Source organism: Pararge aegeria, chromosome 2, assembly GCF_905163445.1.
Source record: "Pararge aegeria chromosome 2, ilParAegt1.1, whole genome shotgun sequence".
Lineage (NCBI taxonomy): Eukaryota > Metazoa > Arthropoda > Insecta > Lepidoptera > Nymphalidae > Pararge > Pararge aegeria.
Window position 1 is genome coordinate 9,846,770 of NC_053181.1, and position 69,780 is coordinate 9,916,549.

The 69,780-nt window shown below is 35.2% G+C and overlaps 11 protein-coding genes across 15 annotated transcripts in view; 3 read left to right on the forward strand and 8 right to left on the reverse strand.

Annotated features, from left to right (window-relative positions):
• Nucleotides 1–3,041: 3,041 nt before the first annotated feature.
• On the reverse strand, nt 3,042–11,092 carry LOC120635140 (G2/mitotic-specific cyclin-B1). Its single transcript, XM_039906076.1, has 7 exons — nt 10,861–11,092; nt 10,579–10,775; nt 9,570–9,699; nt 8,906–9,295; nt 8,084–8,206; nt 6,670–6,890; nt 3,042–5,848 (listed from the first exon to the last, which is right to left on the reverse strand). Exons 1-7 carry the CDS (start codon nt 10,888–10,890, stop codon nt 5,473–5,475), a joined length of 1,467 nt encoding a protein of 488 aa, XP_039762010.1. The 5' UTR covers nt 10,891–11,092; the 3' UTR covers nt 3,042–5,472.
• A 1,117-nt stretch (nt 11,093–12,209) lies between these two features.
• On the forward strand, nt 12,210–20,836 carry LOC120635147 (guanylate kinase). Of its 3 annotated transcripts, none has more exons than XM_039906096.1 (5): nt 12,210–12,422; nt 12,492–12,759; nt 14,012–14,235; nt 14,464–14,571; nt 20,617–20,836. In XM_039906096.1, the coding sequence occupies exons 2-5, from the start codon at nt 12,503–12,505 to the stop codon at nt 20,631–20,633; spliced, it is 606 nt and encodes a 201-aa protein (XP_039762030.1). In that variant the 5' UTR covers nt 12,210–12,422; nt 12,492–12,502; the 3' UTR covers nt 20,634–20,836. The 3 variants fall into 3 exon arrangements, with proteins under 3 accessions (XP_039762030.1, XP_039762022.1, XP_039762015.1); XM_039906081.1 differs by lacking the exon at nt 20,617–20,836 and adding an exon at nt 17,191–18,681 and having other exon boundaries at nt 12,211–12,422; XM_039906088.1 differs by lacking the exon at nt 20,617–20,836 and having other exon boundaries at nt 14,464–14,594.
• A 1,422-nt stretch (nt 20,837–22,258) lies between these two features.
• On the reverse strand, nt 22,259–25,163 carry LOC120633374. Its single transcript, XM_039903579.1, has 2 exons — nt 24,811–25,163; nt 22,259–23,786 (listed from the first exon to the last, which is right to left on the reverse strand). The coding sequence occupies exons 1-2, from the start codon at nt 24,934–24,936 to the stop codon at nt 22,629–22,631; spliced, it is 1,284 nt and encodes a 427-aa protein (XP_039759513.1). The 5' UTR covers nt 24,937–25,163; the 3' UTR covers nt 22,259–22,628.
• Nucleotides 25,164–26,066: 903 nt separating this feature from the next.
• On the reverse strand, nt 26,067–35,138 carry LOC120633028. 3 transcript variants are annotated; one of them, XM_039903083.1, is made up of 6 exons: nt 34,913–35,138; nt 30,040–30,079; nt 29,009–29,283; nt 27,937–28,151; nt 27,643–27,841; nt 26,067–26,963 (listed from the first exon to the last, which is right to left on the reverse strand). In XM_039903083.1, the coding sequence occupies exons 1-6, from the start codon at nt 34,950–34,952 to the stop codon at nt 26,743–26,745; spliced, it is 990 nt and encodes a 329-aa protein (XP_039759017.1). In that variant the 5' UTR covers nt 34,953–35,138; the 3' UTR covers nt 26,067–26,742. The 3 variants fall into 3 exon arrangements, with proteins under 3 accessions (XP_039759017.1, XP_039759008.1, XP_039758999.1); XM_039903074.1 differs by having other exon boundaries at nt 29,015–29,394; XM_039903065.1 differs by having other exon boundaries at nt 29,009–29,394.
• Nucleotides 35,139–36,419: 1,281 nt separating this feature from the next.
• Nucleotides 36,420–38,012, reverse strand: LOC120633568. Its single transcript, XM_039903778.1, has 3 exons — nt 37,983–38,012; nt 37,446–37,639; nt 36,420–36,874 (listed from the first exon to the last, which is right to left on the reverse strand). Exons 2-3 carry the CDS (start codon nt 37,619–37,621, stop codon nt 36,679–36,681), a joined length of 372 nt encoding a protein of 123 aa, XP_039759712.1. The 5' UTR covers nt 37,622–37,639; nt 37,983–38,012; the 3' UTR covers nt 36,420–36,678.
• A 439-nt stretch (nt 38,013–38,451) lies between these two features.
• On the reverse strand, nt 38,452–42,375 carry LOC120633088. The gene is given in 4 exon segments (XM_039903195.1): nt 38,452–38,656; nt 39,072–39,225; nt 41,721–41,882; nt 42,303–42,375. Coding segments are annotated over 4 exon segments (492 nt in total). The 5' UTR covers nt 42,375; the 3' UTR covers nt 38,452–38,552.
• A 2,537-nt stretch (nt 42,376–44,912) lies between these two features.
• On the reverse strand, nt 44,913–46,702 carry LOC120632216 (keratin-associated protein 16-1-like). The gene is made up of 3 exons (XM_039902024.1): nt 46,334–46,702; nt 45,273–45,578; nt 44,913–45,065 (listed from the first exon to the last, which is right to left on the reverse strand). The coding sequence occupies exons 1-3, from the start codon at nt 46,670–46,672 to the stop codon at nt 45,018–45,020; spliced, it is 693 nt and encodes a 230-aa protein (XP_039757958.1). The 5' UTR covers nt 46,673–46,702; the 3' UTR covers nt 44,913–45,017.
• A 348-nt stretch (nt 46,703–47,050) lies between these two features.
• On the forward strand, nt 47,051–49,900 carry LOC120633907 (sperm mitochondrial-associated cysteine-rich protein-like). Its single transcript, XM_039904308.1, has 2 exons — nt 47,051–47,333; nt 49,663–49,900. The coding sequence occupies exons 1-2, from the start codon at nt 47,100–47,102 to the stop codon at nt 49,852–49,854; spliced, it is 426 nt and encodes a 141-aa protein (XP_039760242.1). The 5' UTR covers nt 47,051–47,099; the 3' UTR covers nt 49,855–49,900.
• Nucleotides 49,901–53,070: 3,170 nt separating this feature from the next.
• Nucleotides 53,071–55,253, forward strand: LOC120630403 (trypsin CFT-1-like). The gene is made up of 4 exons (XM_039899631.1): nt 53,071–53,122; nt 53,743–53,908; nt 54,291–54,552; nt 54,966–55,253. Exons 1-4 carry the CDS (start codon nt 53,071–53,073, stop codon nt 55,251–55,253), a joined length of 768 nt encoding a protein of 255 aa, XP_039755565.1.
• Nucleotides 55,254–60,801: 5,548 nt separating this feature from the next.
• Nucleotides 60,802–64,056, reverse strand: LOC120633955 (trypsin, alkaline B-like). Its single transcript, XM_039904392.1, has 5 exons — nt 64,011–64,056; nt 62,507–62,672; nt 62,212–62,214; nt 61,650–61,908; nt 60,802–61,092 (listed from the first exon to the last, which is right to left on the reverse strand). Exons 1-5 carry the CDS (start codon nt 64,054–64,056, stop codon nt 60,802–60,804), a joined length of 765 nt encoding a protein of 254 aa, XP_039760326.1.
• Nucleotides 64,057–68,779: 4,723 nt separating this feature from the next.
• Nucleotides 68,780–69,780, reverse strand: part of LOC120633940 (trypsin CFT-1-like) — a 3,030-nt gene continuing 2,029 nt past the window's right edge. The window contains exon 4 of the mRNA XM_039904374.1: nt 68,780–69,067. Within this exon, the coding sequence (XP_039760308.1) occupies nt 68,780–69,067 (288 nt within the window). The remainder of the gene's footprint in view (nt 69,068–69,780) is intronic.

Sequence of the window (69,780 nt, forward strand, 5' to 3'; positions counted from 1 at the left end):
CATTCAAGAGATATTGTTTTGCTAATTACGCACATTACTCAGAAAAGTTAGAGGTGTGTGCTGGGATTCGAACTCGCCCCCCCAAAAGTAAACTCGATGTCCTAACTATTTGGGCTATCACCGCTTCAATATAGGTATATAGATAAATATAAGACATCAGAAAATAAGGTTATCTCACAAGCAATAATACATAAGTACATACCTTACATCTTTATTATGTTCTAATAAATCGCTGCAAAAACAACCCCAAAGTAATATAATAAACACTGTAACACATGTGCAGCAAAATACGTTGCTCGCCGGCACTTCGCGCCGTACTTAGAGTCGTGTCCGACAAACTCGTTAAAAGTTGGCGAAACAACGGAAGCATCGTTGCTTAGAGACACTTGCGACTTCAGACGTTAAGTACAAAAGTGTAACTCGACAATAATTTGGAGTGATATTTATTATTAGGTAAACACTGTGTTGTTAGATTATAATGTAGTATTCAGTTATTGGACCATGGGCGTACCCGGCTTCTAGATTAAGTGAGATTTTATTAGGTCAGATCGTCCGCGGCTGTTTTGTGAATTATTTTTTTATAGGGCCCTCTTTAATCGATACTGAAGTCAATTTTTTTTTAATTAAAGAAGAAAACGGTTTCACCGACGGATTTCGGCCACGGTGGTCAATCTCCAGTGCACAAGTGTGCGCAAACACCCCCTATGCTTGCGCACACTCTCTGTACACTATACACTCTCATAGTACGATGAAACGGCAGCTCCAATTTCGAAACTCCGGGTCGGGACTAAGAGTTTCTTGATAGAAAAACCCAATACTTCTACATCGGCCCAACCCAAGAATCTAACCCAGGACCTCGTGTAGTCGAACATGCTAACCAACAGATCAACAGAAAGACTTAAAAACTCATTATACGATGCGAGTTAGGTTGCAGGTAAAAATGTATCCTTTTACATTGAAATTCTCGACGTTTTTGACGACCTCCCTGGCGCAGCGGTGAACGCTTTGGTTTTAAGTTGGAGGTCCCGGGTTCGATCCCCGGCAGGCAAAACTTGGATTATATTAGAATTTAAATTTCTGGATTTTCTCTGGTTTGGTTATGGTAAGAGGCTTCGGTCGTGGTAAGTTACCCTACCGACAAAGACGTTCCGGGAAGCGATTCAGCGTTCCAGATATACGTATTCCTAGCGTGCCTGGAACTACGACAAGTCTGATTTCGATATTTTTAAAATTCCCACGGGAACCGTTCATTTAAGCCGTGCATAGGTTTAAAGGTTATCATTTCAATCCCACATAACAAACGTTTAGACATACGCAAGATGACTTACCCTAAGTAGATAGGTACCTTAAAAGCTTCGAAAATATCTAAACTTAATATCTTTAGTTTCATTACATCTTTCACGCAGTCATTAGAAACTTTAAATGAGACCTGTCAATTCAGTATCCTTTCGAAGATGTGATTTACGAGTGAATTTTCCAAACTCCCCTTGCTTAACTTGGCATTGATGGAAGATAATGTTATTTACTAAGTCCTCACTAACGCTTGACTAAGACTTGCCATTTAAAACATTGCTACTTTTGCTCTTTTTGTAGCATAAAATATCTGACATACCTACTAGGTACACAATAAATGAAAGATTAATTGTTGCCCGCTACGTCGCTTGCTAGGACATATGCATAGGACATCTTATTATTTTTTATTATTTGACCGCTAAACTTCCCCTATGCAAACAAATATAATGTCGATCTCTGATTTTGATGTAAATAAAAACAAAATTTACCTCGCGGGAACCGTATCTACATTTTTACTTTATAATGCCTATGTGCTATTAAAGACAGACTTTAAGACCTATATGTTTGCAAAAATTCATCCAAAACCGTTCAGCCGTTTGGATGTGATTGAGTAACAAGCATTCATCCGAACTTCCGCATTGATAATAATATAAATAGATACAGATATTAGGTAGCGATTAAACATCATGAATATAGTTTGTTTACGCGGTAGTTGCAATCAAAATTTATAATAACATAAGCCTAATTGACGGACAGTTGATGACACTCAGACTTGTTGAGACTCGTAGTAAACTGAAAAGTGTCCACAATTAAGATAAGAAGCTTCATACGGTGATCGGGCTAAGCAAATTAATAAATAATTCACAAAAATCCGCGGACGATCTTACCTAAACAAAATCTCACATGACCCCCCACGGGTCCACGTCAATTAATTACCCACTTTATTAAATTATTGTAACAAGTATTTCAGATACCAGATACAAATTACTTTCAAGAAAAGCATCTGAAATACTAGATATAAAATAAAGTATCTTCTTAAGATCAAAATACGGCCAGTTCCCAAGCGTTTTATTAAAGGTTTATCTTTTGATTTAAACAAAACGCCTGGAGGAATTGGTTGGAAGAATAATCTTGTCATAATTATGCTAAGTTTTTTTACCCCTTAATGAATTTGCACCCACGAAAATTTAACAACTATTTCATAGCTCCGTCATAAAGGCAAAACTTATGATACCTACGGATTGTCAATGGGGATTCGTAGAATACTAGTTATTCTATTCGGATTCGTAGAATAGGTACTACATCTATCACCCAAAAAATAAACAAGTGTCTCATTGTGAGTTTTCTTATCTTAGGTAAGTTACAAACATACAACCATGTACCAGTACCATTTTATCCAACGCGTTCTTAGCCGAATAATATATATACAATGTAAATAAAAAAAACTGTCGAGAATCGAGTAATAAGAGTTCTCGGCGCATCACTATTTTATACCATTCTATCATAGATGTAAAACTATTTTACAAGATTACATTTTCACTGATTCTTCTTTGTAAGTAGTTTAATAAACATACTCTCGAAAGGTAAGATTATTTTGACAGAAAGAAAAAGAGTGGTAGAAAAACAATCATTTATTAATTAATACAACAGTTTATTTTTAACAAACTACAATAAATCAAATTACATTTATTCAAAAATATATTTAAATACTATAATAATAATTAAAACCTGGCTTACACAAATAACGCGTCCAGTAATTATAATGTGTCAAGTATTTTGGTTCTTTGTCAGTTGCATTCAAGTTCTCACTCAGCGCTATGTTTAACATTATATCGTACATATTATTCTGCGAGCAAAGATTAACACGTTTTGTGGTGGTAAGATGCCGTGCGGACCTCATCGGATCGCATTGTAAATTTCAAACTACACTATATTGTACAACAGTCCATGCAAAATACAATTAAGTGATTGCAGAACTATGTACACATTAAGCTGCGGCCATCCAAGCGCGAGAAACAAAGTCATTAATTTTGTACGTATATTTCTGTCACATGTAGAAGTAACCTACTATATATCTTTAAAATGATCACCTTATGAAATATACCTTTCATTTTATACCAAATTCGATACATACATTTGTAATTTTTGTACCTGCGGTATTTTCGCAACATACCAGCCATATTGTATTTGTCATGACGTCTATGGCTCTTGTATTAATGTCAAATTCAAAGGCAGCTCAATAAGGAGAAATCTACACATACAGTTAAATACATTATCCTTCATTTGCAGTAGATGGATAAAATTAGGTCTTCTATACAGAGGTCAGAGCAGGAGAGCTAATAAAGAGCTTCAAAAAAATTTTTAACGGATTGTTTTAAAGTCGACCTCAAACAATTGAAATAAGAGTAAGTGAGCATGCAAGCAGAGTTTGTCGCTCTATCTGCACCAACCCTAATATATTAAATTTTTTGTAAAACTTAGAGCAAAATTTTAGTACTACATGTGTGTTCATATGTCAGAAAATTCTACAAATAAATAAGTTAAAAAAACAAGCGTTCGCAAAGATTAATACGCGCGCACTAAGCGTGTTTTTAAGAATGCGTAATTGCATCCCTTGTAAAGTTAGTAAAAATAATCGGTACATTACTAAAAAATGCACCAGTGGACCAGTATAGTCATGTATCAATACCATAAAAACTTTCGTTAACTATGACAACGTAGGTATAGTATCAACACCATTGATACTGAATCTCAATCGTACCTTACGACGCGACATTACCAGTAAGTAGATTACAGTGATAAAGCCTTTCAATCTAATAAGTCATACAAATACATCTAAAACCTTAAATTAAACAGGTACCTAAAAGAAACCTTAAGTCAAAAATGTCAGTCCGTCGTTACAAAATAAAAAAATTAGCATGTTACATTACTGGACACTGACACAATTAAATCTTCTAAGGCACCATTCCACCAGAGCTTAATATTTGTAGGGATGAGTTTGATACAGACCGACAGGATTGCTTCATTTTTATCTCAAAGCGCAAAGCTGTGTTTATACACTATTGCACCTTCTACTCTATACGTTCAAGACGAACGAAGAAGAGACAATAAAATTTAAAACATATGTATACTATCAATGAATTGTTAATTTTGAATGACAGGTACAGTGGCTTATACCAATGCTGCACTGAGACGCTCGCACTCAAGTGTTGGGTATCGTCTTAATCAGTGGCGTGCGCTGGGTTTCTTACCAGGGTATGCATACAGCAGTAAAATTGCATAATTCTGCAAAATTCCTCCTCTTATACAAGTTATGTATAGATTTCAGGGTATGCAGGGCTTTTGTGCATGCATGAAGTGCACGCCACTGGTCTTAATACAAACTAAAAACTATTTTTCAATAATAACATTTGTGGTAATTTACATTAGATAAAGTGTGCAACAGATATAAGACGAAAATAAATAATCTGCAGATTCTCGTTTAAGCCGAGAAATGCGCTCGTAATTGAAGCGAAGGATTTGAGTTATGCTTTAAGTTTAACGGAATTATTATTATTTTATTAATTATTTTTTGATAATGTTGAATTAAACATTGGTATAGAAAAAATATTGTGTATCAACCAAAATCCATTATTCTAAATGCCATAGAGCAAAATGAAGAATTAAATGAATGTCCGATCTCTATTGTCTATAAGTAACGTCTGGCAAATAATATTTGCTCCACAGACAAATTAACTCGCCTCATACATTTCATTTGCTTGCCTAAAGTAGACAGCTTTGGTGGAATAGTTTACACAGCCTATCTTCACATACTTGCACCATCTAGCTATAGTGGAAAGTTGACCTTATTGATGAAAGAGACTCTATAAGGCCTATTTAACAGATTACACATTTTGGTCGCCACACGACTAGAGTCAACCCGCCCTTTTAACGCCCAAAAAGATAAGACATTACGTAAAAGACTTAAGGACTCGCACCTTGTCGCCTTCATATTTCATTAATTTTATTTACACATGCAGATTAGTATTATTAAGTTAGGATCCTTAACATTTAGCAATGTCGAATATTCAAAATCCAAAATCAAATTGCTACGCACTTGTGATAAACTTTCAGCTGTTCAGCTGTTTCAGCTATCACATAAATTAATAATTATTATTTATTAATACTTGTTAAAATAGTCTACGCTTCTTGAGCTAGCTCAAGAATGACATCACTTTTTAACTGAGGTAGACTTGATACCTTGGCCAATGATATGTCCAAATATTTGTTGTACACAGCTTTGTATTTAGATTTTTCTACATTAACAACTATTTTGGCGATCTTCCGCATAATAGGTTCGATGTGTTCCAAAGAGTATTCCGAGTAATAAGAGAGTGTAGGTGTCCATACTTCAGTTAGGTTTTTCTTTGATAAAAGGTACAGTGACAAGCAGATGGCCGCAGCAGCCAACTCTGAAGGTTTGTAGTGCGCCATTGAGTATTCCACTAAACATAAGTCTACTAAATATTTTGCTAAGTGATGATTTTTGGAAGTTCCGTGTGCTGCTTTCACAAATCTGGAAAGATATTATATCTTTTATAAAATAAACTAATACAAAAAAAATGCAGTTTTTTTTTAAATATAGCCATATCAACTCAACATTATTGCAGTTTTTTGTTTCTTTTATTCAACTACAAATTCGCCATTGACAGCAATCTCACCTGCTGGTAAGTGATGATGCAGTCTAAGATGGTAAACTGGCTTACCTGTTAGCTGGTATGGCAGTAATATAAAACGCATGCCGCTGATCGGTTTTAACGCGACTTCGTATCGGAACGCTAAATCGCTTGGCGGCTTACATTTATGTTGTTAGGGTGGTAACCCAATAGAGCCAAAATAGGGGCAATTTGCCGGGGGTCGAACCCAGTATCGCCGCTTATAAGACTAGAGCGCTTACCGCAACGTCAGGAAGATCGTCAAAATATTATTTAAACAAATAAAAATTAAGTACCCAGATACTTTTGAAATGAATGCCTTTTGTAAAGCTCAAATAATATACTGTTTTAACAATAATGTTATTCTAAGACATACTTAGGTGGATAGAGGACTTAGCAACGAGAGTTTTAGTCCCCCTCTAAAAAAGATAGTTTTAGGTTGCGGTTTTACTGCTACTGTTTTATAAACACCAAAGATATTAAGTTTACTACACTTTGGCATAATCAAGTGCAAAATTGCCTAAGCAACAATCTGTTTTAATACAGCAATTTCAAAACTACTTCCTTCTTTTGGAGAGGAATTGGTATCTTAGACCCTTCTCCAATGCAGGTTTTATGCAGACTATGTTATGCCTTAAGTGCACAGGCTAATAGCAGTATTAAGAAAATCTATTAAACGTACCTCCTCAAGAAACTTATAGGTATCGGCCTAGCCAGGCAGTACCCAAGTTTGGACAAGATTTCCACTTCGCACTGGATGACATCAGATGCGGAGTAAGCATTGTCTGTTATAAAGACAAAGTCCCCAACCTGAGGTGCAAACACTTCCTCATATTTGCTGGCAATGAACATCGCTGTTACGCCGACCAGTTGAAGCTTACCCCTCTGCACATTTGTCACTACCTGTAAAAGATAAAAGTGTCTAGTCACAATCTTATATCATAAACTATAAAGCTTAAATGATAAATAAATTCCTTAAAAACCCGGCAACGCATCGGTGGCTCCTCTGGTGCTGCAATGTTTATGGGCGGCGGTGATCACTTAACATCTGGTGACCCACTTGCTTGTTGGCCCGTTATTAAAATTTAAAAAAAAAAGTTTTTTGCTTGTTTGATTGTGCTAATCTAGTGAAACTAGCAGTCACACTTGAACAATCTTTTTTGCATTAGATACCATAATGCTTAAGGAAGCTTTAGCTGGGGCGAGTGATGTGATGTAGTGTATTGGTTTATAATGTGTAACGTTTACTTATCGAAAGTTACACGTGACCGTTGCCGGCGACCACTAGTTATTAAGTGAAGGTCAAAGCTGCAAAAAAGAGCACTTTTTTTGCCACCGCTGCAATGAATTTTCAATAGAAAAGCGGGACAAACGGCCGATCCACTGCGTGTTATACAAGCTGCGCGGCGACGTACCATACACATTTTGAGGTATGTGAAGACACACACCACGGCAGTGCAGCAATGCAGCGTCGCAACGTTTCCATTGTTCGGAATTCGATGGCGTATTTAACATGATTTTTATAAATGAACGTTATGTACCGGCCCGTAGAGTTTAAGGCCTTATTACACGACCGGTTTGCAAGTTCCCAATGCGAAACGGGTGCGCGCGCAGCAACCAAGCCGCGCGTGCGCAGCGAAGAGCGTTTTGCGTAAGCGACATGTGCGCAGAGTGTAGACAGCTCACCCATTCCACTTTAAAAACTCTCAAAAAAATTCAAAATTCGTGGCAGTTATAATAGCAAATATGTTAAAGATATGTATCTCATGATTACTACGACGCTAAAACATTCAGGTGATAGTGGCAATTCAACAATTTGCATTTGTTAAGCAATGTTGACTAAAACCAGATTGATAGGTACAACTTCAGAGGCTTTAAATTAACAGCCTCATTGCATATATAGCACTGTCACCAGACAGCAATTGTTATGGCTACTAGGCATTGGAACATCACAAAACCATTATTGTGATGACTATAATGACTTCAATGACATCTCCCATTATTCAAAGACTCAAGCAATAAGGTAATAATATCACAAATGCTGCAAGACCTATTGTAATTTCTGAGTAACTGATATAACTATCAACAATATTTACCTGTAAATAACGGTCAATGATACCAACTGTCATATGGAATGTCTCTAACTCTAAAGTGAATTGTTTCTGAACTTCAACCAACCAGTCAATCAGAGTTGCTCTCATTCTTCCAGTGACCACAACCTGCAAATTAATAATAGTTTTATTTTTATTTAAAAATGTTACCCCTAAACTACCACTACCATTCACCTGCACATAATATATACTATAACTAAAAATGGGAAAGTTTGGAGATGTTTGTTCCTCAATCACACCAGAACGGCTGAACATATCTGGATGAAATATAGCACAGAGATAGATTATAGTTATGAAAAGCAAAAAGGAACAGGCAAATAATCAGTACCTGTGAGATAGATTTGTTTTTGTTTTTCAGAGCTACAGATGTGAACGTGTTTTAATTAGCAAAGTGGTTGTTCATGCATCCGATAATAAGGCAGGCATATACATTAAAATTTCCATGTGAACAAAGTTGTGACCAACAGTGTATTCCAGCATGCACAATACAATTTTGTTGTGACAAAAGAAAATGTTTTACCATTTAAGTAAATGGTAATTTTTAAAAAGTCTAATGATTAACCAGAATACAAATAAAACACATAACAGAAAAGAGCTCTTTGAGCCCTTTAACCCTGTTAACCCAGCTTTGTGGGGGTTGGACCCGGGACATTTTATTTTGCTTGCAATTCTGTCTTACATTCTCACCCCCATGGACTTTTAAAACTTTCACCTTGCCTAATATTATGTCTACTATGTCTAATCAGGAAAAGTTTCCAAAAATAACACTATAAAAAATCAGTAGTTTCCTAATAATAAATAGCTAACCTGTTTAGCCAAGTGGTCTTTTTCAATAGCATACTTTTCTTCGAGCTTGGTCAAGTATCTGTATATATCCTTAATGTAATGGGACATAAGCAAAGCAGTATTGTTATCTTTTGCATCAATGTCTTCAATATCATCAGGGAGCTCTGGAGTAGGTTCAGGTTCTTTTTTTCTTTGATTAACTTTTGTTGACACGTCATCACCCAATTTGAGCTTGCCCAGTGATTCTGTTGGTTCTCCAATAGGCTGTTTAAGCAAGCTTTTGACTTCTTTGGCATTCTCTTTAAGAGTAGGTAGCTTTTTCTTTGCCTGGACAACTTTCTTTGCTTGCACAAATACATTTACAGATTCTTTTATTTCATTTGGCTTATTCTGTGTGTCTTTAAGTGCGGCCTGCAATTTTATACAAAGAAAATATGATATCTTTGTAAAATAAATTAAGTAGGGTAATATTATATTATTTAAAATAACTTTGCTAAACTATTTGGTGTCCTACCAATAAATAAATTTGAATAAGTTTATTTTATCTAGTCTACTTCAGTATGCAGTAGTAACTGCCTTTCAGGAGGCTTCAGTTATGTAGCAACACTTACTGCAAACGGGCACCTTCAATCAGTAACTGGCCCACTAATAAAGAAAGTAATTATAAAATAATTTAATGATATACCCTAGAAACGACTGCCCTAGCTGCAAGCCTGCCAGTACTCTCTTCTCTGCGAAGAGGAGGCCGTGAAGAAGGCTGAATAATACTTTTGCTAGCCAATCCTGTGTCCACTTTTGATTGGACATGTTTATAGCTGTAACAAAAATAGCATATAAATCATTGAGTTGAGGCGACATAATATACTCAGATGGTTAAATTATATGATATAATATATCAACATCCAATGAAGTATATAAGCACACAGACATCAAATAGTCTTTTTGATGTCTGTGTGTACTGTAGATACAGTATTTGAGTTGAAAGTAATTTTGACATGATTATTGAAAGAAAATCATATCTATTACGACGGCCGACTGGCGCAGTGGGCAGCAACCCTGCTTTCTGAGTCCAAGGCCGTGGGTTCGATTTCCACAACTGGAAAATGTTTGTGTAATGAGCATAAATGTTTTTCAATGTATTTATGTATATATAATTCATAAAAATATTCATCAGTCATCTCAGTACCCATAACACAAGCGATGCTTACTTTGGGGCTAGGTGGCGATGTGTGTATTGTCATTGTATATTAAATATATTATTTAAATAGGATGTATGATGGGCAGCTATGAAGCATTCATACAATATTTGTTATTACATTCATCAACTTAAACTAATGCTTTCAAACACAGCCTGGTCTAAGACATGGGTATTTAGGTACTTAAACATACATTTATTATACTAAAATAATTAAAACCAGCTTCTATGAACCACGATCAATAATCTGTTCCCACACAGGAATTTCCATATACTTTTGGCCACATATACTTGGGTCCACACATAGGCAATTACACGTTGAAAATTTTAAACAAGGTAACTGCAAAAAAAGTATTAAGTAATCTTATTCTGTAAGTCCTGCAGGTAGAAATATTAGATCGAATACAAAGGACCAATTAATGATTGCAAAACCCTACACTGAAAAATTGCATTGTTACTGAAATGGCGGAATTTTATTAAAAATTATGTGGGTAGTTACCATCGAACAACTCGACGAGTTTTATTTTCAATCTCGCAGGAAATAGCGCTTTTGATAGCATTGTTGGCAGGTTGAGATTGAAAATTGGTGTTCGTGTTTAACTCTCCTAGGGCGCCTCGAACATTGAGTCCCAAGTGTTTCATTGGAACTGTAGCGCCAACATTTTTAGACGCGTATACGTTTTCCTGATCATGAACCTGTACACAGAATTTATTATGCAATTTGCTTATCACTTTCTTTAAAGAATTCAGAACAATTTAATGTATAAAAAGAAGTTCTTACAATATGATTCCTCCTGACTTGAATCTCCATTTCGCCGTTCAATATTCTTGCTGTCAAACCAGCGACTTTAAAACACTATTTCACAATCAACTACCAAGTTTTATTTACTGCAAATTAATAATTCTAAATCCAAATTACTCCCATGCAATTTGCAAATCACTGCTTGATGGTTGCAACTTCGTTTACTCTAGCTTGCCCTGATTGAAAATAACGTATAAAATTCATAAATCCATACTGTCCAACGAGTTCAACAATACTCAGCTATGATTGGTCTATTTCTGGAACGGAAGTACATTAACGACTTATTAAATTATTCATAATAAATTAAATATTTTTTGAGGAAATATTTCGATCATAAGTCATTGCAAAGAAATCTCGTAATTTATTAAAAAAAAAATCTATTTTAATGAAAAAAAATCATTACAATCTAAAGAAAAAGTGCTTTATAGGCACTTCCGCCAAACAGCTGTATAATCCATAGACAACTTTTTCTTTTCATGCTCTTTAATTTATTAGTTTTGGGTTCACTCAGCTTCATATAGTCATATATTTTATTGTGAAAAAAGAGTAGAAATTTATTAAGGAAGCCACTATCACAATCTTATTTCAGAATCTAGCAACCCAAAAACTATGACAATTTCCATACCCGACCGATGAAGCCAATTGACCCGGTTGCCATAAACAAAAGTTGAAGTTGGAGATGAAAAATTAATTAAAATAGTTGCATAGCAAACGAAATAATAAGATATCAAGCATGGCCGAAGTATCAATGTAGATTAGGTATGCTAAGCTCATTTCTTACATTTTCGCACTTCAGGCTCATTACAAGCACATCACGCTCGGATAAGGTGCTTGTGTGAGCCACTCGGAAATTCACGCCTAGGCGAGAGATAGCTCTCCACACGCTCGGGTTGTTACCCGTTGACGACAAACCGTTGTATAATCAGTAATTTATATAACTATATACTATTATTAATATTTATTATTAAAAAATAACAAGAAAAGCGATCCTACTTAAAAAGTTTTGTATGATATCTCATACAGACCTTGACATTTATTTCTATGGAAAAAATTTTAGTCCATCGTGTAGAGCAATGAATGCCTGCTTTACGCAAAGCCAACAATAACATATATTTATTTTTGTTGTGAAGAACAGATTTTTAATGGTTTAAGTTTTTTAACCTCATTTATCAACCAACCAACGTGCATCATGTTTGACGGTTTGTCGATAACAGCTGTGTTGCCCAAAAGCTACCTCTCGCTTTGGCGCTACCTGCCGAGTGAGTCGCCCGAGCACCTAGTCCGAGCGTGAAGTGCGAGTTTTAGATTTTGGATATTGTTTGACATCAGATAGTTTCCGTATCTTTATTTCCTGTGGTCTATTAAAAATTCCGCAGGCAGCCGTGCAATTATTTTTCTGCTGTGCAGTGAATTAATTTTTCAAAATATTTACTATTTTCTTCTTCAATTTTGAATACGGCATTGAATTGTATTTATTCATTAATTTAGTAATATAGTGCTAATAGTTTTATAATATAATCCAGTCACGTATTTCTTCAAAGGTTAGAAATGTTTTATAAATTAATTATATTCATGCGGCTTCCCTCACTAACAAAAGTATCTATCCTCAGCTTTTGTCACAATGGTGCAGAAAGGTCCCCGTCCTTTGGTGTTGTGCGGACCTTCGGGTTCTGGGAAAAGCACGTTGTTGAAGCGTCTTCTCAAAGAGTTTCCGGATAAATTCGGTTTCAGCGTGTCTCACACAACCAGAGGTCCTCGCCCCGGAGAAAAGGACGGTGTTCATTATCACTTCACTACCAAAGACGATATGGTAGCTGCTATTGAAAAAGGTGAATTTATAGAGACTGCAACCTTCAGTGGAAACATGTATGGAACCAGGTAAATAGATTGTTTCTTACGAGACTGTACGGCCATGTGCTGGATACATTTTGGCTTAGTGCCAACCTCTTGTTGATCAAACTAGTCATTGTTTACAACTTTGTTCATTTTGAATGTATATATCTATTTATAATTATAAAAAAGGTTCTTAAAATCTGTGTTCCTATACCATTTATTGGAACATGATAAAACTTTGGTGTATTGCTATCAGGATCTCATTAACCCAAATGTATTTTTAAACTATAATATATTTTTCCCCTTTCCTGGGATTTTTTTATTTATGCTTTTTTACTTATGATAAATTGTGAAGTGATAGTTTTGTCTCAGTAGTTAGTACCTAACAAAAAAATCTTCTTTAATAAATGAACACTATTAACTTCTATACCTATTATTTGTCTCATACTCAAATATCATCTATGCAATCCTGCTGTTAGCTAAGCAATTAAGGTCATTGCTTCTTTATTGATTTCTTTATATCATAATATAATAAAGTTCTGTGGAAATCTCATAGAACGTAATTATTGTGATTGTTATATTACAGTCTATTAATTTTATAAATCATGGTCATAAGCCTGTTTATAATATTAAAAGCTGATCCTGCAATAGCAATCAGATTATCATTAATTTCCTTGTAGTGCCACATTAACATTGATAAAATTTCATGTATCTATTTATTTTTTGAGAGTATTCTTATCTTTTGCTTGATAATAATGACACAATACATGACATTGTACTTCATCAGTAATTTTAAAATAAGAATTTCCAGTAGACATAGTATCATTTACCTATTTGTTTATGTGTGAAATAATTTAGAGTAAAACTGTTTTGTAATATGTGACTGTTGTCTGCTTAGTCAGTTTATTTTGGAATTTAAATAGTCCCAGAGGGATCCTTTATTTACTTTATTTGCCATTTATTTCCATCTTTAGGATGTAAACTATTGTGATCACCTATTCAGCTGCCTTCCTCTTTTTTTTAATGTATTGCACTGTAAGATCCATTCTGTGAGGCTTCTTGTCCATTTCTCTACTGGTTCTCTTAGCATGTAATGTGTTTAACACCATTTTAATTATCTAAGAAATATGATTAGAACGGATTATCCAAAATGGTACGACCTTTCAGTATCCCTATGCAAGCCATAAAAGGGAACCTAATATAATTTCCAGTCTGTTATTTTGGTAAACAGAATGTAAGATTAATTTGTACAACTAATAAGTGCACATCTAAATATGTTTGTAATTATAAATTTCAGTAAACGTGCAGTGGAAGATGTCCGTTGTACAGGCAAAATCTGCATACTAGACATTGAGATAGAAGGTGTGAAACAGATCAAACGCACAGACTTAGATCCACTGCTTGTGTTTGTGATGCCACCTTCTATTGGGGAGCTAGAGAGGCGTTTGCGCGGACGAAACACTGAAGATGAAGATGCATTAAAGAAAAGACTTGACACCGCAAGTCGAGAAATTTTATATGGTATGTTGTTTTCATTTTGAATGCCAATATCTCATTAAAAAGCGAGGAATTCGCAAGACAGTAGTCCAGGACTCAATATGTTGTATAATAATGTTCTTCGGAGAGATATCAAAATATAGGTTGTCCAATATTTAACTACTAGCCATATTTTTAGGATTGTCATCATCATATTTATGTATTTAAAAATAAGTATTGAAGTAAACATTGTCTATTATCTATTTTTTTCAGGTCAGGAACCTGATAACTTTCACATTGTCATAGTGAATGACAAGTTAAGTAAAGCTTACTCTGAACTACGGGATTTCATTTCTCAGAATATGGTGGAGAAGAAATCAGGTTTGTTGATGGACATAAACTAGGTTTTAAAGATATTTTTGTTTGTGTTATTTAACATGCTATTTGTCATTAAGTTTGTGTTTAATTTGGTTTGGCATTTTGGGAGAAAATTAACATACAAATTAATAATCTCTATAACTTATTATAGTTCTTTAACTAGTTACTATTGAATCAATAAAAACTAAATTATGAAATACCTTGTATTTGGCACGAGTATAAAACTGAATCTTGGGAACATAAATTATTTTGAACAACTTATTTTTAAAATCGTAATATGTATTATAGTCGTAAAAATATAATAGGCCCGTTTTGACATTTGTGCAAGACCATAGAATGTAACTTGGAATGAAACTGAAAGAAACAATAAAATAAAAATCAATTACATACAGTGTTTTAAAAAATACGTAAATTTTTTTGCGACGTTAAATAATATGAAAGAATATATCGCGAGTATTCTTTTTGCGCTTAATTTATCGTAGCATGCAATTTATAATTGTTGCGAAACGTTCCGAAAACAGTTACGTTCTTAGTCTTTTTTTTTTTTATACTAGAGCTGTAACCATTTTTTTACTGAATATCGAAATTAAATATTGTGTAGTAATCTTTACTGCAAAGAATGAGCTTGGTTCTCAAAATGGGTTCTAAATAATGAGTCTGGGTTGATGTATCTGACCAAACGGCACATGACTGAAGCGTCCCCGCGCGCACTGCGCAGTTTTTCGTTCCTCATCTTGTAAAGTTGACTGTGCGCTCGTTTAAGTTTGATATATATTGTTTACTATTACGTTAACTATGGCTCTTCTATTTTGGACATTAATTTAAACATAGTGATTTGACTCGATTTTTGTGTTTGTTGTTATATAGTACTAACTCTGTTTCAAAATGTTGAAAAGTGGACGTATAATCAACAGCCAGTCACGCGTATTGGTTGTGAAGTTAAAGGAATACTTTGAACGAACGAACACTTTACAATACATAATAATATCAATCAAGTACTGATAAAAACTTGAATTGATTTATCGTGAGTATCGAGTCCCGAGTCTTATGGTCCATAACTAGTTACGTCGCGATGACAAATGTCAAAACGGGCCTATTACATTTTTACGACTATAGTAGCATTGCATTGGTTTAATATAAATTGTGTTGCCACCTGTTTAATGATTCAATATTTTTCTATTATGTACTTATTTCCTAAATGTTGATTCTATATTTGGAGATTATCGCAATCGAAAAATCAGCCTTTGAGTATGACATAAAATAAGAAATTTTGTCTTTAATACTCTTAACGCCTTATTTTGAAATAGGCTAGATAAACTAAACGGCTACATTAGTATTATACAAACTACACAGTTAAATTGTTTACATTTGTAGGCATGTGTAACTCTATATACACTACACCATGGATTTTGTATGAGCGTTTTGAAGTCTCTTTCCAGACTAAGAAAATCCTACCATAAATGAGAAAAGTAAGAAGTTATTGGAAAAAAACACTGTTCAGGGGTATTGATTGACTAGTCATGTTTTTGATTGAGTTATTTAAACCCTGTAAGGTGAAACAAAAGGTTCTGCTTCCAGGATTTTTCCGCACATGCACATGCTTGTTGTGCGTCAAACTTTCTCTCTGGTTTGCTTGCTACTCCAGCCACCCAACCTTTCCCCCTGGAGTATGGCTGAGGTTTTATATTCAATGATGATTTGACTTTGTTCTAACACGCCCATGCACTGCAGCTTCAGTTCATTGGTGCTTTTGCTGTTGGTTACATGTACATTGGAAATATGTCTGTTAAAGAATGTTATTTGTTCCACAACCTTCCTGATTTTACCTCTGTTCAGGTGGTTGTTAAAAACAAATAAAACAAACTTTTGCATAAGTATTATTAACTAGTATACCTTATAATAATTTAAGCAATTAAAAGACCACTTGCTTCAACAGTGAAGTAATACATTGTAGGAGACCCGTGCTCTGTAGTGGGCCGGTAATAGGTTGATGTGATGATGATGCCTAATGCTGATTGCAGCCTCATGAACAATAGAAATAACGTTATACTTATTAACTGTATAGAAAAGGGGGATGGTTGATAAGGGGTATTTTTCACCCATCGGCTGCTTGTGGTAATATTTATTTTATTAAATAGTCAGTCACATAATAAACATAAAAGAGTTAAAAATTCATCTTACCGAAATACTCTTTGAACACAGCTAAAATGTTCACACTTATGGGGCCAATTGCAAATGAATCGCGTAAATTACATTTTTTTCAGGGTAGGGTGATCAAAATAGAACCGAAATGAATTTGGTTCATGGAGCGCTCGTTTAAAAACGAATAACATACAATTTATAAAAAATTATAAAATGAATAAAAAAGGCCATACACTCAATTTGAGCAGTAATTCCTTTGACTGACTTTATTATTTGTCAAATAAATCTTAGCGAATAGGGAAAAAATATTTAAAATACTACAAATGCATTTTAAAATAGTCGGAAATCGACGTTTTTTTTTTAAATCCGATGATAAATACCTCGTCCTATCAAACCTCCTTCTTTAGTCAGATATCATTTTCCATTTGTGAGTAATATGTTTGGACTTTTATAACATGGTGCATTGGTAATTTATTTCAGAACCAGATGCAACACAGGAGTGAACAGCATGCAAAATTGCTACTAATATACCAGAAAGCTTGTTACCTTTGTTTTTATTTTGTCTTGTTCTCTTGTGTACATTACTTGGTGCAATTGATAACATAGTGAAAGTATTTTTTTTGATAACCTGATTAAATTTCAAGTTATCAAAAACCATAAGGAGCCAAAACGAATATTATATTAGAAGTTAATTTATTTTATAAATATTATTTCGCGTAGATACTCAGATGTTATTTTATAAAAGTTATAAATGATAACCCGTAATTTATTAATTAAACATTTATAAGTAAATATGTCGTTAAACCATAACGACATATTTACTATTATATTACAGTATGAACTATTTGTAAAATCTTACATACTGTTTTGCTGTGCTGATGAAAAAGGCGACTTTTTCTTAAACTGAGTTTAGACTTGTTCTGCATCTGCAAATGGAGCTCTACCTACGTCTTACTAATTTGATTCTATGTAAGAAAATAAAAGTCACCTTTTCCTTTTAAGCCAGTGTTTTAATTACAGAGTCTCTTTGGTATTTTTGTTAGAACTATTTTTCTCAGATACATTGGCCATCTTCATGAATAACGACTGTTTTTAAAAACATCAAGTATTTCTTGATTTATTCAGATAATTGAATAACATTTGCATGTAAATATTTGGATTATCTTCGATGAGTGTTTTTGTTTCGTGTCATCAAATATTTAATTTATGATCGAGTAGTAGTATTACGTAGGAATAGCGAAGTGGCATTTCAATTAAATATCGAAAATGATCGATTTATTATCAATTTGTAATATTAATAAACTTGTGGAATACTTATTAACAGTGCATAAATATGATTGTTATTTAAAAAAAGGATCAATTCATGTTTTGATACATATACTATATGACATAACTTAAAAAAAAAGATCATTTCATTAGGTCAACACACTAAATAATATCTAATTAAATTATATAAAGATGAAATATATTAAATATTTTTACCATTCCATTATTATAGTTGAGTAAAATTATATAATAGAAATCCATAGGTTGAATGTTTATTAAATCTTAAAAATATACCTCTAATAATTGCTAGATATACACAAAAAATACATTAAATACGTACCTATTATATATGCAACACATAACATTTTCTTGGTGGTATATTAAATATACAAATGTTCCTATCTAAAAGTGCCCCAATTCCCAAAAATACAAACAATAAGTATTATTGTGTAAAAATATATCAGACGAGGCACACTTATTTCTTCGTTTAAAAAAAATAATAATTACACGGATCCTTCGATTACTACTTTTTATTAGTGATCGAAGCATCGACCCCACCAATTAGCTGTAGCGAATTCCATTCCATTGCAAACTGTCGCTAGACCCAAACTTCCGACTTCCAACTTCTGTACTTTATTTATGGTGACAAATAATTTTCAAAAAAAATTAACTTAGTATTTCCTGTGGCAATATAAAAAAAAAAAATGTCACTTACGAATCTGAAAACTGTTCAAGTATTTGTCGGCTATCTTATGTGTACATATAGATATTTTAATAGAAATGTTTATTGATGTTATTAATGTAGTTTGCACATTAGTATTGTAGTCTTATAACACGGAAATTTAAAAATATTGTTGTTAAACTATTCCTATACTATACTATAATGGCCTGAAACGTTACTATTTAATAATTTAAGAATTAACTACTGGTTGTCACTGCTACAGGCAATCAACCAGTGTTTCACCATTTCAATTTATTAACGTTTATGATTGTAATCATGCTATCAATGTGTAAGTTTGTCATTAAAAATGAAAAGGGGTTGAGTAGATAACTCAGACAAAGAAAAACGAATCATAAGTTCTTCTTCTTGTTCTTTTGATTTATAGCTTTTAGTAGTAAAATAAAAAAAAAATTTAACATTAGAAAAGTCGTAGACATATTTTCAGCTAAAAAGTAATAAATTGTTTAAAATAAAGCATTTATAATTTTTTAGTTCTACTTAACAAATTCAAAGGAATAATGTCAACAAATGTCATTTTTTGAAGTGTAATTCTGTTGTACACAAATTGCTAGAATTCAAAATTTATTTCCTTCAAGTAATCTTATTCAGTTCGAAAGGCAGATTCTATCGAGAAGAAGCTGGCAAGAAACTCAGCAGTTGCTTTTTTCCAACATCAACATTGTAAAAATGTCAACCATACTTCAATACCTGCCCGTTTAGTTAAGTTTAGGGATTTTGTACGACAGAATAATTGACAACAGTGATATATTTTAAAATTTATGTGAAAGATTATGCAACCTTTATGTAGTATTTATGATAGTTTGAAAAATTTCTTAACCTAAACACTATTGGCAAATTACGAGAAAATGTATTTACTGCATTAAAATCTAAAAGATTATTGAGTACAAATATATCAGATGCCTGATAGTTGTTTCTTATTGCCTTGACATGCTAACCAATAGACCAACTATTGGTTAGCATGTCAAGTATAGATCAGTGGCCCAGATTTGATTCCTCGCAATCGATGTGTCAGGTTTTCGCAAATACCTGAACATGGGAATATAACTAATCTTATTGGTATTCGATTAAAGCTTAAATTTGGTATTGTGTTTTTTCTGTTAAAGAATTTTCAGTAACAGCCCGGAGTTAGTTAATCGGCGGTATCAACCCTGTGCCTCTGAGAGCACGGGCCGTCGTTCCCGGTTTTTATTTGAATATTGAAGTGCCAAATTATTGATGTTAATTATTAGTAGGTAGGAACTCTGTTATCTTTAGTTATCGGTGGTGAGTCTGCGGGGCAAAGTTCGTCCTAATAAAAACATACTTATATGTAATTATATGAATCGCCCACTATGTAGCGCGGAGTAAGCTACCCCACTTTTTTTTTTCTTTGAGTGACCTAATATTAGTCTAGGTACTCTATTTTTAATTTGAGTAAACTGATAAAAAATACAAAATTATGGAAAAACAACATGTATTAAAAAGAAATAAAAAGAGTTTTTATTAATTTGAATATTGTTATAACACCATTCCAATGAAAGAATTGTAAGACAAGACGTAAGAAATTATAGTTTAAAAGTGTTCCTACTAAAAATAGATGTAGGTTAAAAGGGGTCTTAAATATTTTGCTTTTCAGATATAGCCATTAATAAAAGTATTATAGTATGAGATCAAACTTTTTCCCTAAGGTTTTTGAGAGACGATTCATCGAATTGGTGGTGCAATTAAATTGGCAGCATTAAGCCGGGCTCCACATTAAGATATTCAATCTGTAAAGTTCAAAGTATTTCATTCGAAATGATTTTCTATCTCTGAGATTTGATCTTTTTATCGAAATTTTTGATAATATTACGTTTCTATACCGTATGTTACATACTTATTTATAAATATATAATTAAATAACTTTTTTCATGTTCTAGCCCTTCGTGGTCTGTAAGGAGTTGATAAAATCTATGCTGCGCAAAAGCTTCACTGGAAAAAGCTTTACAATTAATAATTTAGTTTAATTAAAACAATATTCTTTGTATCTTGTCTTAGTAATTATTATTTTAATTTCTAAACCATTCCGTCAATTGTTTTGAAATTGTGATCGTATATTTTGTTATTATACACTTCTTAAAATCCTCACAAATATAAATAAATATTACTGAAAATATTTTATTAATATAAATACTATTTACCGTTGATGTTAATATATATTCTTTAAGTACCTAATAATTAAACCTTTTATCTGTGTGAATTATTATATGTTGTGATCAATCTCATTGTTAGTTTTTTTGTTAGATAAGGTACAGTCTGATTCAAACTTTGTCGTTACGGAAGCTAGCTGCAACTATAGCTTCGCGCAGGTAGTCAACTTACCATTCCACTGAAAGGCTGATACCGAATATTGAACTCTGCGCATCGAAACGCGCGAAGCTCGAGAAGTCATAAAGTTTGAATCTGACTGTACGAAATCCTCAAGTGCACAGCTTAGTCGTTTTTTTTTAAATTAATTCATAATATATAGTTTTTATATTATTAATATCTAGAAACGCCCTGCGGCTGCGATTGCCTAAATTATGGGATGCAGCGTACTGCTATACTCTACACCTACCTCAATAAATTAGAAGAAACACTTTATTGCACGCATAACATAAAGGTAAAGAAACAGTATGAAGTTTTAAGTAAGACACAATGTAGACATGCAAAGGCGGCTGTTTGTGTTGCTGGCGGCTTATTGCTGCAAGCAAACTCTTACAGGCAAATCCTTTAGGTCAACGGACCTAATCCCGTTTCCCGTCCCCTTATTAAAAAATTCCTTATAACAAATGACTGCATAATAAATAATGTGTGGCATAACAGCAGCACTACTATATTAGTCGATAGCGCTGGGTAGGCAACGTTGACTCAAGTCAGTAAATGGATGTGTGCCGTGCAAGTCTTTGGAAGTTAGAAAGGTAATTGGGTATCCATGACTCAGCTCCCGTCACTAACAAAGAATAGGAACCGTTAAAGGAAGAATCGAAATCAAGAGAATTTATAACCTTTTTTATTTAGTCCTAGCAGTTAGCACTAGTCTTTATAAACGTGGCAATAGGTACTATGTATTCAGTATCGTTTAGGCTCGAGTGAGGGGTTTGTTGCTGTCTTTATTTTATCAGAAATTCACGAAATTTAGGAACTTAACTGACAGTATAACCTATCCAGTACAAATGAATAATTTTAATAGGTTAGGTTAGGTTAAACATTTTATGGAGTTATGGTGCAAAATCATAGAACTTTCATTCCCTCTCCTAAAGAAGCTGAGCTGAATTTCGGGATAAAAAAGTATCTTATGTCCTACTTCGTAGTACGAACGAAAATCCTGCAGTTTTATTTAAATTCATTCAGTAGTCCCAGCGTGATGCGCGGCTTTACTACAAACACAAAAATAAAAACAGTTTTGGCTTCAGTATCGATTATAGAATGCCCTCCAAAAATTTAAAATATCCGTAAAGAACAGAATGAGAAGAGCACATCTACATGGCTATATATCAATGTGCATTATGTTAAGGTTTAGCAAGCAAAAGATAGTTTTTCGGTACAATATTTATTGTGAATAGCATTACAACTAAAACAGCTGAAAGTCTTGATGTTAGTAGTTTGCACTAAATTAAATTATTATTAGGTAAATAAGGTTTACAAAATTTACTTCAACTTTTATCAAACCCAATATTGCATGTTATGTTATATTTATAATTAATAACATAGTTACTAGTATGCATTTATGTGCTATTATTTTAAACATTAGGTCTATGGTGATAACTATAAAATCACCATTATTAGCCATTTACATTTTAAAAAAGAGAATTCTTCTAAAAGACAAATGATTATAATTTATACAGAAGAACAATCAATTTGTAAATGACTAAAGATTATCTCAAAAAGTATATGGTACTAGAAAAACATTTTAGAGGACAATGCTGTTATCCTTGTCCCATATGTCGCGATGTGAGTGAGGTGGAGTGTTTTCACAATCGCCACTAATTGCTGAGGATTTTGTTACATTCTTCAATGATATACTGCTTCCTGTGTGCCCATATGTAGGTTGCTTGATCAAAGACTTCAATCTTGGAATGTGAGAAACTCTTTTCTGTAACTTAGTCTTATTTTTAGCATCATACAATGTATTTGTAGATTTTGATCTAGGATGAGCTGCATCGGTTTTATTTTTCATACATGATAATGGTGTTCTGGATCCACCACTGCTTACTGATTTACATTTTTTAGGTGTATCATTTAGAGTGTTTGTTTCATCCTCATAAATAAGAATACCATCAGAGTTCTTGTCTAATACATTGTTTTGACGGAGCTCAGTATTTGTATTTTGTAAAGCTTTGATCAATGAATCATCTGACATTTGTTCAACATTACCATCAACAACATCCTCCTCAATTTTAGCAACCACAATTGGAGTCCTTTCTATACCTATGGATGGAGACCTGGGATCTTCTGGAAGGATTTTAAATAATGGAATAATTTTGCCTTCATTATCTGAAATTTCTACACAGTCTGAAGTTTCAATAACTTCATTACCTTCCTCTATCATCTTATTTTCAGATTCCACACAGTCAAAATTAGTTTCTAACAATTCAGTAGGCTTGGAGTTTGTTGTAGATATTTCATTTTCAATAACTTCTTTTGAAGCAGTTGATGATCCTAAAGGCTCATCAGTTTCATTTAGTGTATCATTAAGACTCAAGTCAATGAATTTATTAAACAAATTTATAGGAATGACTAAATCCGGACTTACTTGTCTGTCTACTTCAAAAGATGAGTCATAGTTATTATTTTCAACAGTATCATTATTTAGACTAGGACTACCACAGTTGGTCTCAAGTTTATCAAGCATTTTTTCAGTGTCTGCATTAATGTTATTTGATATGACTATTGGAGTTCTTTCAAAGTCCTGTGTGGGAGAGCGCGGGTCGTAGGACTGCAAATGATTTTTTATTACGGCTGATAGAATTGGATTATTATGAATAAGTTTTCCTTCTGTTTTACCACATTCAAATGTCTTTCTCAGGTCAACATTCTTAGTTATGTTGTGCTTTCCACCATTCTTATTCTGTAATGTAGAAAACAGCAATAAGAAACTTTTACAAAACAAGTATCGGTTTCTACAAACTACTAAATTAAGGGTTCAATCCCCAGGTTGGGCCAGGAATAATAGTTTTGGTTGTTGGATGTGTTTCTTTTTAGAAATTCTAGGACTAGTCCAGAGTTTGGAAGTTCGACTTCTCCACACCCTTACCTCTGAGGGCACAGGGTGTTTGTTCCAGTTATCATCACTAATAATTATTACCATTGGAGCTGTGCAGAATATTTTTTCCTATGAGACAACAATTTATCTACAAGATACAAGTGGCCTCTGGTTAAATACTAGGAAGTAATTAGAATACCTTCAAAAAATTTAACTTTTAACATTTCATTTTCTCAGCTGAGCTGAGCAACTGAAGCTGAGGGTGAAGCTGAACTAGCACTCTGCTCACATACTGTGTTATTTTTCAGAGATTGCCAAATGTTGATCTCCAAAACCAAATAACTTAGGCACATTGTGTTGGTCTTACCAATGCAAATTTATGGATATAAACTGTCAGAAAAGGTATACACTTTACGAGCCCATTACCGGGCCATTACAGGGTGTTAAGGCTGTAGTTTACCACCCTGGCCTAGTGCTGGATTGGTGTACATTTCTATATTATTAATTTCCTTTATTAGTATTCATATTGAGAAAAGCTATAATAATAAATAATTTATAATAAAAATGTAAGATCTTAATACATCATGACTTCTTTGGATAATTCATAACAGAGAACAAGTCAATTTTATAAGGAATAAGAACTGAATGTTATTCAACAAACACTTTTTAAAAACGACAGTTTTATAAAACTCATTAACATATTTACGTTATATTTTAACCTTATTATTGTTTAAAATTATGAAGTATCCAAGAGATGCTATCTATCTATTAAAATACTGAAATCAATACATCCATAATCTATATTAGGAAGGACTAAGTAATTCCTGAAGTTACGTGGTCTAATAACCGTCTATTTATAGCGTGTTTCCTTGTTGTCTATAATACGAACCTGCAGTGGAGTCCGAGTTATTTCAGGCGTTGGAGAACGAGGATCCGAATTGCTGCTGTCGTCCAATTCGTTGTTTTGGGAAACAGCAGCTGTCTCTGTACTTGATTTACTTGTATTACTCCCCATAGCTACTTATTTATTATATTAAACTATTAAAATCAAACGGACACAGAAAACTTCAACATTTTCTATAGGAAATTCTACATAAAATACATTAAACCAACTAAAATAATTACTTCAAGGGATTTTTTATTTTGTTTTTTGTATGCGACACTCAAAATCCAAATTGAAAATGCTCAAAACAACTAACGGCTGAATCTGTCAGACGTGCTGTCAGACTTCGTTTCCTAATTTAAAAAGGCGGCTAAAACTGGATACGCCTTAGACAAGAGTTTTGTTTTATAAACTTAGACACCGGGCTTTACTGGTTTAAGCATTTACAGACGTGATATCCTATATCAAGCATTTACGCAAGATTGGTAGATTTGGTTTGGACTGACCAGTTTTTTTCTCATTTTATTTTCTAATAATCAACTAGCCACTTATTTGTATGAGCTCAGTAGGGCTAGCATGCGCGCCACGCTATAATAATTTCTACCCGATTTTATTCTATAGAGACAGACGTGTTAACCTCTTAAAGTGCGTGGTAGTCATAACTCCCTCGTCACATACATGCCGGTTCTACTGACAAACATCATGATGAATCAGCCTGACAACTTTTCATACTTATTATGTTAAACATTAGCCTATGATCGCTACGTAAAGGTAAGAAAAACTTATCATTTAAATTCTTCTCCAAATATAACCATATATTTTGATGTAATAGTTTATACAGCGTGTCCCATAAATAATTGATCAAACTTATGCGGAAGATACATCAACCAATTATCTAAAACCAATTTTATCGGTTATTTTAGTTAGTAAATTTTTCTACTCTAAATCAGCTGTGATAAATAATATTTTTTTGATCTGTTTTCTGTTAAATATTGCTGATTAGTTTACCAATGTATTATGAAAACCATTTTTGTAAATATTGTAAAAAAAGTGTATGCCACCGAAGTGTACCATTATTTTAAAAACTTGTACACTTACCAAGGATTGCAAATTAGTATAAAACTTGCATGTTGCAACTTGTTGTTGTTACAAAGATGCTGCCAAAAATCTAAGGGAGGTGCTAAATTTTCAAAATTAATAAAAAATTAAAAAGTGTGAACATTCTAACTATTTTACTTTAAAATGTTTTACAATGTCTGATTTCTTACCTTAATTACTAATACAAGCAATTTTATTGGTTTGGCAAACGCAAAAACTTATTCTAAAACATTTAATCCAAAGAACTAAATGATCATTTAGTTTAGTTAGATTTTGTAATGTTGACCAGTTGGTTAACCATAAGATACCTAGACAAATTAGGTCCTTTTGTGGACCAGTAAAAAAAATCGAGAAAGATAGTGGTAAAGCTTCAAATTATTTTAAAATCCTATAAATAAACACAAAATCATTTCGAAAGGCATTTATTATAAATAAGTTTCTCGATAAAATTTTAAATTGAAAATAATATTGTCTTACCCGGCGAAACGCGTTGCTTATTACAAATAGAATTAACAAAAACGGCCGAACGGGTAGTGACACTGGCAACTGACAAGCCTTAGTAAACAAATGAGCAATACTGGTTGTATGAGGATTCTGTATGTTCTTAATTCTGTGAGGCATTTCTTAGTTCAAAGATGTTGTCTGCGAGTCAATTCGCAGTTATGGTTTCGTTATTATTAATTCCGCAGGAAGATAATAAAAGATTTTTGTTTTATATTTTTTATGAGTAGCTACTTTGATGTCCTCGATCGACCACTGATACTCAAATGTAAAGACTTGGGAGTCCTTGACGATATCATTGGACAATTTTGTTATCGGAAAACGAGAAAAGTATTTATCCTATCTTAAAATAATTTTCTTAGGTTGACACTGTAATGAATTTGTCCAATCCCCACGGCGGCATACGGCAACAGCTTTGGGAAACCACCGCCAGCCGATGGGGCATCTAATTCGGCATCTTGTACCCTCGCTTAGCCCTAAGTGTACGCTTTCAGTGGTTGCTCCATTGCAGCTTACTTGTCCCACATCTGATGTAGGTAAAGGCTTGCACCAGTTACGAGCTGAAAGGATTTATCTGATTAGACAACTACACAGCAATAAGGTACCTGCGACATCATCCACGCCGAGTCTGTTTTCTATTCTTATTAGAAATAAAATAAAATAAAACTGTAATACACCTAGAAGATGTGCGCTACCTTTTAAGAACAAAAAATCTATGAAATTAAGATGCTCTTACAGAAAAAAGGTAAGGTACAAACTGTCTCTTTAGAATTGGCTGAGCCATTCCAGAGTATACTATTTACGGTAAAACAGACATACAGACTGAGACAAGATAGGATGAATGATAGTACGAATATCCGTCGTTTTTTAAAGTTAAGTCCATTGCAGACAGACAATTTTAATACTTGTTTCAAGCTTAATTAAAATTCCACTTTCTAGTCCAGAAAGTACATTTGTGAAAACTCACTAAACTCAAGAAGTATTGAACTTCTCTTTAAAAATGGTACTTTGGCCTTTGGTAATCCAAAGGCCAAAGTACAAGTAGTAGGCAAAATTCATGAGGCAAAATGCGGGCGCTGCGACGGCGGTGGACGCGGATATGTTGTGTACTGGGATAGTGTAAAAAATTGCATTGGAAATAATAATAATTCCGAGTGTGTATAACGTGGACGAAGTCGCGGGAAACGATATTATTTAATTATTTCCTAGACTCTTTAAAAAAACCGCCATTTTTGTTACCTCTGCATACCGGAAGATTGCCCTCCCATCTCATATCTTCACCACAAACCAGCGCTGATTCTCCTAATAACTCCAAAGTTTCATCACGACACGTAAAATTGCAAGGCGTATTTCTATCTAAACAATGCGATTGCAAATGCTTTGGAGTCGGACAGCTTTGAATTATCACATGCACCTGCATCTTACAAAGCCGGAGAGTCTGCAAGATAAATAATTTCAAGATATAATGTAATACTATTATTTGAAGATGACGTGAATCAAACGCATGAGCTAGGAATCCTAAAATAAACTCACTTCATTCTTGTACATTAAACGGCCAACCAAAACATGGGAACCGTGCTGAAGTAATGCGCCGAATTTTGGTCCATACATGTGGACTAAACGAACGCTTCTGGGAGCTTTCCGCCCATAACACGTAGTTAGTATTGGGCTTTGTAAAATTACTTTGTCGGCGCCTATTCTTGCTACCAACGTTCTATCATGAGGGCATCTTATGCATACTTTTGGTTCTGAAATCATAGAGGTAAGCATAATAATAACAAATATTAGGGCAAAACATCAACATCATCATAACAATATCCCATTCTTATGGTCTCGCATACCAGAGACAGTTTAAGCCCACCAACCCACATTGCTGCTATAATGCAGGTTGTTAGGCTCACCGATTATTTACACGTCATGTCAAGACACATTAACCGCGACCGAAGACTTATAGTGATCTGTTGAGGCTCTGCTACTATTGGTTGGTATTGAGATTTTTCCCAGGAATAATTTTCGGCCCGTCCTGGGAAAGACGCCGAGCGGCGTACATCCGCGGGAGAATTTGGCATTTTGTATCGAAGTGCCATACCATGCCGTAGTAAAAGGTTCTGTTTGTTGACTTTGGCAGAAAATGTTTTTTCGTACTTGATGTCCTCCGTCGAACTGTTGTCACAAGGGTCGATTTTATTGTTCCTAGATATTTTCGTATTGACGTATGAAGGATCCTTTAATATAAAATGGGGGAAAAAAAATTACCCCAACACTTTGCGTGATGAAATATAGTGTCTATTTTATGTTCGTTTATCTACTAAAATTTTTCATTTAGATTTTCCTTAAACTTGTCTCTATTATTAATATTCGTATTTATTATAATACCATAAGAATAAGATAGAAAAACAATTTATCCAACAAACAAGTATTAATGAAACAAAGATTAATATAAGCGTTAATGTAAATTGCCAAATTCTCCTGCCGGTGTACCGACACTATGAAGTTGAACAGAATTTACAGGGAAGATGTTTTAAATGGTATGTCAGCTTTTCTTCATTGCAAATAATATGCCTATTTTGATTAAATTAAAAAGTTTAAAAACAAACGAACATACTCGTACTTCGAGAGTCGTCTCCACTCCTCAATAAATGCTTCGGTACCCGGTATTTTCCACCAGCACGGACTACTTCCCATCCAGGATAAATGTAAGTTACTTCTTTGTTAACATTTTGGCCATGAATTTCTTTAAGGTATGCTTCAGACTGGTAGTATAGTTTCGGGTCCTCTCTTGGCTGATAGGTTTTGAGTGGGTTTTTCTCGTCATTGGAGGAGGTCGTCTTGGGGGCATATGCAACGTGCATCGGCGTGCGTAGCCATGCGACCCCGCCGCTACGATCATCGTAATCATCAGTTCTGATAATCCGATTGCTTTCCAGTGATCGACGGTTTTGATTGGATGAATAACGTCTATGTGTTAGTTCTACGGGTGTTTGAAGGGGCCTGATAAATTAAAACTAAGCTGAATTTTAATCGATAAAAAATATTTCTTTACGTTACTGCTCTAATAATTTTAGGATAAGCACTGTATCTAAAGAGTTATGTAAGTACATTTTAGACTATCGAATCATGAGTAAGGCATGCATAATATACCTACTTCAAATATTGCGGTGCATTCTGAAAATATGATATGTTTAGAATTTTCGCATATGTAAACATTTTGTTATGAATTGTGGTTTATAATAATATGCAATGACGTCAAAGCTGCTTTGGAGAAGATAGCTATTGTGGTATTGTGGAATTCACATATAAAAAAGTTGTGTGTGTACTTCAAGACGATTTTGTTTATCGCCCATTCTATCTTATTCAAGGTTTTTTGTAGATAAATTAGGTATAACTTTATAAGTGTACTTAACTGTTTTTACGATCTGAAGCTAAAGCATCTGTCGACCTATGTATATTTAATACCTAGTAAATAGTAATAATTAATATCAATATACTAAAGTAATTAGAAGAGAAAACTAGCAGGTTTAAGAAAGTCAACTGTATACAGTTATTATAATACTTATTGTGTCAAAAATATTATGGCAATGTTCCCATTTCGATGAGTAAAAAAATGCATTCCATATGTTCTGCGTCACAACCAACCTGACGATGTCCGTGTCCGATTTGCGTGCTCCGAAACTTCCTGTAACAATATTTTTAATATTCAATTATTAAACAGCAAAATATTAATCTTATTCAGAAAATATACCTATTAACTATCAGGCATATCTACTGTTAACATATTACATAAACCTAATTAGAAGGTATTAATTTCAAGGCATGATAAGTAATATCAAAGCTACGTATAATATGGTGTACACTATCATTAAAGTTATAAAACACTTTCAACGAATGAATGAATACAATTTCATTCATTCATTCATTAGTGTACACCATAGAAAAAAGCAGCAACAGAGATATCACACAAGATATAAACACATTAGAGAATATAATTTGGTGGTCTTATCCTTACTAAAAGGTGTAACCAAAGGCATAAAGCAGAAAGATGGCGTAAAATAGTAAAATACTAGGTACTATAAACTATTAACGAGTTATAGGAACATTGTTGGGTAGATAGTGCTTTTGTGCATGTATGAAGTGAACGCCACTACCAAGGCGGTAATCATAATGTTACCTTAGTATTAGAACTGTGGTAGGATAGCGATGAGGCCACGAAAAGATGCAAATAAACATACCATACAAATATCATTTTATTAATTTACTTTATGAACTAAGACAATATGAATTTATTGTTTTACAACCTCGCATTTCACTCCCTGACCCTACAGAGAACGATCCAACTCGCCAAGAAGAAAACCCAATCTCCCGCCAAAACTCATAGCCGTTCAGGTAGGAACCGAGCAATTTGATCTGTTCCCGCCGTTATGCGTCTACCGGCGTTAACTAATCTGAGAATGACAACCGACGTTTCGTTCAAAAATAAGATTAAATTAAAAAAAATAAAAAACAAGTGGAAATTATGATGCTAGTTAAATTTAAATCCTAACATAAGTAACTAATTAATCTTATAGGTTAATTTAGAATAACTATTATTATAAATTATTACATATTAGCTTTAGCCCGTCAGACGAAGTCGCGGGCAACAGCTAGTTTGCTTATAAATTTGCTTCATAAAAGCCTTCTACCATAAGATTTGCAAAGTCGTTTTCAACAATCAACAATAACCATTATGTGTAATATTGATGTACAAGTTTAAATGCATACTTCATGATATCACCACTGCTATTTTAATAGCGGTGATATCATGATATGGTGGTATTTCGGAATAATACCTTACTGTTCAGTAATGTAGAATAATAGCAAGCGGTGATAGCGCATTGGGCAGGAGCTCGACTTCATTTTCGGGGAGCCGAGTTCGAATCCCAGGACACACCTCTAACTTTTCTAAGTTATGTGAGTTTTTAGTAATGAAATATAAAGCGTGTAAAAAAATAATATTACTTGAAAACATCGTGAGGAAACCTGCATACCTGAGAGATCTACATAATGTTCGCAAAGGTGTGTGGAGTCTACCAATCCGCTCTGGGTCAGTGTGACTACGGCCTTTACTCTATCTCATTGGGGGAGGAAAACCGTTATCTGTAGTGGGCCGGGAATGGGTTGATATGATGATGATGATGATGTTCAGTAATAATGGCAGAAAGTCTCATTACTTACTCCTATTAAAAAGCATAAAATAGATTGGGTATCGCTTTAGAAAGGATAGAATAATTATTTATAAGAAAAATAATTTCCAACTAAGAAAAAGAAACACTTTATTGCACGTAAGTATAACATAAAGGAAAAAAAACAGCAAGGAGTATACAGTACACAATGTAGACATGCAAAGGCGGCCTTATTGCTGCAAGCAATCTTTTACAGGCAACCTTTGTAGATAGGACTTACAACAAGAGAACGGGATAGTGTTGATAGATATACATAAATACCAAGATGTAAAGATACAAATACATAGAGAATTTAATGAAATATACGTAATATATAAATATAAAATATACATAAAGCAAGCGTCTTGCATCCTTGTGAATTAATAAATTGCTATTAGGTCAGCGATAAGGCTGCATCTTCTATTCTATCTCTTTCTTCATGTTACTGTTTTCTTGTATATATTCTTGATGTGTTGTACTAAATATATAGTAGTGATCATAATAATAATAATAAATAAGTTTATTTTGAAAATAAAGAGGGAAGGGCAAGATTAGAATAAGATTTTTTTTTATCTTCGCCATTGGTTGCCTGGAAGAAATACTCGTAGCTATGAAGCGATAAGGCCACTAAATTGTATTCGTTGTTTTGTTATACTTTTCTTTTTTTATGTAGAGTAAGTTCTCTAAATATGGACTACCATAAGGATTTGTATAAATAAAACACAAAATAAGGAAGCGAAATCAGACTTTTTGAATTCAATTAGTACAGAAACTATTTTAGAATTATAAGCAATACTTAAAATGTCTTAAAGAAACAGATTATTTAACAAACTAAATTTTTCTATAAAATATGACAAATTTAAACATTTTAAAATAGGCAGCTCAATATGGACCACTAGGTTTTTTAAATGGACCTATGGTGTCTAATATGGAGCACACTAAGTTTAATAGCGAATAACATCCATTTTTATTTAACAATTATAATTACGTTCCTCAGTGTAGTAGTAACAACCACCATGGATACGAATGAACCGTCGGCATTCTTACATATTACGCAAGTCACTGTTGAAACTCTTTCAGCTGATGTTGTAGACTTTATTTGTCTTTTACCTTTTTCGGCCAATATTTCTGGTATTTTTGAAGGTACCACCGTTATTCCGGTCTCTTCAACATTGTATATATTGTTTGCCGTATATTTGAATTAATCCATAGCTTCATCTATAGCTTGAAAAAAGCGTTAAAGTTTTCTTTGTTAAAGCCCTTTAGCCGCGTAATGGATGTACATGTACATTCTTCCATGTGTACTGAACATGCATATGCAGCTAGATCGGCCTCTAACTCGGCGGGAAATGTTGCTTTCCTCCCGAGTTTCATATTTGTCACCTCCTGTAAAGGCTTCTTTTTGTTTAGAGATAAACGGATGAGTGTGGTTTTTGGCACATTATAGATTTTCGATGCTTTTAAGTATCCCATTTTGCGCACTTGAATAGCCAATATCGCCATAGTCATAGAATCTTTGTCCCATTTTTGCCTATTCCTTTGTTTAGGTGTTGTCGCCATATCCTAAAACAAAAAGTGAACAAGGCTTACAATATATGGTCTATGGATCATAATATGGAACACTAGTCCATTTTCAAAACCATTCATAGGTCCATATTACAAAATGATGCAATATCAAAGTTATAATTTCGTAAAAAAATAATGTTATAAGATACAGCCACGAATTACTTGACGAATAATTAGTAGCACTATAAAGTTTCCCGAATGGGGACAGTTCAAATATAATGATTATAATTGTAGCTGTAATAATTTTACAAAACTTACCGAAAATTTACATCAAATAGCGCTCTAATCTCAAAATGGTTGCCGCTGACACGTACGCACATCTAGCTCTGTTAGAATTCCCTGGCGGAACGCGACCAGGTAAGGTCATCAAATGCAGCTAACTTCACATTGATAGCAGCGCCATCTTGCCTAATGTTGCTATGGTCCATATTATAAGACTGGTCCATATTTAGGGAACTTACTCTACTTTTTGTGGTGTGCAATAAAAGTATATTCATTCATTCATTCTTTCAAAGAACTAAAGAGTTATTGTCCTATGAGCCACAAGTCATTGTCAAGACCGAATTAAACTAGACGAAACTCGGTGGGGTTCAATCAATTATTCAATCAGTAGCCTTTAACAGAGCACTGCGGGACTAAAGATCTTTCAAAAACAGAGGGGTTGCCAACAATCTGTCTGCCCAGTACGTGGTAGTAGCGCAGAGGACGCTGCCTTCCATCCTCCTTTACATTTCCTTAGTCGCCTCGTATGACATCCGCGGGAAGACAACTGTATTCATATGTGCCGTCACCACACGGTGATGCGGTTGCTTCGTTGTATTATACAGTTACCATGATCATCTACCAGATCAGAATGTCATAATAATACATATTGCCTTGTCATCAAATTTTCATATGGATGAAAAATTAGAAACCGAAAAGTGGTTCAAGTTTAATATGCAAGATGTGATTCAAGGCGAAGACACAGGGGCGCGTGGAAATAAATCGTTGCTTATAGAAGAAAAGATTGCAATGGAGTTTTTTAAAAGCTAATGTTATCTATTGTGAAATGCCAGATAATCTTTAAAAGAACAAAAATCACACGTTTGGGTCCCTTCTGAAAATCAACGTTGCAGTATTCCTTGGCAGTTACTTACTGGCAGTAAATATTTATTTAATTAGTTAAGTATTTTTTTTCTCTGTTCTATTGTTGTAGTACGTTGTAATTTATTTATTGTCGTTAATAAATATTTATTATTATTATTTATAACAATTACATTCAACAAGACGGATATACCGTACCTATTAAAATAACTAATCATCAAAATTATGTCTCAGATTTGACGGAGAAATGGAATGACATCAAAAAAACACATCAGCTTAATGAACTTCTATTGAATTAAATAGCATTATTATAAGATACTTAATTATTGTATTTTGAGTTACCAATTAGCCTCGGATGTAAAATATTTACGTATCTAAATATTAATGATTTCATGCAATAATACGCAACTGATTGTAGAGGTAGGTAGAGGTTTTTAAGCGATTCATGTAAGGTCAAACAACGTATTTTTGTATAAGTTAGCAACGGGATTTTAACTTAGTAAACAAGTTTTTTTTTAATTTGAAAATCCTACGTTCCACGGCAAGATTAGAAACTAAGTATTTATATTATAAATTGCGTTTAAATTGCATACCTACTAAAAAACAGTGAGCTTGAAAATACAATAGTAACATCGTCGTAATCAAAGTAAAAAAATACTTACCACAGAAATGTAGTATTAAAAAAATATAACAACTAAACATTTTGCACTAAGCGACATTCGAAGTGTGTGTGTTCTATTTCACTTATAAATATATCTGCCTACTGTAATTCGTTTATTTTGATGTTCAATACTGAGTAATGCACAAAGGTGATCCCGGCCAAAATGGACAAAGCCAACTGATCTCAAAAAGCGCGATCTCACAAGCGCTTGGGAGATCCGACGTGGGCGGCACGTAGTACTGCTGCCAGAATGGTATAAATATTGTTTATATAGCCCATATGGGTTTAAATCACATTATGTTAATAAATGATGTGACGAAGTTAAATACGAGTAAGTACTAAATGGAATTACAATTAAATTATTGCGTAACTAACTGTTGGCCCAGACATAGTCTGCGTGTTTTGTTTTAAAAAAAATTGTGAGGTATTATTTTCCTGGACTAAGTCCATATCGAGCCCGCATGCTATCCCTATGCGAAGGTTCATAAAGATCGGTTCAGCAGCTGTTAAAATTGCGTAGCTTAGTTAACAATCGTTATTTTATATGGATTATAGTTTTTTTTATTCCATTACAAGTTCGCGTTTGAGTGGTCACCTGGTGGTTAGATATTATATGCAGTCTTTGATGGTATGGCAGTAATTATTAAACATAAACCCCGTACACCGGAACACTCAATCGATAGCGTTTTTCCCCTAAGGTCGAAGCCTTTCATCGAACCAAACCAGAGAAAATTCAGAAATCATAAATTCCAAATTGACCCTGACGACAATCGAACACCTTGCGCTGTGATCTTATAAGTAAATTAGCGGGTTGGGATCTTATAAGTAAGATCACAGCGCTCATGGCCAGGTGGTGGTTAATAAAATATTCAAAATTGGCGTTGTCACCATAAGAGTGCATAATTACTTATTACCACCAAGTAGATTGCAGTCAAGGGCTAACTTATATTGGAATAAAAAAAACATTTACCTAATAATACTATAATAAAAGATTAATTTGCACGACCCATTTACGCCAACGTTTAAATGAAAAGGGCCTTGTCACAAGGAACCAATCAAACAAAAAATTATCTTTAAGCAGTTTACGCATGGTTTACGATGAACATTTTATTACCAAACAAAGGCCAAATAGATAGAAAGAGTAATTACTACAATGTTAAGATGTTAAGAGACACCCGACTTTAATACTATAATAATAATCTAAATAATAATCTTGTAACCTGTAGGGTAGGGACACCTGGTGGTGCCGAGACTTCTTTTTTCTAACTACTTTTTAGAAATTAAACAATATACCTATATAAATAAAAATAAAAACTGTCTTTAAAAAGTGTCTTTATCGATTATTCAATACACACTCAATCACTAGTAACTTTTACGCAAACAATTGATAAAAGCAGGTTGTATCGTGATTCCTCTACCTTCGTTGAGTATAAAAAAAAAAAATGAAATACAAGTGGATCTGTGATTTTTTCAAAAAAAAACATGGTCCGCGCGCAACAATTCGTTACTTTTTTGTAAACCAATTGCGGAATAAATAAATTTGAATTTATAGTCCAGGGCGGACACCAATTCGCATACTCCATTTCACGACCCCAAATAACAAGCCTGGACAGTTTCAACTCCTCGTGAATAAAACCGCCACAGGCCAATACCAGGTCAAGTTTGCTGTATTAAGATGAACGCGGAAGTCCTAAGTTTCACACTTTGAGCATTTATCAAGCACTTCCTCAACAAATCTCACCCTCGCTCAGTATATCACATTAAAAGTTAAACGTATTTGTTCACGGTGTAAGCGCAACAGGGATGATAAGGCGGGTTGGGATACGTAAAAGCTTGACACGGGGGTACTGAAGGACAGCATTCGCCAGGGTACCAGTTTGTCCTTGCGTACCTACCACTAGGCCTCGTAGCTGGACCGTGGTTAAAGCAATGTGCTTTGCACGGAAAATCGTAACAGCATGGCCTGTAAAATACGAGTGAGATTAGAAAATGTGAAATCAACGTTTGATATTAGTAGATACAAGAAAAGCATGATATTAGAACTATAATTACGTAAGATTTTATCTTTATTACAGCTGAAAAGATTTTTTTTTGTTTATTTATGAACACAAGTTGGGCGAAATGCCTACATAAAAAATCTATTCAAAAATACTGCCAAGTTCAAGTTTAGGAAAATAAGTAAGTACAATTACTCGTAGCTTAAATAGTTTTTAGTTTCTGATTAAAACTGCATGATTTTATTAATTTTAATCCCTCGCTTGGTGGAATGACTATGAATTGCAAAAAGAAATAGCGAGCCTGTTACGATAGCGAGCCTGTTCCCAGCAGAGCTGATGAGATGTGGGCAGCGACTACAAATTAATGTAAACAAAAAATACGATATGCAGCTTCTATCTTCTTCTTCTTTCAGCAAACGAAACTAACGACACCTATACCGCTAATAGTTTTCTACACAACAATATTCCGAAGCGGTTAATCGCTTGGCTAACCATACAAATTATTTTATTACTAAAGATAAAGAGTTTCAAATTTACCTTTCCCTAGGTGCGTTGCTCGGTTCACCGTTATAAGGAACTACTTCTTTCTGAAACGGCTGAGGACGGGGTTGGCCGTAGCAAGGCCTCTTGTAGTAGATGCTGTACTCGCCCTTCACACATCCGTACCTAGGTGCGGCTCTCGAACATTCGTATCCACGTGGTAGCACTGACATGCTCACAAATTATGAATTCTGACAAATTTTAAGAATGTTTTTCGCTGTTTTATATTTTAATATAAATTGTAATATAAAGCGGTGTTTGAAGGTTAGTAAGCTCTTTCTTTTAGGGCGGGGGACAGAGTTCGCTTCCCGGTAGTAGGAAAACATCGTGAGGAAACCTGCATGCAGAGAGATTTCCATAGTGTTCTCTGCCTATGAAGACTCCCAATCCGCAATTAGCCAGCAACAACCTACGGCCTAAGTCCTTCGCGATACCCGTGCTATGTCCTCTACATAGCACGTAGTGGGTTGATAATGATGATTATTTCATCGATGGGATTCTAAGGGGATTTTGTAAAATGTTCATTATTCTCACCAGAAACTAATTTAAAGTTATATTTTCAAATTTTTATAATATTAGATGTTTTAGATTTTTTTTTATATAAATTTTGAGTGTTATTTGTAATTATCTACTTATTTTTGTCTACTGTCATGTGAACGTAATTTTTGTTGACATGACGTAGTAAAGACGTAAGGTTTTTAAGTTAAAGGAATCGGTCAACTTTGTATATAGCTAGCCAGACATTCTATAAAGTTTCTTTCGTCCCTGAATATAAGTATAATCGTTGGATAGCCAAATCAGTAAGTACTTACTAAGTAAAAATAGTAAAATATTAAATCAATGAAAAAATATACCTACTTACTTTATCCTAATCTGATTTTTTTTTTCAATTCAATTTTCGATGTTTCAATCCTCATAGTGAAAATAAAACTAAACTTAACTCATTCCTTAAATTTAGCGTTATAAAATATGTATGTTTATAGGTAAAATAATAACATTCAAGAAAATTAACAGATAATTTTAATGAGGTACGACAATTTCAAGTAACAAATAGTACATCCAAATAACATTGCGGAATTAACAGTACCGATACAAAATTTAACATCAGTAAGTTTTGACACAATTAGGACCATGATGACCGACTGCTATAGTTGCCTTGTCGAACGCCGCAATTGGTTTTGGCGGCTGGCCCACGGCTAGTACGGCATCTGTAATGGGCAAGTTAATATATTTGAAGACAAAGACGAGGAATCACGATTTAATGGTTTTAAAGTTTTCCATAGCCCTACGTGTACCTAAATTGTCTTTTTAAATAGCATAGTATTTCTTCCTGAAAATTAAACAATGACATACCTAAAGGCAAGCGGCGGAGACCGACAAACAGAAAGTCATAAAAGTTCGATTACCCAGTATACCAGTGGCGTTGGTGACGTCACGTCGCTTGTTTAATTGTGTGAACTACAACTAACGCAATACTTAATACTTGCACTTTGGGGGTGAAAAATATGGATATACCTACAAGTCTCCACCTACCGCCTCTTTTATAGAACCATGCCATAGTCTTCAGCATTACTTAATCACCAGGAACTAAACGTTAACGAAAATTTTCAACAGAAAAATGACTTTGAAATAAGAAGGCCGCAAGACGTCTGGATGTGTGCATCACTGGATATGAGCTACTTGACTGTAAACTGTGACGAGTGACCCGCCACCGCTGCAACACGATGGTCGACTGCAGGGTGAACAGCAAGAGCTTGGACAACTACTACAGCCTGACCTGGAAATAATAAAACATCATTGAGACGTGACTGAAGTTTTATGTGTTTTCAAAATACAAGTTAGGAGAAGAGTGGTACTCTGAACTGTCTCGAAGTTAACTGCTTCGGCACTAAATTGTCAGGTACAATGGTAATCAGCACGCTTAGCATAGGCAGGACACAAATTATACTCCCGATTAAAACCCCTGACAAGGTATTATACTTATTAATGTGTTCACCTGCCAAAGCACGGCGAAAGGGAATAGGAGAAGTTTATCCCCTTTTATTGTTTCACGCATGTGCGCCATTGCTCGGAGAGTTGAAGAAGGTGCGCAAGATAATATTTTATCCTTTCCTCCTTTTTGAAAAATGTTTCCTGCCCATGCTGGCTGAGTATATCATAATGAGGGGGGGGGGGGGGATACATTTATGAATCGCTGGCGGTCAACGCACGCATGCATCAGAAGTACTGTCAATTTAACTACAATGAAATATCAGATATGTGGTGTGTGTGTGACAGTAGAGAAACACACTCGTAGTTAATGTATTGTACACTCTCATAGATTCTCACGTTGTGTTTCAGCCAATTCATATCTGGTACCTACAACCGCTTTACCATTACCGCACAAAACTCGTGACATTAAAGCCGGCACCAGGATATAGACCAAAAGTTGTCCTTAAACCGTACGCCGCGCCGCCGTGCTGTGCTATGTATGATGAGTGAACGGTTCATAGAAAATAGGTATATTATGGCGCTCGGACTCATCACCGCATTTTATCATGTAAACTTACTGAATCGCGGACATAATAGTCTGTAACTGGTTGATGACCCCCATTCGGTTACACATGTTGCAATATTACTTTTAATATTCAAATATTTAAAACGTTAACGTAAATATTGTTATTATTCGACACTGATAGATTTGATAAAATGATTAATTTTGAGTGACAAGTTTGTCATAATCTCAAATTTCTAGTTCTAAATTTGAAAATAAGTCGTTTACTTTTAAGCGACTTCCCGTTTCGCCACGTAAAAAAAGGGTCTATTACAGTGTGTCGTAATAGATTTTTTTTGTGTTTTTTCTATCTCGTATAGTTTTTCTAATGAACGATATTTGTGACTTGTTTATGAGTGTCTAGAGGCAAAGCGTCAAAGGGAATTTCTCTTGTGCATTAAAGATTGCCCTTGAGGATGCTGTGAAGTACCTATGTGATGGCATGTGACGGAAATGAACGGCACATTGCAATGGCATGCTTAGGGACGCGAAGGCATGAAACGTTATGCAATTCGAGACTGAGTCCGCTCACATAACTCACCGAGTTCCTCAGCATGATGTACTTCAACTAATTTTGCATACATAGAAAGTAATAAGTACATAGTAGAAAAATATTCAAAGTTATTTGGAAATTTAAGTAGTAAAGTTTTATTTTATCACATGCTCGCAGACACTTACTTTAAATCAATTGATCCAAGCAGTTAGTTATATGATGGCGCGCAGGATGGGTAGTGAGATTGAACCTGTAAAATTAAATGCATTAATGAAAATGAAAAAGCAGATCGATTCGAGTATCCAATGGCAACTTGACGCTCAAATACCTGCCTCTTTAGTCTAATTGTTAGCAAATTCAACTCCTGGTTCAGAACAAAAATGGTTAAATATTTTGATACTAAAGCGGTGATAGCCCTGTGGGACTTCGACTTGACTTTCGGAAGGCCGAGTTCGAATCGCACGCACCTCTAACTTTCGTAAGTTATGTGCGTTTTAAGCAATAAAAAAATCACTTTCTTTAACGGTGAAGGAATGCGTCGTGAGGAAACTCGCATGAGTACAACATAATGTTTTAATAGATAAGATTGAGAAACTTTCAATATTAGAGAACTAATCATCTCAATTTTGAACCCGCTACCGGTCCATTACAAAACATTGGCCTCCTCTAGAATGAGCAGGGTTAAGGCTCCTCCCACAATGAGGAGGGGTAAGTAAGGCCGTAGTCCACCACGATGGTCAAGTGCGGATTAGTAATTCAGACACCTTAGAGGACATTATGAAGAGCTCTCGGGCATGCAGGTTTCCTCACGATGTCTTCCTTCAAAGTTATAGCAATTAGCTAGTGACATTCTAATTTCTTATTACTAATATATTGGGATAATAATCGTTAAAGCCTGCCAACCCGTATTGGAGTAGAGTAGGTACCTAGTAGGCGGTGCGCCTTTACAAGCTCTGGCACCGACTCTCCTATGAGTAAGGAGGCCCGTGCCTCAGCAGTTGGTCATCAACTAGGCTAGGTTCTAACATGAGTTCATCTTTTTTACTTTCATTTTCCACGTAGAGCATATTGAGTTCTTTTCTTTGCCCTTCGCCCACGCTATAAGGGGTTCAGCAAAACATGACTTCCCTTTCCAATCATTCATATTAGTTCTATCAGCCGTCATTAAACTATCCACTTCGTTTAAACTCATATCCTCTTTCACACTATCCATCCATATCTTCTTCGTCTTTTAATTAAAACCTACCGGCCGTTCGTAGTTTATTAGCTGGTATCTGACTTTCTTGTCCTGACTGTTGAGAAGCATACCCGGCCAGCTTGTGGGTCGATAGTCAAAAGTGCTGTCATGGACAATTAGTGGTCTGCGTACAGTCACGGGATCCATTCCGCATGGCAAGCATTTGGGAGCCTAAAACCGATAAAAAAAAAAATGAATAGTTTTTCCCCCACCATGTTCCCACTTTGAATTATTGACCACACTTTTATTGTAGATAGAAATAATAGAAGTTCTTGTAATGAAGTACGTTAGTAATAAGTCCGATTTGGTTTCCAAGTATTGCATACCGGTTCTCTCCAATACAATCCAGGGCGCAAATTGTCAGATAAAGATGAGAGGAAGGGGCTTTTCATAATAAGAAGCGACGTGACAGTTTTCTCGTTATTGATAATAATATAGAACTTGCTTGTTATATACAGCACACCATACAGAGTTTTGTCAAACGAACGCACTGGTACTTAGATGTTATGGCCATTTAGAAGCTTCTAAGTAAAAAAACCATTTTATAGTTTCCAACAGTAGAGGAAGGTAGTTGTTTTGTATAGTACCAACCTGGATTGGATAACAGGGTATGTAATGTGGAGATTCCTTAATACTGGGCAAGTTAAGTACTGGGCTACACATTTTACTGTATTTTTAATTTTATTTAAAAAACCTTAGTTAGTAAATTACCATTTCATTTTAATTTTGTGATTTTTTTCTTCTGTTGATTTATTTACTGATTTTACTGACTAGAACTGACTTAATAGCCTTTTTATCTTGACTCGAAGTCGCCAGAAACTTACCAGAGAGGATACAAAACCTAGCCTATAATAATTTATTTTCTTCATTCGAGTTTCACTGCGTAGGTCTGTTAATCCGAACCAATCTTTGAAAAGGTTGATCGGGATTTGACGGAACTATCGCAGACAGATAGATATTTTGTAAGAAGCGAACTACAATACTTTTTACCGTTGCGATTTCGATGCAACTTCTCTTAGGAAAAGGACTTCTACTGGAGAGCTATAAATCATTTCTCTTCGTATAAAATAGATACAAACCCAAACCAAGTCGGGCATCTCTGCTAATATTCTGCTTTACTATATGCTGCGTTACTAACTGATCTATCAACGCACAGTTCAAACCACTGGACGGACAGGGTTGAAATTTGGCATACTGTTATCCACTTAGGCAACCGCTAAGAAAGGTTGTTGAAAATTAATTCCCCGAGTAGGGAAAATCGGGAAAAGAAGTTTCTAGGATGTTCTTCGAATTTCTTCGTCCAAACCGAGCGAAGCCGACGGCAAAAGCTAGTTACTAATAAAACAACTAACCTCATTATAGTAGCCATCTAGATTCAATTGAAAATCGAAGTAAATCTCGTAGGCTACACAAAGGTTATAAATATACCGTGTCCGTAATTTGATATCACTGATTTGTTCGAGCATCCGAAACCTTTTAGATAGTTAAAAAATTTACAAGTGCAAAATTGAATTAAATAAATTTTAAATATGCCTTATTGTGCAACCTCCGCAGTTTGTGCCTCGCCAATGCCAGTGTGTAAACCCCAAGGCCCTTCAGTATGTGGGCCCCAAGGCGGCTGCGGACCTGAAGCCTACGTTTGCCAGAGTTATGTGCCTCCAACACATAGATGCTACCCAGTGAATCCTTGCATTAACATTTATAGCTGCCATACGCAAATTATGTAAAACGAATCGCTGTTATCTAATAAACGCAAGATCAATGCGCTGGAAAATATCGGCAGCGATGATTTCTGCGCCAAACATTATTGGTAATAACTAATAAATAAGTAAACATTAACTTTGAATAAAATAGCAATTGTATTCAGTTCGATAAGTTTATTTCTTATCTACGGGAGTTCCAGTAGTTAAGGCTACCAGTACCTACCACATCAGTAGTTTTCGCTTCAGTAACGAGGATAATTTATTTTTATTATACCTTCGTAAACATGTAAATAATAAAAGTTAAAACCTTTCCAGCTGACAATCTGAGATTATATAAATATCATAAACCGCTTAAATCAGACTCAGTTATTTTTCTGTATTCACGGAATTGTATTATCTTATGTCCGTCTTCACGATACAAACTATCGTAATGTAAAGTTTTGTCGAGATTATTTTTCAACTGCGAAAACAAAGCAGCCGCAAATGCGTTTCAATGCAACTTCATTTCGGGAACGCTGTTTTCGGATAACAATAGATTACTAGGGACAACATAGAACACGTTCGTGAAAGTCGTCCTGTAACGAACATTGTCTATCATATGTCTACAGCCTGAAGCGTAGGTGTTAACCCACACTTGCTTGTAATAACCACCGGCTATCACGCCCTTCAGACCGGAAGACAGTATTTCAACAATATTGCTTTGCGGCAGAAATTAGCATGGCGGTAGTACATACCCAGACGAGCTCTGTCACAAATATACCTACTATGACTAAACGTAGATATTCTGTAAACCCTAAAAACAATACATTTTATTTGTTTTTTTTTTCAGCGCTGGGGAAGTCATTTGTATGCAGGCCTCGAGAACTCTCATAATCATCATTATATTAACCGATAGACGTCCACTGCTGGACTAATTCTTTCGTAAGGAGTTCAAAATTCCACGGATTTATGCCTCTTTTGTCCAGCGGCTCCCTGCGACGCGTTTAATGTCAGCTAGCCACTTCGTTACGGATCGACCAATGCTGCGTTTACGAGTGCAAGGACTTCATGCCAGCATCATGGGACACCTACGTTTATCTGATCTCCGAGCGGGCACATAAAGGATCCGATCCGATCCTTTATGTGCCCGCCCATTGCTATTTCAGCTTCGCGATTCGTTGAGCTATTTCGAGTAATCTGGTTTTTCTACGTGATCAAATAAGAAATGAATAGATCCGTAATCTCTTCATTTCTTATTTGATCACGTAGATATACTCGGACCATAGCTTTCTCCATTGTCTGCTGAGTAACTCTGAGCTTTCTTATGTCCAAGTTAGCAACCATGTTTTGGAATCATGGGTCATCCCTGGTAACACACACAAAAAGATTTCGGTGCTCTTTGGCATCCCCTACTTTTGGTAGCGAATAATTCTGACGTTACGGCACGTTTCTTAATAAGGGGAATAGGGATGAATGCTCCATAGAAATAAAAATATAATTGATGACATGCGAAGAAATCACATTTACTCAATATCAATGAAAAACATTTTGTTATGTAAAAATATTAAATAAAAATGGTATAAAAATTTAACATTATAGTTGTACATTTACGAATATAAATTTGTTACTGAAGAGGAACATTGACGTGATAGCAGCAGCCAGATTGTGGACCCTGGAAATTAAAAACCTTATTTTAATACATAGTTTTACACGTTTTATGGACAACCGAAAGAAGCTGCAGTTTAAGCATATGTTTCATTTGTTTAAGTAATAACCATTGTAATATAACTGCCTCATATAATATAACCCTTACGCTTAGCCCGAAAAATCAAACTGAATATAAATCCTATAACATTGAGAAAACATAACTTTAACTCACCTGTTTGACATAATTAGATACAGCATATCGAACATTAGGATTTTTTCGCGTATAACATTCTGCAGGAAAACCTGCCGGTCTTGTATCGAAAACGCTGTTGTGAACAATCAAAGGCCTTCGTCGGGTCACTGGGTCTATTTCGCAGTGTGAACAGCAACTGCCGCAGACTGGCAGGCAAGGATACGAAGGAGGTGGTGGTCTTGGGCAGATGGGCCGTTGTTTTGGAATAATTGGAGTTGGGCATTGAGGGTTGCAGCACGGCAGCACTGGTTGATAGCAAGGTGTTGGTTCCGGACAAGGAAAGACCTGTGGAACAAACACAATACTTGATCACAGAATAAAGAACATACAGAACCTATATATTATGAAAAAAAACCTTCCAATAATGACTGCAATGCATTGTATCTAAATACAGTGAAAACGCCCCGCGCACGTCTCATATCACATCCGCAGAATTTTGCTAGCTCACAATATTTTTCCATTTTCCCCATTTTATGGTAAACGTTTGGAGCATTAGAGGTAAAGTAATAACTGTTAAGTAACCGCTAAATGGAATGGATTGACTAACCGCCTGTTCGAGAAACTCTACAAAAGTTTAGTAGTTTTTGGTGCTTCAATATTATTGGTGTACACATATTTGTATATGTATATGTATGTTCTTAATTCTGTGTACTTGATGTACATATTATCTATGGAATTGTTTATTACGTTCTTTTGGTCAACCAATGGCTCATTTATCTGGATGAACATAAAGTTGATTGACAATACAAAGTTTACTGAATCTCCTGTAACCGACAATACATAGCAAAGTCACTACTCTTGAGGAATCACGTAGTAGCTGTAGTGTTCTAAGGTCCAGTAGTCCTAAAAATATAGGGAATGTGTGTAGTTTATATGAGTAAATAAAAAATAAGCGTTCCCATGCGTTGGATATTTCCACAGAATGAAAAAGTCGACTTTTAACCTATATGTAATCGAAATGTTACAAAACGATTAGTTTAATCCCCATTGTTTATATGGATATTAAAATGAGCACCAAATTATTTAATAAAATCATTTACCGGCGGAGGATCACAAGGTTCTGGAGGCGGACAGCAAGGTAAAACTGGTGGACAAAAAACTGGTTTTGGAGGGCACGGGGGAGGTTCACAACGTGGTTGTCGTCGAGGTCTACAAGGTGGTAACACTGGCACTATTGGAGGGACGATATCAGGTAGAATAGGAGCGGGGCATGGCCTGTATACTGGACTACAATTGCACGATGGACAGGGTGTGCAGGGTACAGGGGGTGGACAGCATGGTTGGCAGCAAGGGGTTGGGTCGGGACATGTATATCGACATGAACCCGTTCCACAAGGAATAATCGCGGGACATGTAGGGCAGAAACAACATGCACACATTTTGAAGAAAATTTTGGGGTATATTTTAATAATTAATTGTATATTTTAAATATATTTCATTAATTTTTGAATTTTTGTGACTTTTAATTTCAAAAAAATATTTGTACGATGTATAAAAATATGACAATCACTTAAGTCATTGTCAGATATTTTGCATTAAAAACCTATGCTTAAAACCTGATTTATAATGATTTTAATTATCCTTTTTGTTAAGCTAAAAAATAACCTATTATTCTATTTTGCTCGTGTAAAAATCTAGTTTTTATTGAAATTGTCTTGTGTAAATGAAAGGAAATAAAAAAAAAATAAGCTGTCATAAAACATTTTTGACATTCTTCTTTCTTTTTCAATCATTGAAAACATCAATATTTTTCTAAATCGTTAGTTTTTTTAAAGAATATTAAATAAAAAAATTGGAAAAGTAAAAATGAGTGCTCCATTTTACAGTTATGACCCATGCGTATGCACCGGCATGCCATGTGGAGCTTGCTACCCATATTCGATAAAGCCGTGCGTTGCATCAAGAAATAATTTGGGCCCGTGCTCGGTATGTCCCGGCGGTGGATGCTCCCCTTGTCCTGCTCCCGTGCGACCCTGTCCAGCTCCTTGTCCGGCACCACCAATGCTGCCTTGCTTGCCTACATGTCCACCATGTGATAAGGTCTGTTACTTCTCTAAGATGCGATTTATATAAAGGACATGACCACTAACTTCGTCATTTGTGTAAACCAGGTCTAGCTCACTGGTTTATACTTACCTACTCATCGAGTTTGTTAAAAAGTATCTACGGAGACAGCGATCGTTTTCATGAATACTCACTCAGTTATCAAAGGTTTCATTGCCTGGTTTCTGTCAAAATGTCTTATATGCATGTTGTATATGCATGTTGTAAGTGTACAAGAATAACCTGCAACTTGCTATTTTTTAAGTAGCTACGAAAAGTACATTGATTAGACAATAATATAATTTGTAGCAATTAACCAAGGATTTAATGTCAGTATAATCATATATAAGGCTAATTGAAAAGGGTACAAAACCATTACTGTGGTTTTCATATTATAATGGTAAAAAAACGATGGTTCACACCTTTTAGAGAAATAACTGTACTGTTATAAGGAAATACGCAGTGATAACATCAGCTGTTACCTTGCTAAGTAAGTAGGTATGATTACTAAGTAAGTAGGTATAGAAACAGATACACACGTACAAGTGTAAATGTTATTTCATGTGTACCTACCTACCTCAGTGTGTACCTACGTGTACAACTCAGTGAGGGTTGTCGAATATTCATAGATTAACAACTTCTATTTGAATTTAATATAATCATTTCGCTAAATCGAGTATAAGTTTAAAGTAGTAGTGTAAGTAGGTATTTTATATGCTGACCTTCATTTCTGGCCAGTGGCTTGGTATAATGACGCCCCTAATGCCCTCGTATAATGACGATTAGACAGTAATTTTGAAACCAAAAAAGATACCTCATTTGTATATACCTTTTTGAACAATGATGATACAAACACATTTCCATCCACAGCGTCCTAATGCCATTGCTTATAACGTGAATGCGTGAGGCCTAATTATTAGAGTTTCCGCCTCCTTTACGGCTGCACCGAGTTCGATTCTCGGCTCGCACCTCTTATCGCACGTCTACCAATCCGAACTTGGCGAGCGTGGTGGACTACGGCCTAGATCTTTCTCATTCGGAGAAGATACCCTTATAATGGGTTGTTGATTATGACGATGATTCCAATGCAGATAACAGTTATTTGGGTCACTTTTACAGATAAACGATTCATTACATTTATTTGTATGGTTACTGTTAACAGCTTTAGCAAAATGAGTAGCAGATAAGAAATGATTTGTAGAACTTAAATCCTGATAATCTCTTACAGAAACAACGTCAATAACGGAAGAGGTTATCATTTGCATAGCTTATTTTTTGATAAAATGTTTTAAAGTGGGTATCATCATCATTAATATCAATCGTATAGCGATCCACTTATTTGACCACTAGTCCACTCCCGTACTCAACTACACTGGATGAAGTGGTAGGCTACACACTACTTTGAGGACATTATGGAGACCTTTTCAGCAATTGCTTTGCACTTCTCTGCAATCAATCAAGATAGTAGCGGCCTAACCCCCCATAGTACCCCCGATCAGTTTCTTTTCAGTGCCAGAAAGCTTGTTCGCTTTGTGGCGCGTCTTTTAAAGTACGGTTGTCACCAGCGAAGGCGAAAGCCTCCCACTAGCCCAGATCAGAGGAAATTTGGAAATTATGAATTACCAAATTGCCCCTGTCAGGTATTGAACTCGGAGCCTCCACTAAATTTACCACAGCGCTCACCGCCGCTCTAAGGGGATTGTCTTAAGGAGAGCTCTCAGGCGTGATGATTACGCACGATCTGTTTCTTCAACGTTAAATCAACTGATATTTAATTGCTTAAAATCACACGAATAACTCTGAGAAGTAAGAAGTGCGTGCGGGGTTCGAACTCAGCCGTCGAATCCTAACCACTAGGCTCTACAACGTGTAAACATTACATTAACGGCCGATTGCCGCAGTGGGCAGCGACCAGTGGCGTGCATAGCACAGGGTATGCAGATTATATAAAATGAAGAAAATCCCCAGTAAGAATTATAAAAAACTTAACGATAGGCATTGTAAGAGTTACAAAAAGCCTACCCCTAAGTATTAATAACTCGTATTGTAGATTTTCTTTGTTTTACATAATCTGCATACAATCTTTGCACGCCACTAGCAGCGACCCTGCTTTGGTTCTATTCCCACTGCTGGAAAATGTTTGTCTTATGAACACGAATGTGTTTTAGTGGCTGGGTGTTTGTCATAAAAATATTCGTCAGTCATCTTAGTACCCATGACACAAGCTACGTTTACTTTGGGGCTAGATGGCGATCTGTGTATTGTCGTAGTGTATTTATTTATTCATTTATTTATTTACATAAAATACGCCTAATTTTTATTGCAGCCTGGGAATCCAGTTCCTCCACCATCTCGTATCTGTGACTCTGTGGCGATTCCTTGCTGCAGGCCTAACAGATGCAAGCCCTGTCCTTGCTTCTGCTGCACGGAGCCTGGCGTGTGTTCAGCGAAGCGTTGCAGCTACCCGGGTGTAGCCGTGTGTGGTGGCTACTGTGGACCCTGCATGCCCGTTTGGTGACAGAGCCATTTCCAATTATGATTTGCAATAAAGAGTTGTAAATAATTTTAAATTTTATTATTTAACCGAACCGGTGATAGCCCAGTGGGTAAGACTTCTTTCGGGGTGCCAAGTTTGAATCCCAGTACTATTACATAAAATATTATTCTTGTAATCACCAGCTTACTGTGTCACCTAAAAAAACAAAAGCAACCTAAGGTCAGAATTTTAAAAATCCGTTGTTGTGTAAGGCTGACAAGAGACAATTGTTTTTTTTGTAAGTTGGCTAATGTTATGTTTATAAATATCATCGCATTAATAAAAACTATGAAGTTCTTCACAGCAAGATGAAAAAGCATTAATTCGTGACTATTTTATTGACCGCGAACCAGTAAAAATATATTCTCGATAGAAAAAAAAATATATATTAAAATTCTTACAAAATACAGCGTGTCAACTAAGTTTGACCAACCGGAGGTACCAGACGGAATAAAGAAATTAATTTGAAGGATGCTTAAGTATATTTCATAAGGAATCACACCGTAAAAAATTTAAATCAAAATGGCAATGGTTCACTCAAAAACGATTAGGCGGTAGAGTCACTATACACAGACAGACTTGACGTTTCAAAAGTGCTTATATTAGGCCTACTTGAAATAAGTGAATTTTGAATATTGATTTTTTTTAGAATTTTGAGGTTTTTGGTTTCACAGATAAGTCTTAGATACAGTGTATAATGTACCTCCCTTGATATATCTATTGTTATTTTAAAGGTAGGAATAACTGTTTATTTTGGTTAAGGACCTATTTCACCACCTTCTGACAAGTGTCGGATGGACAAAACGTCAGTTTTGTGACTTTCATATTTTATGTCAAGTATCAAAAACTGTCGGCTGAACCCAGCCACCAGAAAATACCCGAGAAAATTTGATAATTATAAATTTCCAAAAAGCCCCTGTCAGGGATTAAACCCGGGACCTCCCACTGAAAAACCGCAGTGCTCTCCGCTGCGCCAGGGAGTTCGCCAGTGTTGGACGACGTCCAGTTCTTTGGACCTGATGACCTTAATACGTACCTGGAAGCGGCTGGATTAAAAGGCAGAGGACCGTATGTGGTTGTGCACCTTTGGAAAGGCCTATGTCCAGCGGTAGACGCTTGCGGACTGATGATGATGATGATCACGCCAAAGACAAAATTTGTAAATAATCTACACGACATTTATCAAAAGGAAGTGGATACAGGCCCTAAGTTTAATTTTATTCGAGCAAGAAAAGTGCACATAGCGATCCCATAGCATTTAACATCGCGTTTTAGTTAATTACTTATCAGATATAATATATTCTAAATCAAATAATTAAAACAAGCTCTGAAACGATGACCGAGCAAGTTCATCGTAAACTGCCACAATAAACTCAAGAGGTGCCAAGGCTCACCTCATTTGACGCAATAAAGAATTGTGGTAACTTGGCCCGTCAAATGCGGTCGGCTCTTGCGGTTCGAATGAGCGTTTTTTGCTCACAAAACACGTAAATTTATAGATACGAATATCAAACTCTGTATCGTCAAAGTAAAATGGACCTACTGTCACTCGTTTTACTGTCATAATACCAGTACTTTAGATTTTTGTTTTAAAAACGTACTACCAAAAGCCCAAGCTAAAGAATCGTAGGCAAATATGAGTTTTAATCTAATAGGAGTAAGATCGATTTTACTCCGATGTTATAGTTTTACTGTACTCGAGAACGACTCCTCGATTGCAAGCGAGTAAATCTTGTACTAAGTCTGTAGTAATAATGAGTAGGTTGTAGAATCAACCAAGAGTGTAATATATGTTTATGTCTATACTATTTGTTCTAATTGTATGTAAGCGATAAAGTTATATAAGCTTATTATTAACATTTATGAGATCACTGTTACCGGTTCTTCCCTAAAATGTAGATCTATAAATTTACGTTATCCGTATTGCCGTGGATTGGCAATAAAATGTGATTAGCATTATGGCAATAGTTATTTTATATTCGAGCAATATTAATCTTAATTGTTAACCTCGTTCGATTTTAACCAACAGCAAAAAATAAAGCAAATATCAAAGCACAGCAGTATTTTTTTTTTCGATGGCAAATCAACAATCAACATAGCGATATCTTACCTGGTAAGTGTGAGATGGAAATTTGTTAAACTAGAATAACCCTAATCTGGTTTATATGCGCTATCATACCAGAGGGCGTACTCTCAATCGTATGATAATCAATTGATGAAACATTTACACTAAAAATATAGATAGGTCTATCCCAGTCCTGCTTTCGCGAATGCACTTCAACCCTTCAGGATCTTTTGTACTAATATAGATAGATAGATTTTTTGCTCGGTAATTAAGTAGTAAACGGAAGGATAATTAGGCATACTTCTAGTGCTTACCGGATTTAGCAAGCTAAGCTTGGTGCTCTCTCACTGATTAAAAGGAGGCTAATAGGTACTCACATTGTGTCTTCCCAAGAAAATTAACCCACATTGTATCTTTCTATCCTTCCTTCAAAATTTAATTCTGGCTCCTGGCCAATTTAATCTGGCTCTGAGGCGCAGGAATCTCGGTAGTTCCAAGAGTCCCTTTGATTATATCACGGCCGCTATACAATAATTTAGAAAATCATACCGGAAGAGCCTCCAAGCGTTCATTTAAAAGGAGAGTCCGTTAACTCCCTATATGGTATCTACCTCCATGCCACACGAACATGTAGACCATTGTTCTTTACCTACAGTTCTAAACAACCCGATAATATTCTCCGTCTAGAAACGCCGGCATAAAAACAAAAGCCAGATTTATTTGTATTTAATCATAGAAGCCTCGCTTGGATATACTTGAAGGTGATGCATTTCTTAATGCCAAGGCTGCTTGGATGCAGTCTACTGAATGTGGGTAAAAAGAATAACTGGTGAGTTTCTTGCTAGTGTCTTTTTGTCGGTACATACCTAACTTAACTTTCGGTAAAGTTAAAGCAAAAGCTTCAAAGTTTTCTTAATTGAAAAGGTTAATAATCAAATCGTTTTAGCCAGCTGAATTACACCGTGCTATTTAACTCCGGTACTCCCCCGCGGCCACTTATCAGCGTATTAATAAGAATGAATCTCTTAAGCTCTTGCAATAATTTTTATCAATATCTAATCAAATATGACATTTGGAAGAATATATAAATAGACTACACTACTCTATTTCCATCGTGTTTTTAGTTAGATACAATGAATAAAGTTACCGTTATATTGGCTATAGTTTGTCTTTCGACTGCTGCGGGTAAGCCGGTGTTCTTACTATATTAGTTTCGTGTGTTTTTTGCGTTTGTTTTTTGCAACCAAGACGCACCTTACTATAAGTGGCATGGAGTATTTAAACGGACAAAGGTTACTAGGTTTTCAGGAAAAATAGTGAGAAGTCATGATTAATATCAGTAAAATCATAAAAATAATATTAGAGGCCTAAGGGCTCGGATTTTGAGTATAATTTATTGTACTGCTTGTTGCAATTTAAATCATAAATGAAATAAAAGTCATATATGTGTAATGAATTACTTTCGCGACGTGTTACCATTTTTTTTACCTTTTTCAAACATAAAATAAAACAATTGACTTATACAATTAAATTCAAATTTCAAAAATAAAACAATTGAGTTATACAATAGACGAAATACAAATACCTATTTCTCTCTTTCTGTCATCAGTTCATTTTACATTGAAAATACAAGACAAAGCCTTGTGAATAACAACGTTTATTTAGGGGATAGAGTTTTGTAATAAAAATCAAGTGAATTAAATTTAGCTTACAACTCTAAATAACCGACGATGGCCCTGCCAATGGCGGTATAACAACTTTTAAATTAGACGATAAATTAATTAACCAACACCATATTTTTACAGCACTACCAGAGCAGCAGAGGATCGCAGGTGGAGCAGTAGCCACACTTGCTCAGCACCCTTACACAGCTGCTGTTTTATATGCAAGCAACAATGTGAACTTTCTTCCAATCTGCGGGGGTGCAATCATAAACAACAGATCTATTTTGACAGCTATATATTGTTGGTCGTAAGTAATCAATAATGAAAATATTTTTCAGTGGAGACTAATTCCATCCAATGTTACATCTGAAAGTGCAACTTTTGTTTTTTTTATAGTTTGCCAAAAGAAGTAGGACTTATAAAAAACATGTGCGTTTTTAAATTAAGCAATTTATTATCACTTGTTTTAATACGGAAGGCAAATATTGTGAGGTAACCTCCATGATTGGGAGTTCTCCATGATCTTCTCAAAGGCGTGTAAAGTCGACCAATCCGAACTTGGTATCGTCTTTTTTGGTCTTTGGCTTAAAAAGATGATAATCCGTGCTCTGTAATGGGCCGGTGATGGATTGATAATGATGACGATGATTATAATAAAGTTAAATAACTAAAATAATATTCATTTACAGTAAAACCGGTGTTCACTCAAATCAATTCCGTGCTCGGACCGGCTCAGTTAACTCGACCAGTGGTGGCGTCCTTCACAACATCGCTCAAATTATATCCCATCCAAATTATAATTCATGGAACCATGACAACAACATCGGTATACTCAGAGTGTCCACAATTATTGCATTTAGTACCAGCGTCCGCCCTGTACCTATCGCCGGGTCAAATTACAACTTGGCTGACTATCAATTTGTCTGGGCTATTGGATGGGGCCGCACGACTGTAAGTATATTTGCTTCGGTATAGGTACCCTTTTTACCGTATTTCTGTAATAATATTCTCTGGTCCAGTCTGGAGGGAGGCCTCGGCCGTGGCTAGTTACCACTCTACCGACAAAGACGTGTCCTAAACGATTTAGAGTTTCGGTACGATGTCTCGTAAAAACCGATTACGGGTATGGGTTTTATGGTAACATTAAACCTATACCCCTAACCGGTTAGCCCGCTACCATCTTAGGCAGGTGAGATTGCAGTCAAGGGCTAACTTGTAGAGGCATAAAAAAAAATACTGTAGCAGATAAAGCTTTTCATCGTTAGAATGTCTTGACATAAAATCTGAATAGGATCTAATATTTCTTGGAACCCTTTACGATTATAAAAAACAAATACAATTACTTACTTAAAAACAATTTTTAGGTTAACTCAGTAGTATCCGAACAACTCCGCCGTGTTGAGATCAGGACAATAAATCAAGGCAGATGTTCAGAAATTTACGGCGTCAGCTTCGTAACACCTAATATGATTTGCGCTGGCTGGCCGACTACTGGACGGGGTTCATGCGTCGCTGACACCGGATCACCCCTCCTTCACAACAATGTAGCAGTGGGAGTTACATCCTTTAGTATTGGCTGTGGTGACGTTAATTTCCCACCTATCTACACAAGAATTTCCAGATACACCACCTGGATTCAAGCCAATGCTTAAGAAAAATATATAAATGTGTTTTTTCTATTATATATTTTTTTCTGTGCACTGTTTGCCGTCCTTACTTCCCTATTTATGCATAAGAGCAAAAGTTCATGTGCTTATTTCATTGTTGATTTTTAAAAAAAAAATCTCACATACGCACGTCTCTGAATTATTGCAAGATTTAAATAAGTAGGGTAAAAGCCGGATACTTGCCCTACTTTATGATTTTTATTTTGGATAGAAATACATTTATATCAATTAGAGTAATCTTTATTATTTATTTAACAGTCTTTATAATTTACTGAGATCTTTTATTAAGTAAAACTTGAAATATTAATTTACAATATTAAATAGTTTTGAGTTTTAATAAAAAAAAAAATTTAAATTATTAAAATATTTTGTAATATATAAACGTAAAGTTATGTTAGAAGCAGGCGTTACTTTGCGGAAGTCCATGATATATTATCAAAATTAAGCTTAATTTGCTATACTCCGCGAAAAGCAGGAGAATTTTACACCACACAGATTCTCCTGCTTTTCGCGGAGTATAGCAAATTAAGCTTAATTTTGATAATAGAAGCTAAAGTTTCTAACTTTCCACATCTCATACAACAATATTTGATTGTTGTACATGTTTCATGCAACTACATGTTGTACATGTTTCATGCAACTACATCCGACACATTGAATCCAAACTGATTCTGATTAGGTTAAATTGTAGTTATCTAAACATTGTAAGCAATAATTATCAATGGAAACTTTTTTAGTTGTATTTACTATTGAATTAGCTTTTTTACTTTTAATATTATTTTTCGAGTGTCTCTTATCGATTTCTCGTCCTTTAGATTTAAGACATTTACTTTACTTCCACCAATGTTAGAACAGTCAGAACTGTAAATTGGTAATTTTCTATTCCTTGATGTTTTTACTTTGTCCTGTTTCATAGTATCTATATTTTCAGATTCAATTTCACTGTCATTTCAATATATTCTTTAGTCTTTTTCTTTTTTTGCGGTAGCCCTTTTTTCTTCTCAATGCTTTTCTTGTCCCCAGCTGGTTTGTTTTATTTGTTTTTTTGGTAATTTTAGTTTTCGTAAGTTCGGAGTTTAAAATTTCTGCAGATTGATTAAATCTTTTAATTATACTAATCGGTATTCTTGGTATATGAGATGCTTGATGTAATAATTTAGACGGTGATTCTTTTTCAATGACATGGTTGCTAACTATGGGCCTCATAAGAAGGCTCAGAGTCACTCAGTGGGCGATGGAGAGAGCTATGTTAGGAGTATCTCTACGTGATCAAATCAGAAATGAGGAGATCCGTAGAAGAACTACAGTTACCGATATAGCTCAACGAGTCGCGAAACTGAAGTGGCAATGGGCGGGGCACATAGCTCGGAGAACCGATGGACGTTGGGGTCTTAAGGTGGAATGGCGACCCCGCACTGGTAAACGCAGCGTAGGTCGGCCCCCAACGCGGTGGACAGATGACATCAGGCGAGTAGCTGGGAGCCGTTGGAGGCAAGCGGCCCAGGACCGTGCATTGTGGAACTCCCTACAAAAGACCTATGTCCAGCAGTGGACGTCAATTGGTTGAGATGATGATGATAGCAGTAACACTATTGTATACATATTATACTAGCTTTGCTCTGCGGTTTCCCCCGCGTTAACTTCAGGATTCAGCGTACAGTTTCATACCTTCCAAATTAAATCAGCTACTAATTAATTAATATACTAATAATTAAAGATTGTTTGTCAATTCTACGGGCAGTTCTTAATAATCAAACAAACTATTCAGCTTTATGATATTAAGTAAGGATAACAAAGATAAAGATTCAATATTTTTCAACATATTTCAATACTCAACTGAGGTGTGTACGAATAATGTATTTACTCTTGCCCTCGGAACTATCCAATATTCGAAACTTTCAATCACGTAAACATTGTCAATCGTAAATTCGTAAAAACTAGAGTCCCGAAAACTAACCTAACCTTAACTATTACTGATACATTTAATTTTCTATCACAAATGAATGCAAATAATAAGTAGTAGGTATTCACATATGAGTCAAATATTAGTAAATAGCTCTGTGTTAGCAGCGTTGACCCAAGTCAGTCAATAGATGGCGCCCAAATTTGGAAGTGTGATAGAGGATTTGGCATCAGTTAGTCTCAGCTCCTACCACTATCTTAAAAATTAGAGTTAATTTTTTAATTAGTCCTAGCAGTAAATCCCAGCATAATTTATTTTTTCAATATCGTTAAGCCTTAAGTTGAGAGTTCCGTCCTGCCTGCCGAGGAGTTCTATCTAAATTTACAAAATTAACTACACGAAATTAACAAAATTAAATTGATAATATGACCTGTCCAGTTAACTTTCATCCCCTCTCTAAAAGATGTGCTTGACTATAGGGATACCTCCTTATCTCTACCTCTTAATATGAATTCAAATCATACAGCTTTGGCTTTAGTATCGACTATACAGTGCGGCTTGGAGAACCAATGAACATTGTGGTTCCGAGGTGCTGGAATGGCGACGTCGCAACTGTAAGCGCAGCGTTATTTGACTCCTAACGAGGTGGACAGCGACATCAAGTGAGTCACCTAGAAGCCGCTCCAAACGAGTGGCCTGGAACCGTGGATTTTCAAATTCTCTACAAAAGTCCTATATCCAACAGAGAATGCAAATCGGTTGAAGTGATGATGATGATGATTGATGAAATGTACAGATTCGGACCTCAACAGTTTTATTACAAGTACATACATTTAGTAGCGGACCTGCCAGACCGCCGCGGTTAAATTACTATTTGTATTTGTAGGTTTGTACCAGAACATTCGGCACTCCGGTGCTTTGAAAAAACTTTACATTTTGTATCTGATTTGGGGAAGCAGTACGCCGCATCCCGCAATTTTTTGGACGAAGCCGCAGGGCACATCTAGTAATTAAAAAAGGCTGAAGTATATATTATTGTTTGTTTCCTTACCAGAAGCAGCAGTTAGGTATGCAAGTAAAAGTGTAATTTTCTCCATCGTGATAATTTTTGATAACTACTACTCACCGTATCAATTATTGTTTTGAATCGGTACCAATGTGTAATATTGTTTTTATAATTACATAAATAGGCTGATTATCTAATAGATTACTTCAGAAGTAAGATTTATTGTTCCATCATCACAGTTAATCTTCCGTGATAATTTTAATAACGTGTACTTTATTGAAATAATCTTGGTAAATTATTGCGACGATCATAAATTATGAACTTTACATAATTTACAATGTGACTTTTGTATAGTGATAGTGAGCAGTTATGGTTTTTTTCTGACCGGACTTGAAATAAAAGACTCACGCTGGTCTTGTGTTTCTGTTTCACGATTTTTCAATTTTACATCTCCCTCTGACGACAAGACAATACTGTAGTGTTGATTATGGTGATCATAAGAATTTACACTTTCAATTATGACTCTCACAAAAATAGAAGGTCGGCCGGCACGTTCAGTCTAGTTTTCCTCATTAAATATTTCCTTCATAAAATGAAACATGATTGATCTAATGAAATACAAATGTATAATATATGAAAGGAAAATTGTGGCTAGCTTATTCGAATAAGGATATCTATTTCCTGGGAGGTCTGGGTTAGACTAGAAGTTTGGCTAACATGTTATACTAATCGTATAAGATTTGAAACGATTATTGCGATTTAGTTTTATTCGTCAAAGAATATTTCGACATAGTTTTAAGCATTATTTCGAACTCAGGTTACCTATTTATCTGGCCAGTTGGTGATAGCACATTAATGGTCAACTAGTGACGCTGTGACCACGTTACCGTGGATGAGACCTGTCAGAGTTACCAAATCAAGAGCCCCAAAAATCTAAGCTTCAAGTGCAGCATCCCAGCATATTTGATGTTTGTGTAATAAGGAGTTGTGTTCTAATAATATATTGAATACTGGCCCAGATTTCGAAATTGCCTGCATCAATCTCGGAGAACATTAGTCCATTTTTACCTTGATAAAAATAATTGTTCAACTTTCCCACTACGTCTCTTCCCATGACACTCCTCCCCTCTTTGACATTCACAGTGTATGTATCGCATCGGCGAAGACGTAATAGTCACCGCGAACAACTTTGAAGAATGGAGTACGGTTGCCATAACTAACTACTAACAAGGAGCTATTTGTTTGTTTCTACCCTAGCCTTGATACCATTGAACCGCGCATAAATACGTCCCCAGTTTTTCATTGTTGTTATCCCTTGATCACATATGAAGCGCTTTGCTGTCAAGTCTGTTTTAAATGCACCACAAAGATCTGGAATACTCTGGCAGTTCATGTTTTCCTTGTCACCAAATATTCCTTCTCTTCAAATTAAAAATCGTCCAATCACCGTGCCGAGTGTCTTAGAGGCATAAATTTACAAATTCTGACGAAATTACTAAATATAATTGTTAGACATATTCCCTCGCGAACTTTTTTTTAGGTACTTAATAATGAGTACTTTCATCATGTAGTACATATTTTTTATGTATCATCAATACTTTTCTCAGCACACGCCATATAATGAACTTTATAGGCAAAAATTTGCTACTTGGGTTACATTATTGTTGATTTTTTAATCAACCGATTTGGATAAAATTTAAATGGGACCACCAGTAAAGTATGTCCTTTAAAATGAAAAAAGATAAAAATATTTTTTTTTTCTTGTTTTTAAATTTTGCGTCATAGCAAAACTGTAACAGGTCAAATTCTGTACTACAATGATTTTTTAAATTTTTGTTTGTAAACTCTGTATTATAGCCGCGCATCATGCTGAAACAACTGAACAAATTTAAAAAGAAATCAAATTGTTTTATAAATGTCAGTTCTGAGCTAACAAATATAAAAAAAAATAAGACCGCATTGACAACCTCCTCCTTTTTTGTAAGTCGGTTAAAAATACATCTCTTTTATCTTTGCAGTATGCCAATTAATTTGTTGTGTGGGACTTGAGCTATCGATCCCTTCCCATACGGTAAATAATTAATGAATGAAAAAAGAGACGTAGTATAAAGAGTTAAACATAATGATGATCAAAACATGCAACTCAGTTAATGAATCATTAATAACATATTTAATCAATGCCACATTCAATAAAAAATAAAAGGAATTCTTAACAATCAGTAATTAGAAGCAGGGGATCCACTGAATTCTGATTGAAAACTTTGATGTTAACCTATACATGAAAGATCCACATCATAAACTTCTACGTCAATAGATATAGATTAAAACATATTTATAATTTTTACAATAAATAGCTTATCATGCCTGTTTGAACCTAATTTGACAAAAAATATTAACTGTATCACATAAAATAAACAAATTATATAAAAAAATTATCACTAACATGTGGTAATATTCTTTAACGCGCTCCACGTGAAATGGAAAATATCCGGTGCCAAAGCTCTGTATCCAAAGGATAGAAGGATAGAAAGAGGAGACAGCAGTGGTTTAATAACTGCCTAAGTAGGATCATAATGATGGTTAAATAAAAATACAGAACCGTTAGGTAAATAAATTAATTTGCATTAAGCGTTAGATCTGATCCAATTGGTGAAGTGAGCAACTCGGGCATATACTGTAGGGAAATTTGGATCAGCACAACGCTGTCCAAAACTTGTTGCGCCAATGACAACATTATTGTGGACAATTGGTGAACCGGAGTCTCCTTGGCATGAACCGCGACCAGGTTGATCCCAGCCAGCGCATATCATGGCTGCAGTAATAGGGAATCCAGTATAAGCCCTTTGGCATCTTTGTTGCGGCACTACCCGAACTTGTACGTGACGTAATTGCTCTGATGGATTGTTTCCACTCGGCTGAAAAAATAATACAAAATTATTAAATTAAAAAGAAATGAATAATTTAAACTTTAGTATTTTATTGCCTAAGACAATTCACGTGTCTGCCGGTTAATTAAAGGTAGAAGGTCCCAGAAGGAATATCACACCGACCATAATTACAGAACAATGCACTATTTAAGGACGCTTGTATAAGAAATTTAGCGCGTCTTCCATTAATCGCTAAGACATGTAATGCCCGTTTTTACTGAACGAATGATTTGAGTGATGCGTAGTGAAAGATCTATCAACTCCTAGATGATGATAGTGACGTCGTTAAATCAATCAACTTGATTTTTGGCATAAAATTAGTTGTAAGGACGGAGAGTAACAAAGGCTCTTTTTATCCCTGAAAAACAAACTGTTCCCACGAATCTGTAAAAACCGGGCGAAGAACGCGGGCAACAACAGCTGATGATCTATAATTCTCAATTTGCTCAAGAGGATCGTCATTTTTACTCCGATCGTAAAGAACGACTGATTCTTAGATCGCTTTCCTGCGCAAATATGTCATAAATTAAATAAACACAACTTACTGTAGTCCAGCCCCATCCAGTAGCCCAAATAAGTGTGTTGTCAGGAATAACTACATTTTGCCCAATAATTGCTGCAGGCCGTACAGTGGTTCCTAATTGGAAGGCTGTTGACACTCTCAACAGAGCGATATCATTATTAAGTGTTCCTTGATTGTACTGAGGATGGAGGATACGAAGAGCGGAATTGTGAACACTACCACCACTGCTGGCATTGGTTGATCCAACGCGCACACGGAAATTATTCAAATTAATGTTGCCACTAGAAAGTAAAGCAAAATAAAACATTTTTATATCCCTATCCCTACTAATATTATTAATGTGAATGTAAGTTTGTTTGTTACGTTTTCATGCGAAAACTACTGAACCGATCTTCATGAAACTTTTTATACATATTCTTGGAGGTATTAGAAAAAAAAATACGTAAGATAAAAAAATGTTTGTGAAAACATCTCAAAATCTTATATATAACTATAGGTGTAGACTATGTAGCAGTACGCTGCCTCCAAAAATTATGCGGGCGAAGCCGCAGGGCACATCTAGTATTATATAATATTGCACGAACTGGCTCATATTTTGCCTGTGTTAGCGACCAGTCCTCTCCTTGGGTTATACATAATTCGATTAGAGATAAATGATAATAAGAATAGATAGCATCGTAGCTGTAGCGAATAATATGGCAATATGCTCTGTAATTGGCTTGTAAAAATAATAAAAAAATTAAAATAAGTTTTACGGGAATAGTCCCTCGAAAGGGAACCAATATAATATACCTTGATCCAATATACAAAAGGTATTTGTTATGAAATTGTTCTAACCTTCTAGTAATAGTAAATTATAAAAATATATTTTTCTCTTACTTTAAACAATGAGCAGCTGTGAGCATAGATCTATTGTTAATAACACTGCCACCGCAGTTCTGGCGAAAAGATATGTTATTTCTTGAGAATAAGAGAACGGCTGAAAAGGGGTAGGTTTGAATGCTTGTGATTGTCCCACCGACTATTCTGTCCTGACGAGGAAATGCTGGAATATAACGAAAAGTTATCGTTAAATGCAGAACAATCGGATTGATTGAATGAGCACAAACTATAATTAAGATAAATGTTCACTAGTACATAAATTCGAGGTTGACTGGAATTTCACTCGGACAATAACGTCATTTAATGAAGATATTAAATCGAATTAATGGTATTTTAAGTTTTAGGTTATTAACTTTCTCTAACAAATTTGATAACTCATTTACTCAACTTCTTTGCTTATAAGTAGCAGCAAGAATACAAAAACAAAATTCTTTATATGCCACCGTAATTTCAGCGGCACAAGCATTGGTGCCACCAGCAAGAGTGCGAATGAAATTTTTTATTAAAAAAGGTCAAATATTCCCATTCTTAGCTTGAAATTAAGAATGGTACGACAATAGTCTGACTAGAGTGATTTTAACATTTACTTTTTCCTCAGTTGCAGAGTAGTCTGTACAGGAAAGGCATCCTTGCGGGTCTCACAAGGTTAGCCATGTCAGCTGGGCATCTCACTCTGGAATCTGGGGCGTTAATGGTTGAGAAGTTCTCCCGGCACTTCACCATCAGCAGATTTATTCTTACGAGTATTCATTGCTTACGAACTATATACCATAATCGAATCGCAAACTTTGCAACGCGGGCTTAATCATCAGTTTTACTTGACCAAATAGTGCCTTTCGATGGCAAATTATTTTAAAAAGCACCATTTGGAAATACTCAAATCGCTGTAGGTGTCCCCATAATATTTGAAAAGTTCCTTCGATTTCACCAGGATCTCTTCAACATATCTTAAATTGGACACTGGGGAAGTATACCATTTCAAACAAAAAATATTTTTTCAAATTGGTTTATAAATGACAGAGTTCTGGGGTAATTAACAAAAAATAATAATATTAAAAAAATACAACTGAATTGAGAACCTCCTCATTTTTAGTAAGTTAGTTAAAAAGAAGGGTTCAAAAAGCGGCTTTATCGCTTAGTTGCGATCTCTTTCAGGTAACTTTAGGCTTGGGAAAATCATTAATTATTTTGGGAAACTATTTCCATGGAATACGCTTCTAGCGTCAATCTATCAAGCCTCTTACGACTGTCACGATTTATTTTTGTGGCTCAATGATAGTGTCATTGATACAGAGTATTTTGATAGTGTCCCGAGCCTTTTTGTTTTTACAGTTAGGGCAATACCTTCATAACATCAATTCATCAGGGCTTGTACACTTATTATCGCGACTTACTCCGATGGTTCCGAGCAAGAATTAAATGGTGAATGATCATCCTCCTGATAACTGATCACAGAATTCTACTTAAGGCTGCATACAGTAAGTATAAATTGTAAACTTACCAGAAGCAACAGTAAGGTACGCTAATAAAAGTGTAATTTTCTTCATTGTGACAGTATCAGATATGTACTACTCACTGTGTAAGAAAATATTGTTTTGAATCGGAATCAATATATAATATTGTTTTTATGCTGTCCTAAATAGGGTGATTAGCTGAAGGATTACGTACTTAGGAAGTAAGATTTATTGTTCCATGATCAAAGTTAACATTCTAAGATAATTTCAATAACTTATATGACGTACGTTATTGAAATTATCTTGGAAAATTATTGAGACGATTATGATAAAGAATTTAATTTACGATGTAAATTTTGCATAACGATAATAGTAAATTAGAAAAACCTTAATTACTAAATTAAGGTTTTTCTAATCGACTGAAGCGAGCCCTTTACGATGTAGGAAAATTCATACCAGTTTTTTTTTATGTTGTTACACATTGGGTTATCGATAGAATGTAAATCTGTGGCGAATCCCTGATGTAATTATTCACTAAGCTTCAGTGCTAAGCTGTCACGAATTTTTATTTATTCGCGGTATAAAAAGTATAATTTGTCCAGGATGCAACTATTTTCTATGCAAAACTGCAACTATTTTCTTTCCGGGTGCAAAAAGTATAAATTGCATTTCGATAAAGGTATACCAAATTTTACATTTTATTATTTTATTCGCAGTTGCTTGCGACTTCGTCCGCTTTTCGCTTTTCGTCCGGTTTTTAATAATTGCCTCGGCACAGTTTATTTAGCCGGACTTAAAATTATGATATGTCTATCTCCAGGATGCAAGCTATAAATCATGAGATGTGTGATCTAAAAGCAGCACCAAAAAATAGTCGTCCCATCCATCTCCTGAATTAATCAACATTGACTAAAGTCAGTAGATGGATGGGTGACCCAATTTGTAAGTTTGAAGGAGAATTCAGTGTACTTCGGTTTCTCAAAGGCAAATAGTAAACGTTAAATTAAATTGTCAAAATCATACCCTTAGTTGAATCGTACGTAGCAGGATTACCAAGAAAATTCCTACTGTTTGCTATGAAGCTTGGTCTTAAATAAGTGGGTTGCAGCTGTCTGCTAAAGAGTTATGTTCTCTGTCTTTAAATATATTCACTTATTCTTCACCATATTTGGGCAGAGCTAAACTTATGAGACAATAAAAAAATCCTTTCCAATAAAAAAGGTTAATAATATCGGTTTAGTTCACAGTGACGTACAGTTTTACTATAAGTATTCAACCCATTTAACTCTCTTAGGGGTGGAATTTCGAAAAATGCTTATCCTCTTAGTGTGAGGTTTCATCATAATAGATACCTGCTTTCTAAATTCCAAGTTTTCTCACCCCAGTGGTTTAGGCTTAGCGGATACCAACACAGTATAAAGAATACACCCTCCAAAATTCATGACTCGGGGACCAGTGGTTTAGGCTGTGCGTCCACTTTCAGTCGTATTTTAATCCTTATATAACCCCGTTGGGGGTAGTATTTCTAAAAATTGTGGTACTCAAGTAGCTTTACTTAGTTTAAGAAGTCAAAGTACCAAGTTTCGTGGATATTACTTGAAAAAATGGGAGACGACGACGTACAAACTTTATATCCCTATCAAACCCACTTGGAGGTGAAATTTCAAAAAATGCTTATCCTCTTAGTGTGAGGTTTCATCATAATAGATACCTGCTTTCTAAATTCCAAGTTTCTCACCCCAGTGGTTTAGGCTGTGCGTTGATTATCAGCCAGTATTTTAATAATAGAAGATATGTGCTAAATTTTATTAAGAATGGTGCAGCAGTAGAACATAACGAATTTATAATATAAGTATGGAAGTATTTATTTATTTATTAGCTTTTCAAGGGCAGGAAACAGTACTATTACACATAATAGCCATGTTTTTTGTCACATAAACCAAAGAAGTTTCCACAACTTAGTTATACATAAACAACAACATTAATTAAAAATTGCTAAGGGATTAACTACCAAGCGAAAATTACGTAACAAATATACTTATAATATATTATTTTGCCATAAATATTTTCCTAAAAGTGCCAATTTTGACGTGAAAAATGTCCGTCTCACTACATCTGCTGTTGAAAGCATTGCACGCACGAGATAGAGAAAGTTATTTGTGGAATAACTTGTCTTCCATCTAGCCCACGCAAAGGTTTAAGTCTAGCATTTAGCCTACAACAGGCAAAATCAATATTACTTAGAAGAAGTGGAGAGTCAACCTAATTATGTATCATTTTATATATGTTTATATGTATATTCTATGTGTTTATGTATATAATTTATAAAAAATATTCATCAGGCATCTTAGTATCCATAACACAAGCTACGCTTACTTTGGGGCTAGATGGCGATGTGTGTATTGTCGTAGTATATTTATTTATTTATTATATAACAACATTTAATCTCTTAAATCACGTCTTTTATCTAAAGTCATTTCAATAGCAGATGTACTATGATGAAAAACTAAATTACGACGTTGAATATAACGTAGAAATTTATTATAAATCTTTTCAATTGCATTAAATTTGTTTACGCATTATATTGCGGATTCCAGCTTGCAGTACAGTACTCACAAATTGATCGTATTAAGGCATTAAATAAAAGAACCAGAATTGTAGTCTTCTTAAAATCTTTAGTAACACGTATGATAAAACCAAGCATTGTTATCGAGGTGTATTTCCAGGTCACGCTGTTCATCCGCCCTAACAAGCAAGCTATTGCTAAGGTAATAATTACTAAATATATCATTTATCTTTCTGGTTAAATTAATAACATGACACTTTTTGACATTAATATCAAGAAGGTTGACAATAAGTATTCAATCTTATTATGATTATTATTTGAAGTTTTTCAGTTTTTCGTTTTCCATTTTATGAATTGGAATTTGACAGACGGGTAGTTAGCCTTACATTCCGACTGAAAAGCGTTTAACAATTAGAACAGTAACTTAACCTAAGTAAACTTTGTTTTAAAAACCGCCGACTTTCAATATAATGAATGTTATTCTACTATTCCACCAATCCGCACTGGGCCAGCTTTTTGATTCTAGTAGAGGAGCCCACGCATTTGATACCCATATTGAGGCAGCCAGAGCTGCCATCTTGGTCCGACTTTTAGAAAACATAGCTAAGAGCATTCCCGACTAATTCATCTTTCAAATAAAAAAAAGCAAAATTGAAATCCATTCTTGCGTTCAGGAAATACTATGCCACCTACAGACTAATTCATAGAAACACGTTAAACGTCGAGGGTTAAGAAGAAGGGGAGATAGTTAACCACTCTATGTAAACCAGCACTGATGGCTGATGGCTGAACGCAGAAATTAGTCTGTGACACAAACAAATTGAGTTCGATTATCTCGGCTCGGATATTATTACTGGATTCTAGGTAGGCTAAGAATATTGCCACAGCAGACGTTTAGCGTTAGAAAAATCAAACTAAACCAAAAAGGTAGCTTGTTTTTTTATCTATACCAAAATGTATATCGTCACTGACTTTCGTTACTGTCATGACAGTGCTGTTGTAGTAATTGTGTTTGAGCAGTATTGTGCAAGAATAGGGCTATGCCCATTCTCGGCATACTAAGAATGGTATGGTAAGGGTGATATTATATGTAAATGTATGATATGGGCCTCATAAAAAGGCGCAGAGTCACTCAGCAGGCGATAAAGGCAGCTCTGCTCGGAGTATCTCTACGTGATCAAATCAGAAATGTGGAGATCCGTAGAAGAACCAGAGTTACCGACATAGCTCAATGAGTCACGTTGGGGTCCCAAGGTGCTGGAATGGCAACCCCGAACTGGTAAACGCAGCATTGCTCGACCCCCGAATAGGTGGACGGACGACATTAGGCGCGTCGCAGGTAGCCGCTGGATTCAAGCGGCACAAAACCATCGCCTTTGGAACTCCCTACAAAAGACCTATGTCCAGCAGTGAACGTCTATCGGTTGATATGATGATGATGATGATGACGATGATGTATGGTTAAGGTATGGCGAAGTTTATATAAAATCCTTTATCATCAATCATCGATAGTCGAATCACCAATCAATCCACTGCTGAACTAAAGGCCTCTCCAGGGAGAACATAATTACCACGCTGAGCAGACCGGTTGGTGATCACAGTAGATGATAATAGTAGCACAGAGAACGCTGATACCCATTCTTTGTTATATTCCCTTAGACGCTCATACGGCGGGAAGAGGAGTTTAATAAAATGAATATAGCATTTTCTTTCGCTTTTTATTTTAATTCGCTTCTTCTCATTCTTAAGATAAAAATAAAGTTACATGTGTTAAAGTATTTATCTTACTGGTAAATAAACAAAGTTGACAATTGAATAAAGTTGACAATGCTCCGCGAAAGGAAGGAGATACGGTGGAAGGCTCCGTACGGTGTAATGTATAACTTTATCAATCTTTATACCCACACAAAACAGATTTCGGCAATGTACTCTCAAGGCATGATTCACTCCCACACCGGTACAACCTCAGGAGATGTTAACTTTGCAATGAGATATTGTTAAGATACAATTATTCATTGTCAATTGTAAAGAAGTTATAAGTTACACAGCAGAGATTCTCCTGCTTTTTGCGGAGCATTGCAAATTAAGCTTGATTTTCATTGAAGATACATCATGGAATTCTGCAAAGTACCTAACACCTGCTTCAATGCGATATTGGGTGAACAAACCTTGAAATAAAATTATTTATTTTAAGTGCAGGTAAATTGTGTGTTTTAAACTACTTTTAAAATAAAATATTTCAACATGTTTTTAAGCATTGTTTCGAATCCAGGCAATATATCTTGAAATTCTGGCATAAACAGCTGGCCAGCGTGCGGATGCACATTCACGACCGAAACTAGTGACGCCGATCACCACGTTACCGTGAACGAGACCTGTGCCAGAGTCACCAAAGCAAGAACCCCGACCACCGAAGTTCCAGCCGGCACACAGCATATTCGCAGTGATAGCGCCTCCACCATACGCATTAGCGCATTGTGCTTGATTGATTGTCCGTAATTCAACGTGACGGAGTTGTTCCGATGGACTTCCAAAAGGCTAAAAAAAAACAAGTCATTATCGAATCATCGTCATCAATAGGCCCATAGTCACGCTGGGCATACTCTGTCTCTGGTCTGGGGAGGTGGACGGGGTCTGGGGGAGAGGGTCGCAAAGGTATTAGTAGCACAGAGGACGCTGCTGCCCGTTCCCCGTTATATTTCCTTAGTCACCTCGTACGACACTCGCGGGAAGAGGAATTGGTGACAACTGTATCCTGACCTGCCGTCATCACAGGGCCTGAATTATCTTCATCATCAAAATCATCATTATCACCGGCCCACTACAGGGCACGAGTCTCCACCCACAGTGGAGAAGGGCTTAGGGCGAAGTGCGGATTGGTGAACTTCGCATGCCTTTGATAACATTCATACATTCACTACACACCCCTTATACATATCTACATATACATAGCACCACTATGAACATACTTGCATGCAATAATTATAAATTTTATTTTAAATGTCCTTTTGATAAAATTTCTCACTATTTGCTCGTTGTGTAATTTTTCCTGTATAATTGAGGAAGGCTTACTACTAAAAACACAGTTTTTACTAGTTCAGTAGTCAATGAACAATTGAATTGTTTTACAATTACAAATAGGTAATTTGCGATGTAAATGTACCTACCCAATAACTCGAACCTATAAATATTATACAATTAAATAACTTGTGAAGTTTTTACAAATTTGTATTTTGTAGTTATCAATATGT

Bases quoted from the DNA above. Each gene is read 5' to 3' on its own strand.
- LOC120635140 (XM_039906076.1), bottom strand. From the start codon at position 10,890: ATGGAGATTCAAGTCAGGAGGAATCATATT. The intron at 8,207-8,905 runs GTTAGCTATTTA...ATTAATTTGCAG, and splicing joins AAGACCACTTGGCTAAACAG to GTTGTGGTCACTGGAAGAAT. The intron at 6,891-8,083 runs GTAAATATTGTT...TATCTTTTACAG, and splicing joins TCATTGACCGTTATTTACAG to GTAGTGACAAATGTGCAGAG.
- LOC120635147 (XM_039906088.1), top strand. From the start codon at position 12,503: ATGGTGCAGAAAGGTCCCCGTCCTTTGGTGTTGTGCGGACCTTCGGGT. The intron at 12,760-14,011 runs GTAAATAGATTG...TATAAATTTCAG, and splicing joins GGAAACATGTATGGAACCAG to TAAACGTGCAGTGGAAGATG. The intron at 14,236-14,463 runs GTATGTTGTTTT...TATTTTTTTCAG, and splicing joins AAGTCGAGAAATTTTATATG to GTCAGGAACCTGATAACTTT.
- LOC120633374 (XM_039903579.1), bottom strand. From the start codon at position 24,936: ATGGGGAGTAATACAAGTAAATCAAGTACAGAGACAGCTGCTGTTTCC. The intron at 23,787-24,810 runs GTTCGTATTATA...TCTACATTACAG, and splicing joins TAACTCGGACTCCACTGCAG to AATAAGAATGGTGGAAAGCA.
- LOC120633028 (XM_039903065.1), bottom strand. From the start codon at position 34,952: ATGTTTAGTTGTTATATTTTTTTAATACTACATTTCTGTG. The intron at 29,395-30,039 runs GTTGGTTGTGAC...TTAATTTATCAG, and splicing joins TCGGACACGGACATCGTCAG to GCCCCTTCAAACACCCGTAG. The intron at 27,842-27,936 runs GTGAGTTTATTT...TTTATCTTGCAG, and splicing joins GTTTAATGTACAAGAATGAA to ACTCTCCGGCTTTGTAAGAT.
- LOC120633568 (XM_039903778.1), bottom strand. From the start codon at position 37,621: ATGTCAGTGCTACCACGTGGATACGAATGTTCGAGAGCCGCACCTAGG. The intron at 36,875-37,445 runs GTAAATTTGAAA...CGTATTTTACAG, and splicing joins AGCAACGCACCTAGGGAAAG to GCCATGCTGTTACGATTTTC.
- LOC120632216 (XM_039902024.1), bottom strand. From the start codon at position 46,672: ATGTGTGCATGTTGTTTCTGCCCTACATGTCCCGCGATTATTCCTTGT. The intron at 45,579-46,333 runs GTAAATGATTTT...TTTGTTCCACAG, and splicing joins AACCTTGTGATCCTCCGCCG to GTCTTTCCTTGTCCGGAACC. The intron at 45,066-45,272 runs GTGAGTTAAAGT...TTTAATTTCCAG, and splicing joins TATCTAATTATGTCAAACAG to GGTCCACAATCTGGCTGCTG.
- LOC120633907 (XM_039904308.1), top strand. From the start codon at position 47,100: ATGAGTGCTCCATTTTACAGTTATGACCCATGCGTATGCACCGGCATG. The intron at 47,334-49,662 runs GTCTGTTACTTC...TTTTTATTGCAG, and splicing joins CATGTCCACCATGTGATAAG to CCTGGGAATCCAGTTCCTCC.
- LOC120630403 (XM_039899631.1), top strand. From the start codon at position 53,071: ATGAATAAAGTTACCGTTATATTGGCTATAGTTTGTCTTTCGACTGCT. The intron at 53,909-54,290 runs GTAAGTAATCAA...ATTCATTTACAG, and splicing joins ACAGCTATATATTGTTGGTC to TAAAACCGGTGTTCACTCAA. The intron at 54,553-54,965 runs GTAAGTATATTT...AACAATTTTTAG, and splicing joins TTGGATGGGGCCGCACGACT to GTTAACTCAGTAGTATCCGA.
- LOC120633955 (XM_039904392.1), bottom strand. From the start codon at position 64,056: ATGAAGAAAATTACACTTTTATTAGCGTACCTTACTGTTGCTTCTG. The intron at 62,673-64,010 runs GTAAGTTTACAA...GTTATATTCCAG, and splicing joins GTACCTTACTGTTGCTTCTG to CATTTCCTCGTCAGGACAGA. The intron at 61,093-61,649 runs GTAAGTTGTGTT...TTATTTTTTCAG, and splicing joins CTGGATGGGGCTGGACTACA to CCGAGTGGAAACAATCCATC.